Consider the following 72,089-nt stretch of genomic DNA (forward strand, 5'->3'; position numbering starts at 1 on the left):
CACTATCTTGAAGACTAGAATATGCTAAAAAAAGAAAAATATGAAACAATTTTTCAATGATCAGTTTCTACAATAAAGGAGCTGATGAAGGCTCCCAAATCTAAGTCATATACTATTAGAAACAACTCGACATAAAAACTAATAAAGTCTAGAAACAATACAAAAAAGGCAGAAGATCATGCTTATAAAGGGAATCTACTTGGACAATACACAGACAAAAGTGGAGGTATTGAATTCTCCATTTGAATTTAAACTGCCTACTGAAGTAGAGGAAAACTGTATAAAGGAATGAGAAAATGTAGTTGTGTGAAACTACATATGAAAAATATAGAGTATCCTTCCCAATTACTAAAGAGGCACTATTGAAGTAATGAGAAGGAAAAGGGTTAAAAAAGATTTTAGTAAATGTCCATGATCTATATTTCCTTAAATTCAAGAAGGGATCTAATCTGAAGGAAATTCTACGAAATGGGCATACATATATAGAATCTAACTATATGATGTTGGAAAAATGGTCTAAAGGCTTAAACCTATTGAGTAAGCCAAATAAAACTGTATATATATGGTTCAAGCTTTGGAATATACATGCACATACCTACAATTCTAAAGCCCTTATAGGCATGGAAAATTTCCATATTTTGGGGGACCCGACCCGAACCCGAACCGAACCGGGCCCGAAGTTGCCCCGACAAAATCAGATTCTCAAATTACATGAAATATCGGTTCGGAACCGATGGGTACCCACACCCGAACCAGACCCGATTTTTAATTTTTTTAGTTATTTAACTCATTTTACCTTATTAAATATTTTTAATTTGTACCTATGTTTTAAACTTAATTTTGATCAAATTTAACAAAATTTTAATATTTTAAAATATTTTATATTATTCAATAATACAAAAAAATAAAAATAATTCAAGGGTATTAAGCTTTGAAAATTTATTTAATAAAAAATTATAAAATATTATATAAAATAAAACAAATAATCATATATTATATAATATATAAATAAATAATATTTAAATATATATATATATATATTAAAAAAATGGGAACCTAAGTTTCAAGTCTCATTCTCTCTGCTGTACCTTCTTCCTTCTTCCTTCTTCCTTCTTCCTTCTTCCTTCTTCCTTCTTCCTTCTTCCTTCTTCCTTCTTCCTTCTTCCTTCTTCCTCCTTCCTCCTTCCTCCTTCCTCCTTCCTCCTTCCTCCTTCCTCCTTCCTCCTTCCTCCTTCCTCCTTCCTCACAAACTGAACACTATTATTTTTAATTACTGAATTTGTTCGGGTACTCGGAATCTCGAAAACGAACCAAAATTAATTGGTTCTGACCTGAAATTATCCGGAACCGAAAATCAAATTAATTACCCAAACCGAATGGTTCGGTTCCTTCAGGTACCCAACCCGACGGGGGCAACATTGCCATGCCTAAGCCCTTAATCATTTTGTAGGTTTATTGAGTAGACTATTATACATGGACTCAATTACTAAAGGAGGAGAGAACCTATCATTTTCAAGAATTATCATTGAGGTGCATCCTAGAAGCACACTGCCAAAAATTACGACAGTAGTAGACAAAAAAGGAAAATCTACTATCATGTAAATCATTATGAGTGGATGCCATACAAATGCTCTTTCTGCAATACCTTCCAACATGCAAGAACAAAATGTGATTTGCTTAAGAAAGAAGATTAGAAAATTCATAAAGGCCAAAAACTAAAGATGTAGGAAAATAAAATAAAGATGTCTATAATCAAAAAGAAAAATGTGGTTAAAGAACAAAAAAAAATATAAGATAAAGAAAATTTGTACAAGAAAAAAGTAGTACGAAAAAGGAGGTAGAACCTCAACCTAATCATGTTGAAGAGATAGTTGATGAATCGCAATAAAATCAAGTTAAAGTGGTTGCTGATGAAAACAGAGATGAAAATACTCAGGCTAATCAAGAAAATTAGAGAATTCCATGGTTGATATAGAGAAATATAAAGTTGTTGAGGATTCTAATGCTGAAGCTCAAGGAAATGAAGACAATGATCTAGAAATTTAAGTTGAGAACAACAAGGTGAAGATCCTGAAAATCTAGAAGAATAATTATTTCTATCAAATCAAAACATATTCATATAAAGAATGAAATTAAAATGAGAATATGCAATATTCATCAACCTATTCAGTTTATCTCCCTTTCACTGTAAGAGGAAGGGGAATGTGAAGAAATGACAAGGGGGAGAGAAAGACAACCTGTTGATACAATAGGTTGATTAAGAAATAAAAATACTGATTGAGATAATTAGGATTTAATACAGTTTATAATCATTGTTTCTATGTTTGATTGTTACTAATTAGGTGTTAGGATTTGTATCTCCCAAATCCGACCTTTTTGAAACAATCTGTAAAAAACGCAAGAAAAGAAGAACACAAGAAGACACATAATTATAGTGGTTCACTCAAATTGAATTGCGCCTACTTCAGACGCTACCAGATTTACTATGAAGAAGAAGAAGGAATACAAAGTTTTTTTTGCCTCACACTTTATCTCTCTAGAATTCTGTCTCATTTTTGTAAACCCTTAATAATTACATATTTATAGGATAAACATTTAGGTAATAAACCTAAATAACTCTTGGTCAGGTCCAAGCCCAAAACCAAATACAAACCCAATAAACTCTAATTAACAATGTAGAGTTTATTATAAGTGTAGGCTTCATAACTCAACAATCTCCCACTTGGAGACTAACTTCATCATCTCTCGATCGATAGCAGCTTTCCATCTAGTGTCTTAATGAAGAAGACCAACTGAAGTTGCACACAACTTCAGTTTCTCATTTATCACAACTTTCGCCAATATATCAGCTGGATTCTCACTCTCGAGAATCTTCTCAAGAGCTAATACTCCATCTTCTAAAACTGACCAGATGAAACGATAACAGACCTATATATGCTTCGTTCTGCCATGATAAACATAATTCTTTGTCAAATGAATGACACTCTGACTGTCGCATCGCAACACACTCCCTCGTAGTCTTGACCCAATTTTCGTAAAAAGGGTTGTAACCACATCATCTTCTTAGAAGCTTCTGTCACAACAACATACTCTATCTCATAACTAGAAAGAGCAATAATCTTCTGCAATTTTGAAACCCAACTGATTGCAGTACCTCCTAGAGTATAAATGTACCATGTTGTGCTCTTTCTACTATCAACATCACCACCATTGTCAGCATCAACATATTCTTACAAACCCATATTAGACTTTCGAAAACACAAAGCGAGACCCCTACTTCCTCTTAAGTATTGTAATATCCACTTTACTACTTCCTAATTTATCTACCCGGGTTTCTCATGAACCTGTTAACGACTCCCACTGTATGTGTTATGTCTGGTCTTGTGCAAACCATCGCATACATAATACAACCAATGGAAGAGGCATACGGAAAAGTGGTCATGTAATTTTTTTCCTCCTCTGTTGAAGGCGATTGATCTTTAGATAGTCTGAAGTGACTAGCTAAGGGGTTAATAATTGGTTTTGCATCATATAAGTTGAACCTGCTAAGAACTTTCTTTACATATTCTTCTTGTGAAAGCTTAGAACTTATTTATCCTTGAAAATTCTCATCCCAGGGATTTGTTTTGCAGCACCCAAATCCTTCATTGCAAAATTTTTAGACAACTCTTTCTTGAGCTTGTTAATCTCATACAAACTTGCTCCAGCAATCAACATGTCATCAACGTAGAAGAGCAAAATAATGTACAATTTATCAAAACTCTTGATATAGCAGCAATGATCAACTTCACACCTCAGAAAATTGTTATTTTTCATGAAGCTATCGAACTTTTGTACCATTTCCTTGGAGCCTATTTAAAACCATACACACTCTTCTAAAGCTTACACACAAGCTCATATTTTCCTTTGATTTCAAATCCTTCTAGTTGTCGAATATAAATCTCTTCATCTAAATCACCATGAAAAAAAACCAGTTTTGACATCTATTTGTTGAAGATGAAGGTCTTCTTTCACAACCAAACTCAAAATAGTTCTGATTATCATCAATTTAACTACTAGATAGAAGATCTCATTGCAGTCAATACCTTCTTTCTATTGAAATCCTTTCACAACCAACCTTGCCTTGTACCTCATGATTTTATCAATTTCTTCTTTAATCCTGAAGATCTATTTGTTGTGAAGTGCTTTCTTTCCCTTTGGTAGCTTAATGAGCTCCTAAGTATGATTCAACGTCAAAGAGTCCATCTCATCTTTTATCGCAGACTCCCACTTAATCAATTCATCAAATTATATTTTTTCCTCATAGCATTCAGGTTCACCTCTATCTGTCAACAAGATATAGTTCAGAGATGGAGACCACCTCTCAACTGGTTTTCGATTCCTTGGCGATCTTCTCAACTATATAACCGGTGTTTACTGATTTACTTCTGGGGCCACGTTCTCAACGATTTCATCTTCAACAACACATTGTTCTTCTTTGACAGTTAGTATAACTTTAGCTGAAAATTCTCTCAAATCGACTGTACCAGTCTCTTCCAACTTGGAATCACCATTTGATGTCTTCCCAACACAATCTTTGTAGAGAACCTGTTCATTGAAGATGACATTTCTGCTACGAATGATCTTCCGATTTTGATTATCCCAGAAACAATAACCAAATTCAATATCACCATAACCAATGAAAAAACATTTATTAGACTTTGGATTAAGCTTGCTCCTATCGCATTCATTAATATGAACATATGATAAACAACCAAACACTTTCAAATAAGAAAGGTTTACCTTTTTATTGCTCCAGGATTCTTCAAGAATTCTGAATTCAAGAGGAACATATGGTCCCATATTTATCAAATAGGCAATAATATTGATAGCTTCTGCCCAGAAGGTTTTAGGCAACCCTACATGCAATCTCATGCTTCTAGCACGCTCGTTTAATGTTCGATTCATTCGTTCAGCTACTTCATTCTCTTGAGGCATTTGGGGAACATTCTTTACCATACTAATCCCATTCACAACACAATACTCTTTGAAATCTGAATTGATATATTCACCTCTGTTGTTGGATCTCAAGCACTTAACTTTCTGATTTATTTTATTTTCAACCAAAACCTTCCATTTCTTGAAAATAGAAAATACTTCAGACTGGTTCTTCATAAAATATACCCATACCTTTGTTGTCGAATCATCTATAAACGTTACGTAGTATTGTGATCTGCCAATAGAAGAAACAGGTGCAGGTGTCCACACATTAGTGTGTACCAACTTTAGCCTTTCTTTCTTGAGCTCCTTCCCAATTTTTAAGAAACACACCCGTTTCTATTTTCCAAGAATGAAGTTTTCACATAACTGATGTTCAACAGACTTCAGTTTTGGAAATTTTCCATTCTTCAAAAGAATTTTCATCCCTTTTTCGCTCATATGGCCCAACCTACAATGCCACAGTTCACTATTTTTTGAGTCATCAACTACAGCAACAACTGTTTCTCTACAAGTTAAAGTCGTGTATAACATTCCAGTTTTATGACTTCGATCAACAACTATTGCTCATTTAGTCACGTTCCATGCACCATTTCCACAACTGAAATTGTGACCTTCTCCATCAAGTTGTGTAACAGAAATCAAATTGCGCATTAAACCTGGAATGTGTCTCACCTTATTAATCTTCCAAATAAAACCATTTTTCATCTTCAATTTGATGTCACCCATGCCAACAATATCCAGTGGCTCACCATCTACGAGATAAACTTTCCCACAGTTTCCAGCCACATAATTCTCCATTAATTCTTTGTGGGCAGTGGTGTGGAAAGACGCTCCAAAGTCCAAAACCCATGAATCTGTCGGGCTATCAATAGTTAGAAGTAACGCATCAGTGACATATTCTGTAACAACGTTTACTGCATCATTTTTATCACCACCGTTTCTCTACGGTGCTTTGTAGTCCCTCTTTAAATGACCATGTTTACCACAATTCCAGCACTCAAATGTCCGCCCAAACTTAGACTGACTCCTCTTGCTCCTCGACATAGATCTTCTCTTACCTAGGTTAAAATTTCTATCATTACCTTTTCCCCTGTTTTCTACATTTAGTGCAGAACCTTTGAACGTTTCACCAAAATTAATTTTACGAACCTCTTCAGCAAGAATATAATCTCTAACTTCAACAAATATCAGTTTAGCATTTCCAACTGAATTATTAATTACTGCCCTCATAGGTTACCAACTATTTGATAGAGATGCTAACAAAATCAAGGCACTAACTTAATCCCCAAAATCAATCTCAACATATAGCAATTGATTCACAATTATATTGAATTCATTCAAATGAGTAGTGACAGAAGTACCATCAACCATTCTTAAGTAAAAGAGTTTTTTCATTAAGTGTACCTTGTTGTTAGCAGATGGTTTCTCGTACATATCAGAAAGAGATTTCGTTAGACCCATGGTGGTCTTATCCTTTGCGACATTATGAGAAACCGTCTCGGCTAGCGTCAATTGGACAACTCCCAAAACCTGTTTATCAAGGAGTTTCCATTTAGCTTCATCGATTCATCTTCTCTGGTTTCTCACTCAAAGGAACATGGAGCTTCTTTCTATAGAGATAATCTTCAATCTGTATTCTCTAGAAGGCATGATCTGTCCTATCGAATCTTCCAATCTCATGTCCTATATTGTTCTCACTTGTCATTGTTTCCAATGCTCAGATCTAGCCTAATTGCTCTAATACCAGTTGTTATGATTTGTATTTTCCAAATCCGACTTGCTTGAAACAATCTGTAAAAAACGCAAGAAAGAAGAATACAAGAAGACACAAATTTATAGTTGTTCACTCAAATTGAGCTACGTCCACTTCAGCCGCTACTAGATTTACTATGAAGAAGGAGAAGGAATATAGAGTTTTTTTTGCCTCACATTTTATCTTTCTAGAACTCTTTCTTATTTTTGTAAACCCGTAATAATCACATATTTATAGGGTAAACATTCAGGTAATAAACCTAAATAACTCTTGGTCAGGCCCAAGACCAAAACCAAATACAAACCAATAAACTCTAATTAACAATGTAGAGTTTATTATAAGTGTAGGCTCCATAACTCAACATTAGGTTCTTTAGGTGTATGTTGATTGTCATCATTTAATCATAGTTAGCGGTTGTCTAATTTTGATTCTTGACCCTCCCACTTTTGGGAATTTAATAAAATGGTTTTAATTGTTTTCCCAAAAATAAATAAATAAATGTTAAAATAAAGTTGTATAAATAAAATTGAATTACGAAGATAAAATATGCATTTTATTTTAATGTTTATGTAATGTATTTTATTTTAGTTTATAATATTTATTTTAAAGTACATCTAGAATTTTTAATTTATTAATTGGTAATTGTAGGTTTAATTTTAATTATATATCTTATATTCGTAAAATTAAGTAAAGATAAAAATAAATAATTTAAATAAATATATATCATATAAACATTAAAATAAAATATATAAAGATAAATGAAGTTGTATGAATAAAATTAAATTTCTTTCATACTCACCTAAAATTGGAATTCTTGTCTTATAATAAAATTAAATATATTATATTTGTACAATTAAGTAATGATAAAAAATAATTCAAATAAATATATATTATATAAAATGTATAAAGATAAAATAAAATTGTATGAATAAAATAAAATGTATAAAGATATAAAGTTTTATTTAAGGTATATTTTAACTTGTATGTAATATATTTTATTTTAATGTTTTTTTGAAATTAAATAAGAACCAATATTATACTCCACAACCATACATTGCTTAACACACTTTACCATATAATTAGGCGCAAAACTTGCTACCTGACGGGTTCGAACAGAAGACATTTTTAGGAGGCTAGGGAAATCCAACTCTTGTTGTCGTTAGTCTAAAAGACGAGATTATTTAATTAAATATTATTAATTTTAATTATATATATTTATATTTATAAAATGAAGTAATTATTAAGTTTAGAGAGAAAAATATGTAATTAGTGGGTTAATTAATGAGATTAGTGAGAGAATGTGGATATTTTGGGGAAATGAATGAAAATATGGGTATATTTAGAAAAGGTGAATGAAAGTTCGGTAGACATGAAAGTGATTTCATTTGTCTGAACCACTATAAAAAAACCTTGTGTTGTTCTATTATTATTATTTTTTATTGTTTTATTTCTTTTATTTTTAAAACATTATCTTTATGAAGAGATTGTGTGTGATTTAGTTGTTCAAGTGTAACAACCTACTGCACCTCTCCCTCAACAAGTGGTATTAGAGTCTTGTTTGCTTTTAGTCTTGTGAACGTTAGGATAAAAAAGTTGTTACATCGAGTTGGAAATTAGTAAAATTATTTTAGTTTCCTGGTTGGTTTAACATGGATGGAAGTTTTGACATTGAAAAGTTTATTGGAACAAATGATTTTTAGACATAGAGGATGTAGATGCCCTACTTGGAGAAAAACAGATGCCCAAAACTCTTCCAATTGACAAGAAGAAATATATTATTGTTAAAGCTCATTCCCTTATCATTTTGAGTTTAGGTGACAAGATATTGAGAGAGGTTACAAAGGAGTTCACAATTGCATCTCTTTGGCTGAAGCTAGAATCTATTTATATGACTAAATCTCTTGTGAAAATATTATTTAGAAGCATAAGCTCTTTACATATAGGATGACCCGGAAAGACCGTGGTAGAAAATCATTTTAGATTTGGAGAATATTGAGGTAAATTTTAAAGAAAAATACCAAGCCCTCCTATTACTCTAAATCCTCCCAAAGTCCTATTCAAACCTAAATGACACAATGTTGTATGAAAAGGAGTTAATCACATTGGTGGAGGTCCACAATGCCTTATTGTCCAAAGAAATGTAAAAAATTGTCGATGTAGTTAAAAACTATGGAGTTGCATTGTATGTTCGAAGGAGGCCACCAAAGGACACATGAAAGAAGAAGAAATGATCTAGAGCTAGTAGATCAAAGTCAAAGAGAAAGTCAAGGAGCTAGTAGGTTTTGGCGAAAATTCCGGCAGTAAATTCTCTCATCACAAATAACACGATTGGCACGAACGAAACGATCGACACAAACGGAACGATCAAAACGATTTCCACGGTATCAAGGTCGCGGTTCGCTTATTGTGATCACGTTGTTAGTTGCTCGGTGTTGCTTGTCGAACGTACGCACGATCAACATGATCAACACAATCAACACAATCGGCACGAACGACACAGTATCATTTCTAATTGCGAGGTCGGTCATTCATCTACAAAGTTTGGTTAGAAGATTAGGGTTCTTGGTTTACCATGTTCTATATAGATAGGGTTTCTGATGTACCCTATTATGTAATTGCATTTCTTTGTTACTTTGTTGTTTTGTTCTGTTTTTCATTAAAATTGGAAGAAAGAAAAGCAATATGTATAAGGCAATCAAACAATTTGTGATGATGGTTAAGGGAGGTAGATGAAAAGAAAATTGATAGGATTGTTGAAGAAATTATCTAGGAAAAAACGCAATGCAGCAAATGTAAGGAAACAATTGCTGTTAAAAATTCTGAAGAAAATGCAGTAGGAAAATAGGGTAAGAAATAAGGAATTTAGAAGGTTGGTTATAATGAAAAAGTCAACCTGTATGGTCTTAGAAACCAAATTACCAAACTTCTAATGCATGCTAAGAGGAAGAAATCACAATCAGTAAAGTGAAATCTCAACAAATAACAGTCTAACTCAATATTCATTATCTTTAGGACTAGAATTTACTGAAGAAAACAAAATATGAGGAGATAGTTAAATGATTAGTTGATGCAATGAAGGAGTTGGTGAAGGCTCCTAAAACCAAGACCTACACTATCAGGAGTAATTCAACATGGAAAATCAACGAGGTGTGAAAGAATAAAGTAGAAAAAAAATCTAAAGACGATGCCTATAAATGAAAAATCTACTTGGGGGATATCCAAACAAAGATAGAGGTACTCAACTCTCCTTTTGAATTCAAACTGTCTTTAAAGTAAAGGAGAAATGTATTGAGGATTGAGAGTTTGTGGTGGTTGGAAACTTCATTGGAAAAACAAAGTATGATTCTCAACTACCAAAGAGGCTCTAATTAAATAGTGGGGAGAAAAGGGGCATGAAAAGTTTTTGTAAACATACATGACCACTACTTCCTGTAGTTCAAAAAGGGCTCTAATCTAAAAAAAATCTTGTAGAAAGGGAATACTTCCACAGGATCAAATTGCTTAAAAGCTGGAAAAGTGGTTAGAAGAGATGAATCTACAGAGCGGGTCAAAGGAAACTACCCAAATTTGGTTCAAGCTTTGGAACATTCTAGCCCACATGTACAATGCTGAAGTAATTAGTCATTTTGCAGGTACAATTGGAAAACCATTATATATGGACCCAATAACTAAAGGAGGAGAGCACTTGCCTTTTCTAGAATTTGCATTGAAGTGCATCCTAGGAGTGTCTTGCCAATGAAAATGGCAGTTGATGATAAAAAATAAAAACACAATGTTATAGAGATCTCTTATGAATGGAAATCAAAAAAGTGTTCTTTTTGTAACACTTTTCTAAACAATAAATGTGATAAAGCTAAAGAAGAAGAGTAGAAAAACCCAGAAGTAGACAAGAAAAAAAAGGAAATAGAGGAGGACAAACTCAAATATCAAACATTTGTAGAAGAAAGCAAGAAGGATTCTGAGAAAAAGAAAAGCAACGAAAGAAAGAAATAAAGAGAATCAAGGCGAAGAGGAAAAAAAATTATGTAATACAAAAGATTATGATGAAAATGGAAGATGAATCTCAAGTTGTTGTTGAGGAAACTCAAGAGGAAAACACCCAGAATTTCAAAGTTGAAACACAGAATTCTAAAGCCGATAAAGAAGATTCCAAAATCGATGTGGAGTTTGAAGCTGAAGCTGAAGATAAGGAAGATAAGAATACAGAAATTCAAGTTGAATATAACAAAGGTAAACACCCTGAAACTCTCAGAAACAATTCTTTCTATCAAATCAAAACGCACTCGTACAAAGAGAGAATTCAAAATGAGAAACAACAATACTCATCATCCTCTTCAGTACAATCTCCTTTTATCGTTAGAGGAAGAGGAAAGGGAAGAAAACCTCTCAATGAAAATAGATGGCATGAGAAAATACCAGGTTGGGATGGTTAGGTTTGAACGTAGTCTTTTCTGTTTGTAATCTTTGTTTTTTATAATGTATGAATGCTACTAATCATTTTTTAGGGTCTTTTGATTGTCATCCTTAATCATAACTAGAGTTTGTCTAGCTTTGATTTTTGACCCTCCCACTTTTGGGATTTCAATGAAATGGTTTTAACCGTTTTCCAAAAAAAGGTCAAAGAGAAAGTCTATAATATGCTATGATGCCAAGAGGAAGTTCACTACAAGGTGAAAATAAAAATAAAGGTAGTGAATGAAAGAGTGTTAATATTGTCTTTGATGAAGACACCTCCTATGTCTTAACTATTGAACCTAGTTTAGATGATAATGATTAGATCTTCAATATGGCATGCTCATTTCATATGACTCTTAACCGAATTTGAATCCAAGACTATGAGAAACTTGATGGTGGAAATGTGTTAATGGGTAACCATACATATTACAAGGTTATAGGTATTGACTCGGTTAGAATCAAGGTGAAGGATGGTACAACTTTGGAGCTTAAAGGAGTTAATCACATTCCAGACCTAAAGAATAACTTGATTGCTGATAGAACACTTGATGATCAATGATATGGTGTAAGTATAAGACAAGGTATCTTGAAGATAACAAAAGGAAATTTTATAGTCTTCAAAGGAAAGAAAAGGAAACATGCCTTTATAGATTGACTGGTGCACAAGAGATATGTCTTGCAATAAGTTATGTCAAAGGTTCTACAATGTTATGGCACTTGAGATTAAGTTATATGAGTTAAAGGTGCTTGGAGGAAATAAAGAGGCAAGGAGAACTTGGTTATCCAAAACTTAGCGAGCTAGAGTTTTATAAACATTGTGTGATGGGAAAATTCATAAGGGTAAGTTTTGATGCTTCCCAATCCAAGTCAAGTACAATCCTAGATTATATACATTTAGATGTATGGGTCTAGCTCAAAATATGACTTATGGTCATGCCAATTATTTTATTATAGTCATTGATAATTACTCTAGGAGGTGTTGGGTGTTTCCTATAAACGTAAAAATGTGTTAAAAGTGTCAAAAACGTGAAAACGTGTTAAACGTGTCAAAAACGTAAAAAAACGTGTTAAATGTGTCAAAAATGTGAAAACGTGTTAAATGTGTCAAAACGTGTTAAATATGTGAAAAACTTGTTAAACGTACCAAAACGTGCAAAATATGCCAAAAAGTAAAAAACGTGTTAAACGTGTTAAACGTGTTAAAACATATTAAACATGTTAAAAACGTGAAAATCATGTTAAACGTGTCAAGAATATGTTAAACGTGTCAAGGACATGTTAAACGTGTCAAGGATGTAAAAAAGGTGTTAGATGTGTCAAAAATGTGTTAAACGTGTCAAGAACATGAAAAATGTGTGAAATGTGTCAAAACATGTTAAACGTGCCAAGAACGTGTTAAACGTGTTAAACGTGTCAAAAATGTGTTAAACGTGTTAAAAACATGAAAATCATGTTAAACGTCTCAAAAACGTGTTAAGCATGTTAAGGACGTGTTAAATGTGTCAATGACGTGAAAAACGTGTTAAATGTGTCAAAAACGTGTTAAACATGTCAAGGACGAGAAAAACGTGTCAAAAACATGTTAAACGTGCCAAAAACGTGTTAAACGTGTCAAAAACGTGTTAAACGTGTTAGAAACGTGAAAATCATGTTAAACGTGTCAAAACGTGTTAAACGTGTCAAGGACGTGTTAAATGTGTCAAGGACGTGAAAAACATGTTAAATGTGTTAAACGTGTCAAGGACGTGAAAAACGTGTTAAATGTGTCAAAACATGTCAAAAACGTGTTAAACGTGTTAGAAACGTGAAAATCATGTTAAACATGTCAAGGACGTGTTAAACGTGTCAAGGATGTGTTAAACGTGTCAAGGACGTGAAAAACGTGTTAAACGTGTCAAAAACTTATGAAACATGTCATGGACGTGAAAAACGTGTTAAATGTGTCAAAACATGTTAAATGTGTCAAAAATGTGTTAAACGTACCAAAAACGTGTTAAAAACGTGTTAAATGTGTCAAAACATGTTAAATGTGTCAAAAACGTGTTAAACGTACCAAAAACGTGTTAAAAACGTGAAAATCATGTTAAACGTGTCAAAAACGTGTTAAACGTGTCAAGGACGTGAAAAACGTATTAAATGTGTCAAAAACATGTTAAACATGTCAAGGATGTGAAAACGTGTTAAATGTGTCAAAACGTGTTACACGTGTCAAAAACGTGTTAAACGTGCCAAAAACGTATTAAACGTGTCAAAAACGTGTTAAACATGTTAAAAATGTGAAAATCATGTTAAACGTGTCAAGGACGTGTTAAACATGTAAAGGATGTAAAAAACGTGTTAAATGTGTCAAAAACGTGTTAAACGTGTCAAGGACGTGAAAAACAAGTCAATTGTGTCAAAACATGTTAAACGTGCCAAAAACGTGTTAAACGTGCCAAAAACGTGTTAAACGTGCCAAAAACGTGTTAAACGTGTCAAAAACGTGTTAAACGTGTTAAAAACGTGAAAATCATGTTAAATGTGTCAAAAACGTGTTAAACGTGTCAATGACGTAAAAAACGTGTTAAATGTGTCAAAACGTGTTAAACGTGCCAAAATATGAAAATATGTTAAACGTGTTAAACGTGTTTAATGTTTGAAAACGTGTTAAACATATCAAAAACATGAAAAACGTGTTATTTAGAATTACAATTCCGACCTAAAAAGATTGGAATTGAGACTTATCAAATTACACTATATTGAATTCCATTGGAATTCTAATTCCAATTCCAATTCTTAATATTAAAGTGTCTAACAAACATAAGAAATTGAATTGGACCCTCCAATTCCAATTCCAATGCCAATTCCAGGGTTATCAAACACACCCTAAAAGTTTAAGGATTTGAAGATCAAGAAGCTTAGAATCGATAACATACTTGAATTTGTGAATGAAGAGTTCAATGAACTATGTAAAGAGCATGTGATTGCAAGACATCTCATAGTTAGATACACTCCACATGAAAATAGAGTTGATGAAAGAATGAATCGAACATTACTTGAAAATGTTAGATGTATGCTTTCCTTTTCTAAATTATCTAAATGTTTTTGGGGCGAAGTATTTAATATTGCTTGTTACTTGGTAAATTGGTCCTTATATTAACTCTAGGTTTAAAGACTCTAATAGAGGTGAGGAGTGGAGTCAAGTCAAATTACAAGTTATTGAGAATCTTTGGATGTGAAGCTTACTATAATGTCAAGAAAGGAAAGTTAGATTATAGAACAAAGAAGGGGATTTTCCTTGGATATCAAGAAGACACAAAGAGATATAGATTATGGATAAGACAAAGGGTTGTAAAGGCGTTTATCTTCTACCATGGGCAAAATGGTCTCTCCTTTAATCCCTACATATGGCTACTTGACAAGTTCAAACGCTTACAACCAGTTCTGCCTGATGACATCATGTCTCCTTCTATCTAATATTGGAGAATGACGGTACCCTTGCCTGCACCTCTAGTACAGAGTATTGATGAAATCCAAGACATTCTCCTATGGTATCTTATGCAGAAAATTACTCTCATAATGGATGACCAACCTCTAATCATGCTTGTGGGTCTAGAATTGGTTACTTACTATTATACCCATAACATGTTCAAGCATTTCGGCTACAACTTTATTGAAGCTTCCTTCGTTGTGGATAGGTCGATCGACCACATGGCCTATGTAGGATATCAAAAAAATGGCATGACACGACGCTTTTCAAATGAATATCTTGTCAAAGCAAATGAAGTACTTGAATCTCATCCTCCAATAATATGAGGAGGTTTAGGAAAACAAAGCGGAAGAAGATGCTAGTGTCGGAGCAGGCTATAGTTCGACTTAAAGCTTTTGATCTCCGTTAGGGACTTTTTTCCTTTTAAACTCTCTGTAAAATATCAACAAGAGAGTCATGTCTATAACAAACTAAGCGAGTATATGAATACAACAACTCTATCTTTGTTTAATCGAATCACAAAAAGAGATGCTCTTTCTCTATGATTCATTTTATATGCTTCTGCATTGCATTTGTACTTTGTTATATTTGCAAACTCTCACCTCTTTCTCTTCACAACAGTCCATGATTGGGACAAGATTACACGACCCCTAGAAAGAGAGATCCAAAAATCGGACATTTTATACGCCACCAGATGGCCGAAGAACCCTCCGTACCTGAATCGGTCTTAGTGGCTGAATTTAGATAAATGAAGGAAACTCTACAACATTTAACGGAGCAACTCGCGTTGATCACAACTTCTTTATCTAATATACAAATTCCGTCTATATTCTAGAACATACCTTCTTCTCCTCATTTTCCTAACCAGGCAATCCTGGTTATGTTCACTCCCATTAACCCCGTCCTACTAGTCAAAAATCTCAAGAAGAAGACTCTCTCTCTAAAGACTCAATGGAGGATATCGACCAAACTACACGGATACACCGTGAGGAAGTAATCAACCACTTGGGTTCACAAGAAAAACAAATTCCAGCGGCTGACCAACCACCACTAATAGAATATGAACGTAAGAAGGCTCAAGTTCAAGCCATGCAGGTAGAAATGCAAGTCCAACTAAACAAGTTAGCTAAGGGAAAAATCACTGAAGAACATCATGACTGAAAAGACTCTATGAAAATTGTTGAACGTGCAGTTATTCCAATAGGTGTCAAACTTCCAGCTCTCTCTAAGTACATAGGAAAAAGCAATATGTCTTACTTTTTTAAAATGTACGTGACCGCAATTACCCCACTACGACTCGGAGAACTAATTGTTCTCAACTTATTCCCCTAGTATCTTGATGCTCCTACTATACGTTGGTATCATCAGCAAAAGATAGTCTATCTACAGCACATAAGAACTGGCTACATCGTTCAAAGAACGTTTTTCAAAGCATATCAACCTCGAACGACCAGAAAAGAGGTTGAAGAAAATCAAATAGGGGAATATGAGAAATTCTTCGTGTTTATAGAACCATCAATTGAGAGTTTCAACTAGCTGTGAATGATACTTTTAAAAATAAAGGGAAACAAGGATTTTATTGAAATATTCCCTTAAAAGGCATCAAGCCACGACCGATACTATAAAAGCAAAATAAACAAAATTGAGTCTCTTAAACCCTATATGTTGATAGGTACGTGAGATTGTTTGTACATAATTTCGTTTACATTCTCATTGTAATTAGGTATCCAAAACCCTATTTGTCGATAGGTATGAGAAATCGTTTTTATACAATTTTGTTAAAAACCCTAATTGTGGTTAGGTATCCAAAACTCTATTTGTTGATAGGTATGTGAGATTATTTGTACACAGTCTCATTTACACCCTAATTGTAATTAGGTATTAAAAACCCTATATGTCGATGGGTACGAGAAATCGTTTTTATATGATTCTGTTAAAAACCCTAATTGTGGTTAGCTATCCAAAATCCTATCAGTTGAAAATCCTATACAAATCAAAGTCTTCTAGTGAATATCATTATTCTTGAGGAAGAAGATGTGACGTAGGAGTTTTTATCCCCGAACATCCATAAAAACTCCTTGTATTATTTTCTTTCTACTCTTTTCATTCATTCATCTGACGCTCTAAATCCAGCAAGTTGTTCCACACTTGAATCTATTCAAGAGCTTGCGAAGATTTGCAAAGAATAGAAACAGATCTTAATCACTCACAGGATTAACATCGAATTGAAAGTGTTAAGCTTTTAACTATAGTCAGACCTCGTCTCTATAGTCAACACTGATCCTAACAGTATCCAAACTCTATCTGTTGATAGGTACGTGAGATTGTTCGTACACAATCCCGTTTAAACTCTAATCGTAGTTAGGTATCTAAAACTCTATATGTTGATAGGTACGATATATTGTTTTTATACAATTCCGCAAAAACCCTTATCATAGTTAGGTATCAAAAACCCTATTTGTCGATAAGTGCGAGAAATTATTCGTACACGATTCCGTCATAAACCTTGTTTGTTAACAAGTAAACAGATCATTTTTAAGATGATCTGTTAACAATCTTGTTTGTCATAAAGGACCCAAGGTCATATGTATGTGATCCAGTTAAAAACCTTAGTTGTTATTAGATATCCAAACTCTATATGTTAATAAGTACGTGAGATTGTTTATACAATCCTGTTTACACCCTACTCGTAGTTAGGTATCCAAAACCCTATCTATTAATAGGTACTTGAGATTGTTTGTACACAATCCCGTAGTTAGGTATTCAAAACAATATCTATTGATAGGTGCGGTAGATCGTTTTTATACGATTCTGCTAAAAACCCTAATCATAGTTAGGTCTTAGATATCCTATCTATTTATATGTGCGAGAAATCATTAGTACACGATTCCATTGAGAAACTCTATATGTTGATAGGTACGAAAAATCGTTCGTACACGACCCCATCAATAAACTCTATTTGTTGATAGGTCGAGACATTATTTATATATAATTTCACTAAAAACCCTATTTGTTGAAAGGTACGAGAAATCGTTCGTACTCGATTCCATTTTATAAACCCTGTATGTTGATAGGTGCGAAAAACTATTTGTATATGATTCCGTTTATAAACCCTATCTCTCGATAGGTCGAGACATCATTTGTATATGATTCCGTCGAAACCCTATCGCTCGAATAGGTATTCCCTAGTGCAACATCAATGCAATCAAAGCATTACAAACCAAGCTTTATATTTCAATAGATCCTTCAAGCCTTGTCTGTTGACCAACCAAAAGACCATCGGTACATGATCCAACCATACAAAATCCTATTATTCAAACAGGTAATTCAAAACCCTATCCCTTGATATGTCCTCAAACAAAATCCTATCACTCGCATAAGTACTCAAGCAAACATTATCTCTTGATAGGTAGCTAGTCAAAACCCTATTTATTTTCAATATATGCATCTCCCAACTCATAAAATCATTAAGCCTTGTTTGTTAACAATCACATCGATCGTTCGTATATGATCCTGGTCAAACCCTAATGCTCGATAGGTATTCAAACCTTGTCATCCAAACAGGTACTTCCAAGCCTATCACGCGATAGGTCCTTAAACAAAACTCTATCACTCAATAGGTAACCAAATCCCATCACCTGATTGCATACTCAAGCAAACCCTATATTCGAATAGGTATCCAAACCCTATCACTCGATAAGTACTTAAGCCTTGTTTTTCAACAAGCACAACAATTATTTGTACATAATCATGTTCAAATCCTATCTTTAGATAGGTAATCCAACAAAGTCATGTTCGAAATACTATCCATGATAGGTATTCCAATGAAATTCCCGTTCTCTAATACTGTTCAGTTCTGGTCCCGTTCAAAATCCTAACTTGAGATAGGTACTCCAATAATGTTCTATTCTCAATTCCTGATACAAAAGCTTATCTATTGATAGAACCATGAACATTTATACATTATCATTTTCAACCTCACATGTGAGTGATCTTCACGGAAAGATTGTTAACTTCTGCGATAAATAAGTGACGAGACCTTGATCATATATATATGATCACACGATAGAAAAGACCCATAGGAAAGCTTGTTAATTTCCTCACCAAGACCTATTTATTGATAAGTCTCAAGATCATATGTTTGTGATAATTCTAAAATGTTACTTGTTAGTAACCCACATGAAACGTTACTAAAACTTTCATGTTCCCTGCATGTCCCATAACATTAACTTTTTATCCATTTGTTGATTACTAAAATATGAATAATCTGTTGATATTCAATTCATGTCATGCAAGAATTGATACTTATGATTAACCTTTCCCCATGGATTTTACAGATACTTTGTCAAATTTTGTAAAAATAGGAATTTTAAGAATCATCCTTGTTAGGATAAAACACCAGTGAAAAGATTTCCTAAAATAACGCTTGTAAGTACCTCGACAACTGCTACAGACTACATCAGCATGTCACTCAAACTGCAACACGCTACATGTTCCATCTTTCCTAAACTCCATCATTATAAATTGAACAAAAGAACTTAGTGTTAGATGTCAAACTCAAATCAATATTTTCAAAAACTAGTTTGTTGTATTCAAACTCAATTTGAGAGGGGCACTCTATAAGTACTAAAAATTTACACTCCAATTTATAATATTAAAATAATTCATTTGAATTATTTTTAAATAAATCAGATCAAATAATTAACCCCGTGGCCAAAAATCTATTTAAAATAAATCATTGTGATTAATTATTGTGCTAATAATCAAATTAATTAAGAGTTAAGGACAAAATAAAATATAAAATTATTTGGGATGAATGTTGTACCCGTAATGTCTCAAAATAATTTTAAAAAAATTAAAGGACAAAAATAAATAATTTTGATGAATTGTTGTATCCATTTCATATAAAAAGAGTTATTTATTTAAATCCTAAAAATATATAAAAAAAATGGTAAAATATTTGCCATGTTTATTTTAATATTTTTTGTATTTACAAAAATTAAAAAATAAATCCAAAAGGCTGAAAGAAAAAACAATTTTAAATAAACCCTTAAGGATTTAATTAAATATATATATATATATATATGTGATCCTGTGTGGCCGAAACTAAAGGAATTAGTTATAGTGCATGTCAAGACATCAGCACTGAATTTTCATTCAACGCTCAGAAAGACTACGCGTAGCCCATTGTAGTTGAGGAGACACGTGTCCGGGTGGCAGCAGATCACGAGACAGTCGTTAGTTGGAACTCTAACAGACTGCTCAAACGTCACGACATCCAGACGGAACTCCAGGACGCCATCAAAACGACGTCGTTTTGACTCCGATCTTCTTCTTCATCGTGATGCCATGTGGATAGTCATGAAGATCCGTGTTGATTTTGGATTTTTGGAACTCCCTCGTTGATCCACCACTAGTAGAAAAATGAGCATCAGTAAGGGCGAAGGCTGTGACTAAAAGCTGGTAAAACCGTTACTTATGAGCTTTTGTAACGGCATTTATTGTCGTTACCATTCGTTACAGAAACCAGCGTTACAGATGATATAAGAGTATCAGTAACGACTTTATAAAATTGTTACTAATTGTAGTATCAATAACGGCTATACAACCGTTACTAATACTAGCAACAGTAAAGGCTTTACAATTTGTAATACCGTTACTGATACTAGTATCAGTAAAGGTTCTCTCATTCTCAGTGTCGTTATTGATACTAATAGTAGTAAGAGCTTTAGCTAAGGTAATACCGTTATTGATAATTGCGGGTTTTCTCATTATTAATGTCGTTACTAAAACAAACCTAATCGTTTTTTTTTTGTTTTTTTCAATTTTTAATATTTGTACCTATAAACAATATTAAATATCCATTTCGACAAAAACAATTATATAATCTTAAACCTTCTTCCAAAAACCACAATTCAAAAATCAAAATACATATTTGTAAATAAATTTGGTAGATTTAACCTCAATTAATTGAATTCAGACAAGTTCAAAACTTATATTCCACTTTTAATTAGTCATTCTCCTTTGTGTACTAAACCACCACCATCTAAATACACTCGTTCATAAAAAAAGCTCTAATTTGAAGCACCTTTGAGGAAGAATAAATGTCAGCATTATGTGTGACTAAAACAGTAGTAGAGAGAACAGACAAAATCTTCTCGAAAACAATCTACCATCACAAATGTTTTTTATCTTCCTCAAACCAAAAAAATAAAAACGAATTAAAGAGAGAATTCCATATCTGAAACTACAGCTAGTCATGATCTTCCCAAGAAGATCATGTCTCTAGTGCTTTGTCATCCCTGATCCATCCTTTGATTCCATAGATGACAAAGAAGTACTGCTCAGAGAACATCGAGTAAGTATTAATAGGGTCAAACTTAAATGCTCGAGAAATAGTGAACAAGATAGGTAATTGATCCAATAATGTTGCTTACTTGAAATGCTAAGATCAAGAGAATGAACATCTTTCCCCTCTCATTTGGGTTAGGCCCCTCAATCAACTTTTTGTCAACCAGGATTGGTTTGCTACCATTTAAGGCGACTTCTATGATTGTGTTCACAGGATTCGACATCCAAGTAGTGCCATTCGGAAGAATCTTAGAGAAAAACCACATAAAATAGATTATTTTAATGATAACAAACTATATAATTACAAATTAATTCCACCAAACATTTTCATCAAAGTCATTCTTGTTGCATCATCCACTATTCTCAACTAACTCTATTGGAATTGGGAATCCCTCTATCACAGTTGTAATTATTAGATACAAAAACTTTGGAACCATATAAAATGAAAGTTTACAATCTTCTCTCATCTAGTCATATAAAATGAAAATCAAAATTTAACTTAGGAATTCCTTGTATTATTGACATTGAGCTTTGTTCATTGGTTTTGAAGACAATTCCATATATATGACATTCAACCACTATCCTTACTTCAAATCTCTAATAACTACTAACTTTGTTTAATGAAAGCATTCAAATAGTCAATTAAAATAACCCTCAAATAATTTCTTTCATCAAACTAAGGCCTTGCTCTGATTGAATTATTTGAATAACCAACCAATAATCCATTATCTTTTCATCCATCCTCTCATCAATAACCTCATTCAAATCAATATACAAAATATCCAAAGAACCCTCTATTCTTTTCAATGGGTGAAACATCCCCCCTTAAGGAAGCAATCACTCTAACTACTAAGTTATAATACATATTTTTCATATATATTAATATCTTGCAAGTCTTTTTACCCAAATAAATCATTGTTTCATAACTCTAAACAAGGTTATTTATATAACTCTAAATTAAGTACTCTTAAGTGGAAAGTGTCAACAAAGTACCTGAACATCTTTCTTATTTATATGAGCTCCTTGTCGAACAACTTTCAAAAGGGCCTCGGACCTCCTAGAGAAGAAATCCTTATAAATCAAACTATTAGGCGGAGTGAGCTGAGCATGTGTCAGCACTACCATCCCTCTCTTACATATACCATACAATTCAATAATCCAATAATCTAACTAATCCAATAATCTAACTTTCAAATAATCTAACTTAATCTAAAATCAAATAAACCAATAAATAATCTAACTAATCTAACCTAACATTGAAACAATATAACTAATCTAACCTAAAATTGAAACAATATAACTAATTAATCTAACAATTAAACTAACCTGGATCAACGACAACTTCAATCGGCAGCACGGCAAGGCAACGGCGTAGGGGCAGAGGTTAGGCGACGACGACAACTTCAACCGGTGGCACAGCGACAACTTCAGTGGCGGAATAGGAGAGTAGGAGAAGAGAAGAGAAGAGAAGAGAAGAGAAGAGAAGAGAAGAGAAGAGAAGAGAAGAGAAGAGAAGAGAGAGAGAAAGAAAGAATGAAAGAAAGAAAGAAAGAAGGAAGAAAGAAAGAGAATCGGGTTTTTAATGGTGTATCAGTAATGGTATTAAGAATAACCGTTATTGATACCCTTTGTAGGAAGATATAAGTTTTAATGGAGTATCAATAAAGATATTAGGGATAACTGTTACTGATACCCTCTGTAGGAAGATATAAGTTTTAATGGAGTATTAGTAAGGGCATTAGGGATAACCGTTACTAATACGAGTATTAGTAAGGATATTATGGATAACCGTTACTGATACCCTCTGTAGGAAGATATAAGTTTTAATTGAGTATCAGTAAGGGAATTAGGGATAACCATTACTAATACGAGTATCAGTAAGGGTATTAGGGATAGCCGTTACTGATACCCTCTATAGGAAGATATAAGTTTTAATGGAGTATCAGTAAGGGAATTAGGGATAACGGTTACTAATACCCTTATTTCGAAATTTAATGGTTTTATAAGACCGTTACTAATATTTAGATATTAGTAACGGTGTTATACAACCGTTACTAATAAAAAATGTTAGTAAGGGCGCTATAGCGCCGTTACCAAAAGTCGTTAAAGAAGACTTTTTTCTACTAGTGCACCAAATCAACTCATTCAAAGCCCATAATGATCACCCTACTATGGTGATCATTCTCCCTACAAGAGTAGGTTTCGTCATTGCATATTCAAGCGACTACATGCCAAGAACAGTCAAAGTCATTAATGGTTTTGACTAATTCAGCCTACTTAGTTTCCCCAACCGACTTAGGATGTGTATAAATACCCCCTCAAGTTATTCTGAAGTTAAGGAACCAACACACAACCCTTAAATCGAAGAAAATCAAAAATTTTCATTAAAGCTTCAAAGCTTCAGATTTTTTGAATTTTATGTTTATTGCCTTAAAACTTGGATCTGAACATCCAGAAAGCTTTCTTAAGGATCAATGAGTGTTCTCCAATCCTTGGTAAGGTTCTAGTAAACCACTAAGTCATATTTACAATTTGAAATTTTTATATTTCAAATTCCATAAACTTGTATGCTTGTTGTTTATGGTATTTTTTGGTTAAAAATTCATCCTTGGATGATTTATTATCTGGATAGGATAGAATCGATCAATCGATCTAAATAACAAAAATCCAAATTTGAATTTCAAAAATAAAAAAACGGGCTTGTTGTTGTTAGGTTAATTTTGTCGAATCACAGCCCAAAAAGCATTCCAACATGATTGTAATGATGTTTGGATCATGTTTGATCCATTTCGATCATGTTTAATCAAAATCAGTTTTTTTTTTAAATAAAATGAAAATTTTAAGTTTTGAATTTGTCAAAACGAACAAGTAGTGTTCTTTTTTTATCAATCAAGTATATGTAGTATAAGAAAGCTATTGTATATCTCTTTACACTTCAAAAAGGGCTTAGAATCAAAAACCCGATTTTTTTTTATCATAAACTGTTTTGAACAATTTGATCATCATTATGGTCGATTCATATTTCAAGATGATGATCAACATATTCTTGGGAGCTTTGTGAAGCTACCCATGCTCTTAAATCAAAGAATCGGAGATAAAAAAATGAATTTTAAAAATTGGATCCTTGTGTTCTTGAGGACCGAGACTTATGAGCATGGGACCGAGAGATCCGATCGAGGATCCTCGGTTTAGACTGAGACCAAGGACTGATAAAACCGAGACTTGGAACTAATTTTCTTGAGTGAGGACCGAGACCTAGGACCTATGTTCTTGAGTTAGGACCGATATTATTGAGCTATGATCGAGAAATCCGACCAAGGATTCTGAGATAGGACCAAGAGGTCTAACCTGGGACCAAGACTCCCACGACCCACGACCGAGAAATCCAAACTTGGGACTGAGAATCCCAGGACCTATGACCGAGAGGTCTAAGTTTAGGACCGAGAATCCCGAGACCTAGGACCAAGAGGCCTAACTTTGGGACCGAGTAACCCAAGCTTGGGACCGAGAGCTCCAAGGCAAAAAACCGAGGGACTTAGCCCAGAGCTAGCCCCGAATCGTAAGGTTTATTCACCTTGACCGAGAAACCTAACCCTAGGCTAGTCCAAGACCGATAGGTTTTATACCTAGACCGGTAAGATCAACTAAGGACCGAGAGTCCTTAGCACCTCGATAGAGACACTCCGGTACTCATACCGAGAGCTCGGGCCCAGACCGAGTGTCTTTAGACCCCGACCGACAAAAATAAAACCAAGCCTAAGACTCCGGTCTTAAGACCTGATTGGTTCCACTTTTAAAAATCCAAAATTATTTTTATAATTTTGGGACACCAAATCATTTTCTAAAAATTAAAAATACATTTTAAATATTTTTGGGATATTTCCACAAAAATATTTCAACATGAGGCTCGTTTGGTGTTTATTTCTAAACCATAATTAATGTCTTTAAAAATGAATGATATTCTTTAAGTATTTCCACCCTAGTTTTCATCTGCAACATTTATCAACATTTAAATATTTTTGTTTCAATATTTTAAATAACGCTAAATTCTAGAAACATGACTAGGATCAGAAGAATAATTGGTTAAAACTCAAACGTTATACAATAGATTTTCGAAAAGTCAATTTTATAAATAGAGACCGTTTTTTAAATGGGTACGGAGGACATAGCGCAAAAGAGATTTCCCTAGTATCACCAAACTTCAAACAAAATGAAACTTGTGCAAAATACGTTTGTACACGTATACTTTTTATTAATTTTTCTAAAATCAATTGGCGATTTTATCTCCAAATAAATAATATATTTTCTTAAATTAATTATGTTTAATTAATTTAAATCGGTTTTCATAAAAAAAAAATCAAATAATTATTTGATTACCGCAAATTCCAAGCTTATTAAAATTTGAATAAATTAATGATTTTTACCTAATTAATTTTAAAAAAAAGTTGCAACGTAATATCAAAATCTTTTAAAAATAATGTTACTGGGTTGGACTCCCGAATTATTATAAATTTTGCGCCACCTAGTGCTAAAATTTCCAACCAGACCATTTTTAACTAACTGAAAGTCATTATGTGCTGGTCTACCAAAAAAGAATTCACCTATAGTATACCCCCTTTCATTTCCAAGTTGAGCCTGACCCTTTCCCCTACTATAATGGCGGCCACTCCCCTTGTTTCCACGATGTGCACCTCTAGAGTTCCCATGTGCAAGGTTTGTAGAAGGAGATGGATTGATGAGATGAGCAAGTTCAAGACGTTTTTCTTGATTGAGTAGGAGACTATTTAGGTCTTGGGTGCTAATTGGTTCAATCTGTGTAGTGATGGTGACGACAAGGGCCTCATATTTGGGGCCAAGACCGCCAAGAGTTTGTATTAGTAGATCGAGGTCGTATACTCTTTCGTCAATAGCCGCAAGTTGATCTGCAACAACTTTAATAAACCAAAGGTACTCCGTCATTGTTTTGCTACCTTTCTTTTGTTTCTAAAGAAGTAATCGGAATTGGACTAGTCGTGCTTTGGATTAAGTGGCGTATATCTTTTCCAGAGTTGTTCATAGGTGGTGGGATGTCGCACACGCATCTCCAATGACTTGGACATTGGGCAAGAACTCACTCGGTTAGAGTGTATAAAAACCAACTAATTAGTAAAAATAATAATATAATTAATTAGTTACTAACTAAAATAGTTAATTAGTTTGAATAGTTTGTTAGATAGTTTTATGAATTGTAATTAGAATCGAAACTTCTATATAAGGGAGACATGTAATGTTTGAATAACAACTTTCAATAATACAATTTTAGTTTACAATTCTCCTTCTTCAAGATTTTAACATCTTTGATTTTGTTATTCCTAATTCTCAAAGTCGGATTAATAGTGATGGTAGGTTTCCCCTCTTCATCACCATCATCATTTTCAACATTGACACATAAGCAGGATTCGTTTCGGCGATAAATTTGAACCATCGATTCCCTTTTAAAACTTGTATTATTATTTGAGATTTCCATAAAAGAAAATTGTGTTGATCTAGTTTAATATAAATAGATTCTAAGAAAGAAGAAAATAAATGACTTAGATGTGTTTCATTCATTGATGGATCGAAAAGTAGCAATCAAAATCTCTATATACCAAATTAGACAATAAAAGAAAATATAATAGGAAGATATAAGAAGAGAGTCAAGGATGATGCTCTATTGAACGATTATTGAAAGTTGTTTCTCATAATTACATGATATGATAATAAATTTATACAATACATTCAATGGTAATAAATGCAATTGTTGGAGAACGAATAAGGTAAATGAGAAGATTATATTGGGATACTTTTCAAATCTCAACGCCCAAAGTATCTCGAACACTCAAAAATAAATATTAAAAATATTGTTAAGTTGGGCTGAAGCCCCCACAACCCTAACCGAAGTCCGTCTATGAGCCACAGGAAAACATCCTCCCAAACCCGAACTACTTTCCGTCTTTGAGCCACGGGATAAAATCACAAACCCAAACTAGTGTACAATTCATTTACTCGACCCAATCTTTGATTTCCATTCCTAGCCACACACCCACTTTCTAAATTTAATGTTTGGCCTATATTTGAAAGTAAATAAATGGCACGCCTTGGAGAAAAAGAAAAAGTGCATGCTATGTGTGGGGTGAAACCAAAAGAATATGCACAAGTTGTAGTGGTAGAAGAAAGCAATGAAGCTTTGGATGTGACAAATAAATGTCTCCAAATATTCTCAATCGGTCAACATCACATAAAACTTTTACCTCATACACCCTGCAATTTCTACCCCACTCTATGCCCTTCAAATATGCTTGCTTTCTATCTAAAACCTTTTTGGGAGACAAAATTAATATGACCAATTTCTCTTCACCTTTATGACTTGGTTAAAATTCAACCCCAAATTTGGAGTTTGATTCAATTTATTTAGTTTATTAATAGGTACTTAATCAATAAGTAAGTTTGATTCAATCTATTATTTTTTTTTTATTGATAATAGATATAAATAATATTATTTTTTATATAATATTATCATTATTTTTTTAATCACTGATAAAACATTCTTATACTATATAATTTTGCTTTATATATTAAAATTTTACATTCTAAAAATGAATATAAATAAATAATAAAAAATAATATATTTATATATATCTTCTTAAATAATAATATTATATATAAATATTTAAAATTATATATTAATCAAAATTTATAAAAAATAATATATTCATATAATTTATTTTTAAATATATTATTTTTTAATTTAAATAATTTATTAATATTTAAAACTAAATTTATAAAAATTAATATATTCATATAATTTATTTTCAAATTAAATATTTTTTAAATTAAATAATTTATTAATATTTAAAATTAAATTAATAAATATATATATATATATATATATATATATATATATATATATATATATATATGTATATATAACATTACATATATAATATTATAAATATAGAAAATAAATAAGTTATGCTGAATCAAACTTACTCAGTGTTACCAATTAAATAAACTGAATTATATTCGAATAAGTTGGTCTCAATAAATTAATTGAGTCTAATCTAATAATTTTTTACGTGAACTTATACACAAAAAGTACTATAACAACTTATTAGGCAAACGTTAAACGCGGCATACATGTCAAATAAAATGTGGCCTAAGTGAAGTTTACTACGTATTCATTACAAATATGTTCCAAAAACATAAACAAAACCAAATCAAGAACAAGAAAAATCTGAATGGGGGCTAATGGGCTATAAGTTGACGACATAGGTTGGATATACGGGGTGCAATTTTAATTTCTTAATTCGTCCAAACACATCACACCACATTACCAAATTCCTTGTCAAGGATTATATAAAGAAGAATATATATAAAAAAAAAAAAAAAACTAGTACTAAACGCAAATTAGCCTAACTTTTCATTAAATATTCCAAGAACCTTTTTACATATAGCAAAAAGCAAAAGCAAAGACAATTCTCTTGGAAGTGTTAATTTGATCACTAGAAACATCAAAACAAAATTCCATCATTGAAAACACTAATAAACCCTTTTGTTGACTTTTTCTCCATTAAGAGTTAATTCTTCTTCTCCTCCACCATAAATTGGTTAAAAGCATGCATGCAAGCATGATTATACAATTAATTTCTAAGCAAATATCAAAAAGCATATCTTCCTTCCTTCCTTCATTCTAATCTTCTACTTCTCCTTCCCACTTTTTTTCTTCAAAACCTTGAAGGAATTCACCATTAACTATCATATACCCAATAAAATGTAGTAAAGTAGGGTAATGGGTAATGCAACCAACATTCCAAATATGACACTGCGATCCACAAAAACAATTAAAAACAATAATTAGAAAGAGTAATTAACAAGAAATTAAAATGAACAAAATGTGTATAAATAAATTCATACCCAGTGCTAAGAATGTCAGGATGCACATTGTACTCCTTGGCAAAGACAAAGGGGACAATTCCTTGTGGAAGAGCAGCCTATTGATTTTTTATTTTGTTATAGAGAGGAAACATATAAATAAAATGTTAGTAACAAGTACAAAACATCTGAGCTGAACAAGGATACATATGTTTGACAATAATAAAGATAAGCAACTAAAACCATATAACATTTTATAATATATATACTGTATATTCTTATAAGTTATAATATACTAATAACTAATCCATCAATATATATACATGTTATAAAAAAGCTATGTATTTAATTATTTGTAGAGTTAATGATCATTAATTTGAAAGTAAATAATTTACATTGGATTAAGATATAAATTATACTCTATAAAATTTAATATATTATTGTCCTTTGAGTATAAGAAAATTTATTCAATAAATAACTTTTAAATATAAGGAAAAAAGTGTATAAGAAAAATTATTTTTGTAAAAGACAAAATAAGGTATGGCATGTGATTATTATATTAATTATGATAAAATTCAGTGAATATTTCATCATTAAATAATTTACTATTAAAATTAAATTCAATAGCAATTTATACATTTAAATTGATTATATTCAAATTTTTACTAAAAAAAATATTAATTAATTTAAATTAAACTATCAGCAATTAGATATAAGAAATCATTATTAATATCAACTTCTAGATAGATAATATATGGAATATTTCGAAATAAAATACAAATTCTTTTGAGATAATCATATTTTGATGTATAAAGTAAAGGAAAAATTTAAAGAAAAAAATTACAAATATTTAATGATGTTTTTTTTCCTGAATTTAAAAAATTGAATTACATAATAAATTTTAGTTAAAATCATCTCTTAAACCAAACTTTGAGACTTTTGTTGGCAGTTCAAATTTGTAAGTTCTTTCTCAAGTAACTTTCATTTTTTTTCACTCTTTTATGATAATATACACAAATACAATTGTTTATTAAAATTGAAATCAAACAAAATAATGGTAAATGGAAGTGGATTTCCAAAGAGAATCATTTAAAGCTTGTAACAAAACAAACATCATTTAAAAATGTGTATACCAATAGCAGTAAACCTACATGCTCAAAATAGAATATAATAAGTTTATGGCAGACATATAATAAGAATAAAAAAAAATGTTTGTTTTTGGGTAGTGATGGGTAGCACGTGATACTGTTTCTGTGCAAAGATACTGTCATTTATTAAGCTCCTACAGATCTATTAACTAAATCAAATGTATTTTGTCTGTCAGTCAGTATGTAGTATTAAGAGACAAACCAAGAATCCTCATTTTTTTCAATTAAGATTTTTTTCAATAAATTAACAAGTGGTAGCATTTTGTCTATTTTCAGTAGTATCAATGCTATAGTTTAATCAAATTTATTTGTCAAAGAATAAGTGGTGAAGTTGAATAAGCTTGACTAAGCTTAATGACACACTGAATCAAACTAACCCTAAGGACTTGTTTATTTTAATTGTATTAGTTTTGAAACTAAACTAAGGACTTGTTTGGCACAATGCCTAAAGTCTTGACATTATTATTTTATCTTAAATGAAATTAAAAACTAACTTACTTTTGTATTTAAAATTTAAATTTAATAAAAATAACATAAAGAGACGAAAATAATGATTTTATAATTATAATAATACTTAATATCATAGAATTTTTTTCTTCTAAAAAAAAACCAAATCAAATTAACTCTAAATTATTATAAACTCAATCAAATTAGCCTAATTATTAATGGAAACTAGTACTAATTTATTCAATTTAAGTGAAGAGTTCATTTGATAAGGGTCTTTTTAAGTGATGTTTTGAAAATTTTAAAAAATATCTTCAATTAATCACATCAATCTCATTCTAACAATCCAACTAAAATATTAAAATATATTTAATATATTTTTATTAAAATTAAATTTTAAATATAAAAAACATTTTAATAATTAAACAATAAAAACACAAATGACTGTAAACAAAATAAAAAAACTATTTATCTATTAAAACTATGTTTTTATCCAAAAACCTAACAATTATATTACCTATGGAATCAATTTATTTATATATTAAAATACCAAAATTATCCTATACATGTTTTTAATAAAAATTATAGAGATAAAGGGTAATTTGGTAAAAAAAAATCAATTTTTTTTATATTTTTAATTAAACAAGAGTTTTTGGAAAAACCCCAAACAAACAAACCCTAAATAAAAAAAAAATGATTTTAAAAGGGAGAAGGAGGATGGTGGTGACCTGTACAATGGCAACACGAAGAAGGTCGCCACGTAGGCCAACAGCAAAGGAAGCGGCAGCCATGACAGCTGGTCCAGTGAAGAATCTGACGGCCATGGAAAAGACTGCTATGGAATTTCCACATGCTATAATCCTCGGTTGCAATGCCATGAACAGACCTACATGTATCATCATCATCATCATGCGCATGTCAATTCAATATTCATTCATTCCCAATTCTAATTCACAGTAATAAGTAGTAGTAGTCATCATCATTATCAATTTCTTTTTTTTGAAACATGAATTGCCAATAGTGGGAAGTCAGTTTCCAAACTCTCTCTCTCTCCTCCAATGATCATAATCATTATCTCTATTGAACAAAACCCCCCATTTTATTAATTCACAAGTCAGTAATAGTCTGCCTCTCTGTCTGTCTGTCACGGCGCCGGCCGGCCGCCCTCAGCACCCATTTAGACGGCGCGGCACATTCATCATTATATCAACAACCACCACCAGTCAGTAATAATATCTATTCCTACGGCTACTAAGATAGGGATTAATGTTTGATTTTAAATTATTATATTATCCTAAGTTAAGAATATTATTTTGAAATATATATATATATATGAACTTGTTTTATGGGTTTTTTTTATTTTTTATTTAAAATAATGATTTTAATATGAAATGAAAGAGAGTTGATTTTGTGTTAAGATTTGGAGAAACATGAATAGTGAAAGAGAAGAAAACTTACCAAGACTGAACATGGCCATGCCAAGCCCAGCATCTGACAAGATCGAAATGGAATGTGCTATTATCACCGGCATATGAACATTCCACCTACAATTACAATTGTTCTTCATTAATTTCTCAAAAAAAAAACAAGACTTTAACCTAATTCAAGAACTGGATAATAGATATTGAACCTGAAAGAAACAAGGGACCAAGAAAGACCAATCAAGCTAGAGTAAGTGTTTGGATTCCTAATCAACTTCCTCCAAACCATTATCAATATCAGCCTTGTCATCACACTCGTCGGAGGCATCACCGCCGCCGCCGCCACCTTTTCATTACCATTATTATTATTATTATTATTCATACTCTCTCCACCTTTCATCTCTTCATGTCCACCATTCATGATCTCTCTGTTCCCAAAACTAAAACCATCTCTCTGTAAATACTCCTCCGCCGAAGAATGTTTCTCCGGCGAGACTGCAACTCTCACATCCTTGCCTGTCTGGTCCATTCCTCCGCCGTATTCATGTCCTCCTCCTCCTCCGAACACATCTGATACCGGCGAGGCGCTTGAACTCCAAACGAACATGTGAAGATCCTTACCACCCTCTTGACCGTTCGTTTTCTTTGTTGCTTTTGACGCCGTAGTCGGCGAGAACATGCCTGGATTAGGAGCTGGATAATGGGCCGTGTTGTTGCTTCCCGGAGTGTGGTACGGAGGCCTCGACTTTCCGCTGTTTTCTTCTTCGAAATTTGATGGTCGGGGAGTTGGACCTCTGGATGTCGGCATACCGTAAACGTCAGATGGGCCGAAGTTTGAGTTCCGGGGACCTGCGCCGGCGCCGGTGACCATTGAATAGAAATCTGTATGGTTGAAGCTTGAACCTCTTGGAGTTGGGTTCCGGGATGATTGAAGAGAGTAAATCTCTGCGTTGGTCAGATTCGACGGCCGGGGAGTAGCCGACGAGAAACCCATCGACCGGCGGGAGTAAATATCTGAACGGGAAGCGTTTGATTTTCGAACTGTAACGTGAAGCTTCCCGTCTTCCTTAATCTCGGTTTCCGTCTCGATCATATGCCTTCCATCCAACGAGACCACATCGGAATCGACATGAATCGACACAATCGATCCCGCAGTATCAGGAAACTGCTCAGAAATCAACAATCTAGCTCCCCTGAATTCAAACAAAAACAGCATCAAAGTATACCAGATTATACATTGAAGAACAACGATTTGCACCATTAATGACCCAGAGCTTTCTCCGTACATTCCTTTGAGTAAAGGGATTCCCATAACTAGAGTATTTGGGAGTGTGGAAAGAGAAAAGAGGGTAATAGTCCATTCAAGACAACCCCTTTTGGAGAAATTAGCCCAGACGGTTAAAACAGAGAGAACAATGATTTTCTGAAGAGTATCGGCGGCAATGAAACGGAAGTTCATGGCGTAAGGATTGTTAGATGAGATGAAATGGAAGGAGAGAAGAGGGACGGCGAATAAGGCGACGAATCGGTTGATACCGGAGCATTGATCGGGGGAGAAGATTTTCCACCATTTGACAGAACCGTAGGCGAGGATCATGGCTACGTAGAGGGGAACTACGGCGGTCATGACATGGTAGAAGTCTGAAAGAGAGATCATGTTTGTGGTTGGGTGATGAAGAATTAGGAAAAAGGTTGGTTTGAGAGAAAGATATTTATGGGGGGTTCCTTGTATTTGTGGGTGGGAGTGATCTGTGAATGCTGTGAGCAGAGAGAGAGAGAGAGAGAGAGATTTCTTGGTAGTACAGAGAGAGAGAGGAAGAAGATGATACAGTGGGAATAGTGCAGAAAAGAGAGCAGCTTTGAGAGTAGTGAGGAAAGGTTGCACTTCGCAATCTCCAAAGCAACGGGGAGTGGTGGATGATGTCCCCTTCCCTTTTTAATATTTAGAACTTTTTCATCTTCAATTATTATTATTATTAATTTATATATATTCTTAATAGTTAAATATTATCAATCTTAAATAATAACTCAAACCTATTACATTTTTTTTTCAATTTATAATTGGGTTCACTCCCCCATTGTCAACCGATAATTCAATTTTGAGGTTTAATCTACTAGGACAAGTTTATTATATATTTTAAAAGAGTTTGATAAATAAAAGTTTATTAGGTAATGATTTTTCTAAACTAGGCTTAAGACTACTACACTTTGAAAAGACTTATCTTTTTTATTTTCTCGATTTTTCTTAGAAATCGCTATTATGTCAAGTAATCTTCATCTAAAGACACAATCTTGATTTAGATAATAGAGAATTGCTTTTATTAGTGTTCACTTTTATGTTAAAAGTAATCGGCTTATGCGAAAGTTATGAAAGACAGTTATGACAAGTGAAACATGATTTAAGTTTCAACAATTTTTTATATGAATATCCTTAAAAGTCATGAAGCAACTCATTTGCATGAATTGTTCTAGTTTTACTGACTTTATGGAACAGTTTCTCCACAACAAAGAGCAAAGACCTAGGAGGGCATGATCAACACGACATTGATTGAACATCAACTCACAATAACTTCTTATACACATACTAGTGTAAGGTTAGGTTTTACATATACTTTGAGTTTCTCCCAAAAAGTTTGTATTTTATTATTAGCATTTGCTCAAAGGTATTTGGCATTGTGTGATGGAGAAGATTGACTTTTAGTTCTATTTTGATACATGAAATTGAGTGACATATTGTATAAGTAGATATCTTGGGCATGATGAGTTAAGTTGTGAGACTTTATTGCTTCATTATCTAGAATATGGGTAATGATTAAAAACTTGTAACTATATTTATTCAACCATACTCATACTCGTGGTAAACACTAAAATTTAAATCCCTAATTTGTGAATTTTAAAATAATTATTTTAAATAAATAAATTTAAAATAATTAAAATTAATGCCAAAAATTAAATTAAACAATTCATTGGATTAATTATTTTGATGATTAAATCTCAATTAATTAAAGAAAATTGCCAAAAAAAATAAATAAAATAATTTGAGATAAATGTTATACTTATTTTATCTCAAATTAATTTTAGAAAAATCAAAATGGATTCAAATAAATAATTTAGGATAAATGTTGTATCATCTTATTCAAATAAGTTATTTATTAAACCCAAAAATATATAAAAAAAAAAATTGGTAAAATATATGTCATATTTATTTTAAATATTTTGTATATTTAAAAGATTTAAAAACAAAATCAAAAGGGTGAAAACAAATCAATTTCAAACAAACCCTTAAGGTTAAATAAAAATGTATATACGTGATCTAGTACAGCTGAAACTTAGAGGAATCGTTGTAGCAGGAGTCATATCCATCGGATAGGCGTTGGATTTTCATTCAACGCCCAAGAGCTATTCACATCGCCCGCTACAATGGAGCAAGGGTGCGCTCACAAAGCACAGGATCAGTTAACGCGTGCCCCAATCTCGTTAGCTGAAATGCAACAAACCACTCGACCGCTGACGGAAAGCGGATGGAACGCCAATGGAGCATCCCATGTCTGACTTTTTGCTTGAAACAAAGTCATTTATGCCTACATCGTCGTCTTCCTCGCGATTTCGGGCGGATAAGAACAACATACATCTTTGATTTTTCAAAGATGGAACTCTGTCATTTCTTGAGCATTTGGCTTCATTCAAAAAAATGAAATGATCACCCTACTCATGTGATCATTTCCCCTAAGCCTACGATCATCATCATAACCTACACTGACGACTGATCGAATAATAGCAAAAACACCATTATGGCTATTTGACTTAATAAAGCCTACTTGCTTCTCAAATCGACATTGAGAGGCTATAAATAGCCTCCCTATATTGATCTGAAGGCAAGAGATAAACTTTCTAGCCTCCAATGAAAGTTTTTTAGAAATCCGACATCCAAGCTTCAAGCTTTCAAGAATTTCAAAAATTATGTGTAAGCCTCTAAAGCTCGGATCCAGACATCCCCAAAGCTTCCTTAAGGTCTAAGGAGTGTTCTCAAATCCTTGGTAAACTTTCAATCATCATTTAATTCAACCTTCTAGTATGAAATTGAAATTTTTATATTTCAATTTTCATAAGTTTGTATATTATCTGGTTGTTGAAAATTTTAATTGTAAAACGATTCTAGAATATTTTACAAGCTTTCCATTAAAGCTAACCGATCAATCAACCTTAGACAAAAAACTCAAATTTGAATTTAAAAAATTCAAAATCAAGTTTTATGTTCTTGAGCTATTAGAAAAGCGACACAAAAAGCTTATCAACATATTTCTAATAATGTTGGGAACCTATTTGGATCATGTTTGAACCATCCCGATCACGTTTAATCAAAATTAAAATTAAAAAAAAAATGAAAATTTCAAGTTCTTGAATTAATTAAAATGAATGGGTATTGTTCATATTTTGGTTCCAATCAATCATATGAAGCATAAAGAAATTTTTGACAAGCTTCTTACGTTTCATTAAAGCCTATAAACCAAAAACCCGATTTTTACATAATTTTGTTTTAGTTGAATGGAACATCATTCTAGTCGAATGACACCTCGAAATGATATTCATAATGATTTTGAGAGCTTTGTGAATCATCTCATGCCATCGAATCAAAGGATTCAAGCCTCAATCAAAACTATAAAACTTGTAGTTTTAATGTTCTTGAGGATCGAGGAACCTAGCTAGGTTCGACTAGGACCGAGAACTTTCGGCCCCGACCAAAAATCTTCACACTTAAGACCGAGAATTTTTGGCCCCGACCGAGAATCTTCACACCCAGGACCAAGAATTTTCGGCCCTAACCGAGAATCTTCATACCTAGAACCGAGAGGTCCGACCGAGAATTTTGGCCCCGACTGAAAATCTTCACACTTAAGACCAAGATGTCCGACCGAGAATTTTCGATCCCGACCGAGAATCTTCACACCTAGGACCGAGAATTTTCGGCCCCAACCGAGAATCTTTATACCTAGGACAGAGAGGTCCGACCGAGAATTTCCAGCCCCGACTGAAAATCTTCACACTTAGGACCAAGATGTTTGACCGAGAATTTTCGACCTCGACCGAGAATCTTCACATCTATGACCGAGAGGTCCGACCGACGATTTCAGCACCCCGACTAAGGGACCTCTACACTCGACCGAGGATTCTAGCCTCAAGACTAGGAGGCTTTAGCACCCCGACCGAGAATCCTAAACTAGGACCGAGGAAGTTCCGACCTTTGGACCGAGGGTCTTAACCCCGACTGATGAAAATCACACTTATGACCGAGAACACTGGTCTTAAGGTCTATTTAATTGCACTTTTTATTTTCCAAAATAATTTTTTATCATTTTGGGAGCTTAAACCATTTTTTTAAATCCCAAAAAAATAGAAAATGATTTCAAAATATTTTTGCTATATTTTTACAAAAATATTTTGATAAGGGCTTGTTTGAGATTTATTTTAAAACCCTAATGTATTTAAATATTGATGTTATTTAGGTATTTTTCTTCCTAGTCATTATCATCAGCTGCAGGTACCAATATTTAAATATTGTTGATATAATTTAAAATACACAACACATGTGCATGTCTAGGACTAGAAAAATAATTGGTTAAAATAAAACGTTATACAATTAATTTTCAAAAGTTAAGAATTTATTAAGTACATACCGTTTTTAAAATAGGTACAAAGGATGAAACACGAAAGCCATTTCTCGAGTATCACCAAACTACGAACAAAACGAAACTCTAGTTAAAAATACATTTGTATACGTATACCGCTTTATTGATTTTACACTGAAAAACAATTGGCGACTCTTTATTAAATAAATAATTTTTTAAATTAATTATTTTTAATTAATATAGATTTATTCAATCAAATTATTATTTGATTATTTTAAATTTAAAAAAGTATTTTAAATTTGATCAGAAATTAATTATTTTATAATTAATTTTAAACTGTCAGGGTTATTTCATTAAATCTCTAAAACATAATATTTTATTTAAAAAGATTCTTGACACGCAAATCATTGTTGAAATTTCTCGAACCTTGAACTTTTTCTAGGATAAGTGTTTTCCAAGGGTTACACTCACCAAACCACAATACATATTGTATTTGAATGAGTTACTTAATGTGACGATACAAAATGAAGGATATGGTAAGCCTCAAAATTTAAATTGAGATGGGGTGGTTGAGAATTGATTGGAACCCATTTAATAGAACCAATTGGAACCAATTAAGGAGTAAATAGGTCAAACAATATCGTCTATCTTCATATTAATAACCCACAAACTATACCAATCAATGTTGAGTAGACCAAATGAAATTGCGCAAATTTGGTTCAAGCTTTAGAACATTCCAACCCACATGTACAATGCTGAAGCAATTAGTCATTTTATAGGTACAATTAGGAAACCATTATATATGGTCTCAATAACTGAAGGAGATGAGCATTTGTCATTTGCTAGAATTAGCATTGAAGTGCATCCTAGTAGTGTCCTACCAATGAAAATAACAGTTGTTGACATAAAAAGAAAGCACAATGTTATGGAGATCTCTTATGAATGGAAACCAAAATTGTGTGCTTTCTGTAACTTTCCTGCACAATAAATGTGATAAAGATAAAGAAGAAGAGAAGAAAAGCCAGGAAGTAGAAAAGAAAAAGAAGAAAACAAAGGAGGCTAAACTCAAAGATCAAACATTTTTAGAAGAAAACAAGAAGGATTCTAGGAAAATTGAAAGCAACGAAGGAAAGAAAGTAAAGAGAATCAAGGTAAAGAGGAATTGTTTTTTCATGTAATGCAAAGGATTAAGATGAAAATGGATGATGAACCTCAAGTTGTTGTTAAGGAAACTCAAGAGGAAGACACCCAAAATTTCAAAGCTGAAACAGAGAATTCTAAAGCCGATAAAGATTATTCCAAAATCGATGTGGAGTCTAAATCTGAAGCTGAAGATAAGGAAGACAAGATTACAGAAATTTAAGTTGAAGATAACAAAGGTAAAAGCCTGAAATTATTAGAAACAATTATTTCTATTAATTCAGAACAGGCTCGTACAAAGAGAGAATTCAAAATAAGAAACAATAATACTCTTCATCTTCTTCAATACAATCTCCTTTCATAGTTAGAGAAAGAAGAAGATGAAGAAAGAGGAAGAGAAAGAGGAAGGGGAGAAAAGCCTCTCAATGAAAATAGATGGCATGTGAAAATCCCAGGCTGGGATGATTATGTTTGAATGTAGTCTTTTTTGTTTGTAATCTTTTTTTAGAATGTATGATTGTTACTAATTAGTGTTTTTAGGGTTTTTCGATTGTCATCCTTAATCATAGCTAGGGTTTGTCTAACTTTGATTTCTAACCCTCCTAGTTCTGGGATTTTAATGAAATGATTTTAACCGTTTTCCCCCCAAAAATGTTGCTCATCCAAAATTGTTTTTCATCCAAGATAAAGGTGAATTTATGGTTGAAGGTGAGATTAATACTAATATTTATATATTGTAAGTGTTTGTCTAGTTTCAATCATTTGTTATTTTATTATTGAGAGAGTGAATGGGAGAGAATGACATAGAATCACTTTATTGACTGGAAAAAAGAAAAAGTATAAGAAGAAAGAGTAAAGAGAAAATTCTATTATTTTTTAGTCAATGAGATTGCGCCACATCATTCCCTCACCCATTCCTTCTTCTAAATTCCCTCCCCAATCATTTCTCATATAATATATAATCATATATTATATTATATTATTATATATATATTATTTTATACTATATAATAAAAAGCAAGGATACAACAATATGAAGACAGGAAATCAAACATAAAGAGAATAAACAAAAATAGAGTTAAATATTCAGAGTTTCAACGAGACGATCGAGTAATTTTTGAGATTTGAACGAAATTTTCTTTAGATGGGTCTTTGTCAAGCCTTAGGTAAGCTTAAATGATGACGTTTAAGAGGGAGCTCATAGAAGATTGAATGCCCAAACTCAGAACCATGTTGTCAATGGAGGAAGTGGCTTGTCTAGAATAGAAGTCACGTGCAAGAACACAAGGCCTCAAACAAAAAAAAGCACTTTAAACAAGACTATGTTGGTTGAGATATAAAAACCATCACTTGTGTTCATCTAGACTCTTGTCTAGTTTGCAAAAGTAAGAACAAAGTATTTCGAGTTTATCAGATACACCCCGATCATCAAGAAAAGAGAAGAAAAAAAAACAGGAATACTCATAGAGGTTGAGATTTTGAAAATATCATTTGTTGTTCATCTAGACCTTTGTCTAGTTTGTGAAAGAAAGAATGAGAATACATCGATTTGATCAAATATACCTCGAGTATAAAAGAAAGACCCAAAGGTCTTAGAGTTCTAAGCACACTAACCTCTAAATCCGAGAAGTGAGACTAAACCTCATGGTGCATGGTTGAAAGATTAAGTGTAATATGAACCTCAAAATGATGTTCAAGTAAACAAATCTATTAATAAATCTCAAGGAAAAACTTCAATGCAAAATACTAGACCCAGAATCAATAACCTTTATTTCGAAGAACATCAATTGTATCTGGTCTTCTCTTTGAAGAATTCTAAGGAACGATTTACGTAACTGATTTTTGAAAATGTTTCAATCTAACGTTGCTAAGCATCTGATAGGAAAAGTCGCTAATACCTAGAAGGTTAAAAGGGTCTAACTTTTCACTAAAATTCAAGCGACAAAACAAAATAACCAAAAATTCTAGATCAATCAAACCAATCTATCTTGTAGAAATTGCTAATCAGATCTGCGATTATCCACCTCATTTTCCACGTGAATGTGATCGCTAATGACTTGCAGTTATAACAAAATATTTTTTTATACGAATATATCCTCTAATCAGACTTGCGAGATTATTCATGCTCATAATCGATAATCATACTTGTGATTGCAACATTTTCTCTCACACAAATATATTCTCTATTTAGACTTGCGATATTATTCACACCCACGTGATCACTAATTAGACCTAAGATTACAACATTTTTCCATCCACAATGTTCTTCACTCACATGTGATCACTAACCATACCTGCAATGTTATTCACATGTATGTAAATGTTAATCAGATTTTTGATTATGGTAATGTTATTCACACGACATCTTGTAGAAATTATTGTGATCACTAACCATAACTATTTGAACGCATCACACGAATGTAACTACTAATCAGACCTGCGATTATAGTGATGTTATGCACGCGACTTATTGTAGAAGAACAACTAATTAAACTTGTGATCACAAAAGATGTTATGCGAATCGTTCGAGAAACTCGTTAAATTTTTTCTCTTTGTTGAATAAATCCAAGATAAACTATAAATTGAAAATTCCCGAATTCAGTGTCTATTTCTCAAACTTAGACATACATTTTTCTAAACCAAGTGATTTTACAAATTTAGTCGAAGTGGGGCATTCTTTAGATAATCATTTTCACTCTCCTATTAAATAGTTTATGTATTTTAATAAATTCCGAGCCTATTGAATACAAAATCCATGTACGCGCGAGCTTATTGCACAAATTATTAAATGAGCAATTGATTTGGAGTCATTTAGGTGTCAATTGAATTCCGAAAATAATTGATTTCAAACTTTTAATAAAAATAAGGTAATAATAGTTTAAGCTGAAATAATTTGAGTTATTATCATACTTAAGATCTTTTTAAAACACTTAATTAGTTTTGGTGGAAATTAGTTTAAGTTTCTTAAATAGATTTTAAGAAAGAAAAAAATAATAAAATCATTAGTTAGAAATTAGTTTTATCAAATTATTTTTATAACTAGTGTTGACTTGGTCTTTTTCTCATACACTAGATAATTTATTTTGAGAGTCAATTGCTAGATAATTAAAATTCTTGAAAAGATTATAAATGATTTTGGGGGAAGAGACTAATTATTGTTTTCTTAAATAAATAGTATGTTAATTTATGATTGATTTTTGAAATAAATTGATTTTAAAATTAATATATATTTTATTTTAGAGGAGAGAGAAAAAAAAGTGGAACAAATCAATTCGAAAGTATAATATAATACTAGTATGCAAAATAAAAAAAACAATTAATTTTGGTTTATTTGTGTTCTTGGTTTTTTTATGTCCAAACCCTTCGATTAAGGTCGTCCGTGGAGGCAAGCATCCAACTAAGATTTTCCTACCGATCGGGAGCCCGAACGAAGAATTTCCGTGCTATCGAAGCCTACGACCATGATATATTTTTAAGTCTTATTTTTTTGTAATTTTGGATTTTATTTGTGTAATTTATTTATTTATGATGTGCTTTAATTAATTTTTAAATATACAAAATAATATAAAATGAACAAAATATAATATTTTCTACGAATTTATAAAAATTAATTCTGCTGGCCCATTTGGTAAAAAAAAAAATCTATTTTTTCAACTTTGAAGGGACCTACCTCCCAAACCAACCGTGTGTTCAATAATTATGAAATCAATATATTTATAATTAAAAACATATTCTCAATATTGACATCCAATTTTAGAATTTTTTGGACACTTTCATTTATTTGGATTTTCCCTATGACCCATAATACGTTTTGAGATATTGTGCGTCTATATTATTGTTATATATGCTTTAATTTTTGCTCACATCGTTATATTATTGTCATAATAGATTCACACAAATGTGGACGATCACCCTAGCAATAAAAAATTAAAAAGTAAAACGTAATAATATATTTAAAAGAATAAAATTTTCGTAGTAGAAATCTTTAAGGCGTTGTGAGACATATCACTTTTAGTCTTTTCCTACACGTAACAAAACTCATAAATGAATATCCAATTTTGCGTGCAAAATCATAAATTATTTTCCTAATTTTAAAAATTATGTGCGAACTCTTTAGTTGTAAAATTTATTCTTATTTAAAATTTGAAGAAGATATATATCAAACTCGCTTTAAAATCTCAATCTTAGACGATTTGATGAGAATGTTAGTTATGAGATTAACTATAAAGTTTCGCTTTTATCATTTTATTTTCCATATCACTAAAATAATAAATTTTCCACGTAAAATATAAATAAGAGAAGTTTAAACGATGTAAAATCCAAATTAAAGTTGTACATTTTTTATCGTGTAAAATCGTTAATCAATTCAAAAAATAACTATAATAATATTAGCATGAATCCTGTGATTTTTCACGGGTAAGAATATAAACAAAATATTATTTATGTTTATTAAATATTTTGGTAAAAAGTAGTATTATTTAAATCTAATTAATTTTGAATTGATTATTAAATATTAATTTTAATATAATTTTAATATTTTTAAATTTATAAAATATCTAAAATTATAAAAATTCATTTATTTGAGTTTGAAATTTAATTTTGTTTATTTAAAGAACATTAAAAAAAAATAAAATCAAATGTATAAGTTGTTGCATATCGACAAATCACATAATTTACAACACTAGATAGAGGAGAAGAAAAGTAATTTCAACAACAAAAAAAAATATATATATATAAAGTTATACTTTTTCTAATATTACTTATTATTATTATTGATTTGCTTATTTAAAAAATTAATATACTAAAAACCATAACCAATTTATTTACATTTTTTTCTTATCTATATTGGTTTTTGATTATTTTACAAAAATTAACATTTATCAAAAAATAAAAAATATAATAATTATTTTAAAAAATATTATTATGATAGATAATTACAAACATTAAAAAATATTTAAAATTAATATATATATATATATATAAATAAACAAACAAATTAATTAATTAATTAATTAAAAATATGTGGTAATTGATATTGTTTTTTTTTTATAAATTTTGTGTTAATACTAAAAATTGTTTTTTCAAGTATATAGTTTTTCAAATTATATTTATATAATATTAAAAAATTCTCACTGTTAAGTATAGTTTTAATTTTATTTTTCTAATTTAAATATATTTTATTTAATTTATCTTCTACTTTTATGTATTTTTTAAATTAGTTTGATCAAATAATTATTTTTATTTATGTCTTTTAGTTTAATAATATATTAAGATATATATATATAGTTATTATTATTTTTTATTAAATAATAACATTAATTTTTATTTTTATTTAATAAAATAATTTAATATTATAATGTGTAATATATATATATAAGACACTATAAATAAAAATAAAAATTTATTACCAATTTAAAATATGTCAACATTTTTTTTTTATTTTATTCTTTAATTATATATATATAGAGAGAAATGATTAGGTGAGGGAATGACTTGGCATAATCTTATTCGCTGAAAAAATCAAATAATTTCTTTCTTTTCTCTCTTTCATCCCACTTTTACATTTTTCAACCAATGAAGAGGTGATGCCTAAGTCATTCCCTCACCAAATTCACTCTCTCTATCACTCCTCATATATATATATATATTGGAAATAGACTTAGTGCCATTTCATTAAAAAAAATTGGACAATATATTATGTATGTAAACCGCAAACATACTTAACCATTTAATCAGGCGCAAAACTCACCGCCCCGAATACAAGAACTTAGGATTTATTATATTTTATACATGTTTGATTTTATATATATAAATAAATAATAATTTTTATGAATATTGAAATATAAAAACTTAATTAAGTTAAATATATTAGATTTTTAATTAGATAATTAATTTAAAATATTTTTTTAATTAATAATTTTTATTTATAAAATATCTTAATACAAAAAAATATATTAATAATTATTAAAAAGAAATTCTTTAAATTCTTATTTACAAAAATATTATTATTAATTCCCTAACATATTAATATTAATTATTTAATTTGAACATTTTTATTTGACATTCTAACTTTACTTTAACAAAGAATCCTTTCATTCCACATTTATCCATAAATTTAATCAACTTATTATATAGTGACATTACTTTCACTTAGGTCTAATCAACCTATCGAATTTACATATTTTATCCAACAATATTATTTTTTCTCAAGTAACACTTTGAGCATTTTTTAATAAAATTGAATTTATGTGTACATATAAACAAAATATATAACTAACAAAATATTTAACTGAAATTAATCGTAAATAAAATAATCACAAATCTTAAAAAAACATATTAAAAATCATTCTCATAAACAAATTAATAAATAACAATGAAAGTCAATAAAATATTAGGGGATAATTAGTATTGAAAACAATTTTATATATAAAATGTCAAAAATTTTTTTTTGGGAAATAGCTTAACGTTATTTCTTTAAGAGCCCAAAAGTGAGAGAAATGGTAAATTATCCAAGTTAGACAAACCATAACATTGATTAAAAGAATCAAACGACTCTAGAGTATCTAATTAGAAACAAACAAAAAAACAAAGATTATAGACAACTAAAGCATACCAATCATACTACTTAACATTCTTGTTCAATGTAGCCAATAAAATTTTCGCTACTTTCGGATCCCAATCTGCTGCTCTCGCAGCCCACCTACTTTTTCTAATCACCTGTTTGGATCTATGCTTCTTTATTGGTGATTGAACTGTTGCATTTGATGATGACTGTTTGTGAACATTGACTTCATTCCCTTGGATTTGCTTTGCTTTAGAAGAGCCATCACTAATCTAATAAAATGAATTACGTTTCAGTATATTAGGAATTTTACATTTATCTTCACATTCTTTTGCTTCATTTTTGTGTGACTTGATTCGGTCTACTTTCAATATTTCCTCTTCACTATCATCCACTTCATTCGTATCACTTCCTTCCTCTAATTCTTCCCTTTTTCCTTCCTATGACTCTTCATCTCTAATTTTTCATCTTTCATTTCTTTTGATTCTTCATCATTCCCATCATCTGCATCTCTATCTTTAGCTTCCTCATTCTGATTGTTTGATTCTTCAGTTTCAACTTCCTCATTTTGCTCCTGAACTTTTTAGCTTTTCCTTCTATTCTTCAATTGCTTTTGCACATTTGTTACTGGGATGTTCAAAAGTATTGCAGAACGTACATCTGTTTGACCTCCATTCATACGTAATATCTATGTCTATGGGTTTGACTCTTCTATCAACTACTATCATCTTTGATGGTAAAGTGCTTCTAGGATGCACTTCAATTCTTATCCTAGCATATGTGATGTGTTCGCTTTCCTCCGTTATTGGGTCCATATATAATGGTTTCCCCAAGAGACTAGCGAAATGGCTAAGTGCTTCTGCGTTATACATATGAGCTGGAAGGTTCCTTAGTTTGAACCAAATTTGAGCTGTTTCCTTCGGTTTGCTGAGTAAGTTCATACCTTTGGACCATTTTTCCAGCTTTATATAGTTTGACCCAACATATGTGTGTCCCAGCTTTAGAATATTTCCAGATTTGCTCCCTTCTTGAATTTCAAGAAATAAAGATCATTAATATTTGTTGATACCTTTTCTAGTCTCATATGCTCCCATTGTTTTAACAAAACATTCTTAGTGACTAGAAAATATACACGATTCATATCTATGTAGTTCCCAACAACTACATTTTTCCATTCTTTAATACATTTTCCTCCACTTCAAAAGGTAATTTAAACTCAAAAGGGGATTTAAGAATCTCAACTTTTGGTTTAAAATCTCCCAGGTATGTTTTTCTTTTATATTTCTCCTCATCTTCATATTTCTGTCCTACATTTTTCTTCCAGACTTCATTAACTTTCCAACTGGAATTACTTCTGATAGAATAGGTCTTGGTTTTTTGGCACTTCATAAGTTCCATCATTATTTTCATAGACTAACTATTTTCTTGTATTCCTCTTGTTTTTAGTAAGTTCTAATCCTAAAGATAGTGAATATTGAGTTGGATAGTGGTTTGCTGTGTTTTTTTCTTGTTGAGTAGAATCTCTCATTTCTTTGCTTGGAACAACAAAGTCGCAATTTAATTCTTGAGTCCGTAGAGATTTTCCCTTTCAGTGTATTCAACCTTTTATATTTCATCATTTTTGATTTCAGACTTCAAACTTTCAGTTTCATTCTGCATTTTTCCTCAATTTTCTGAGAGCTCTGTTTCTGCATTTCTGGTTTCTCAGAAATCTGTTTTTTTCCTGTTTCATCTATCGTTTTCTTGCTTAAATTGATTTCCACAAAGTCATACACTACTTTTGCCTTATTCCTATTCTTTCTCTCCATCTTAACAGAAGAACTAGAATGCAATAAATTAAGAATATAGACAACTCAACCAAACCCAATTTATTTACCGCCGAGAAAAATCAACGACCAGGAATGACCGTAGACTAGCCAACTAGTGACCCTGTTTCACAACCCAACGACCTAAAAAATGAAAGCAATCGATGACCTAGAGCAATCACAACCCTAGACTTGTTCTCAAACAACCCTATCGACTGTATTTATGATTTCCCGACTCAATATTCGCGACACAAGTGAACAATTTCTAGATAATCATACCAAACGTGCCAATTATGTCGATCGTGCCAAATGTGCCGACGATCGTGACTCCTTCCACGTTTCTCGTAAACTACGACCAAATCAAACAACCAAATTTCGCGCGACCGTTCTGATTGTGCTGAATGTGCCAAACGTGTCGACCGTGCTGATCGTGCCGAATGTGCTAGACGTGCCAACAATCGTGATTCTGATGTGATTCTCTCATAGGGTTTCTAGTTTTTCAAAAAAAAAACTTTTTTATTTTTTACACTAGTAAAAAAGAGTAAATGACGACCATCACCACTGATTGGTTGTAACAACAATCGATATTATTCTAATAATACTGACTAGTATTATAACCCAATCGGTAAAACCCATTAATAGTACCGATTGGTTATAATATCAACCAGCATAGCCCTAAAATATCTCTAAAAAAAATGGGCCGTAATTTTGCCGCGTTTATTAAGTCATAGTACCAATTGATTTTCCACTAATCGGTATTGCTCAAGTCATAACACAATTTGTGTTTCCATCAATTATTATTGCTCAATTAATTAGCAAACAACTAGAGAGCTTTTCTCTCCTTTCCCTATTTCCGAAACTCGATCGCTATTGTCGTCCGAAGAGTCCCTACTACCATCTGAAGAATCTCTACTCCCATCCGAAGATACTGAATCGCCCTCCTCCTCTTAGATGCCGAGGAATATCAGAGAAGAGGAATCGCAAGCATCGATTATCTTCATCTCCGCAAGTCTCTATTTATCTTCTTTGCCACAAGCATCGATTATTCTTCCTACTTCACCTCTCGGCACTCCGACGATGTTCCTTTAGGTAGGATCTTCATCTTCCGTTGATATAGCATAACCCAAATATATATATATACATGTTTAAGTTTTGATATTGATTTTTGATATGGATTAGGTTATGGATTTAGGTTTTGATATGGATTATTGATACAGATTAGGGTTTGATAGGGCTTTTAATATGGATTTAGATCTTGATATGGATTTAGGTTATGATATGACTTTTTGATATGAATTTAGGTTTGGATATGACTATTTGATATGGATTTAGGTCTTGATATGAATTTAGGTTATGATATGAATTTAGGTTTTTATAATGAATATCCCTGATAAAAAATGGATGATCTATACGGAAAAAGATCGACATCTTCCATACTATATTCAAGGAGTCGATTCTTTTCTTAGCTTCGCTGTGAGTTCTGGCTGAATTATCAACATTTCATGTCCATGCATTAAATGTGGTAATAGAGAATAATTTGATAAACAAGGCATAAGAAAACTTTGTAATTTCTCCCAAAAAATTATGAGATTATTCTTTAGCCATGGATCATGCTAGAATAATATTTCCCTTTCATTACTAATTCTGAACTTCATCATCTGATATGCCTATTCTCTAGTGCTTAGAATTTTCTTCAAGGACCATGCCATTTTATTTTTAATTTGGCATGTCCATATGTTGACTTCTCCTTTCATAAATCTCGTATGAACCCATTTAACCCATAATGAATCTGTTCACATCTCAAGGGGACCAAAGATGTCTGATTGTGAGTGCTCGATTCTATTTGACAATTTTTAATGCCAAGCCCTCCTTCCTTTAGGGTACATACAATTTACCATTTGACCTTTTTACCTCCTTTGCCTTGAGTATCCAAGATTAAGTCTCTCTTTCTTGCATATGACAAGGTTTTTATAGCCTAACCCAAGATATAATTTCTGACATTTGAAGTTGATTTGCAGATAAGGGACTCCAAGATATTTGACTAGAAGCATTCATTCTTTTATCCCCATGATATTAAATATATTCTACTTCAAATCGTCCTTCACTCCTCCTCCATAGAAAGTTTGACTTTTGTCTTCATTAATGATTAAACTTGTAATACTAAAAAAATATTGTAAATGCTTCATTGATTGTACTAACTGATTCGACATATGCGTGAGCCACTAAGAACGAATCATCAACAAAATAAACATGTGTTATTTCTTCTTCCTTGAATTAGGGGTGAAATTTGAATTTATAGTTCCTTAGGATCATTATAAAGATGTAGTCCACAATTTTTATAATAAGAACGAAGAGGTAAGGTGAGAGAGAATCTCCTTGTCTTACTCCCCTTTCACCCTTAAAGAATCCACTATGTTTGCCATTCACTCTCACAATGAAGTGAGGGTCGAAACACACTACATTAACCACTCGATAAAAATGTTAGGGAAACCAGCAACATAAAAGAATTCATGGATGAATTATCATCTTATCGAGTCAAAAGCTTTCCGAATGTCAATTTTGAATGCCGCTCTCGGTGATATAGCTTTCTTACCATAACTTTTCAATAAACTCTGCAAAATAAATATGTTATGGGAGATAGAAAGATTCAAAATAAAAGTTGATTGCCCTAATCTAGTTAATTATGAAATAACAGTTTTATATCTTTGCGAAATGATATTTGAGATTATTTTATAAACTACGTTTCAACATGAAATATGATGAAAGTCCTGATTTTTTTCCGGTAGTGAGATTTTAGGCATCAAATTCAATACTATAACGTTCCATTGCTTAAGCATTTTCCAGTTTTGGAAGAATTCTAGAACCCCTTTACTTACATCTTCCCGACTATCTCCTAGTTTTCCTTGAAAAAAGACACATTGTATTCACCTGACCTTGGACTTTTACCTCCTTTCATCTTAAGTAGAGCTTTCTTGATCTCTACTTCACTAACCATTGCTAGTAGCTTATCAACATTCTCATTGTCAATTATTCTCAGAAGAATCTGTTGCAACACCCCAAGTTTGGCATTGAGTCCTTCGTTATTGAGTTTTATTCCAATTAGTCCCTTATAATAATTGATAGCTTCCTTTTGAACTACTTCCTATTCCTGAAGTATTTTCCCATTACAATCTTTCAATTTGAGGACTTGATTCCTTAAGTTTCAAGCCGCACATTTCCTGTATAAGAAGGTAATATTTTTTGTCTCACAAAGAAAGCCAGTTTTCTTTAGACTTCTGCTTGAAAAAACTTTCTTCATTTGAGTAGAGTTATCTGAAACTTGTTTGAACTTCTTTCTCCTCAGCTTGATTGTTAGGTAGGTTCTGCATCCTCAAGTTTTTTTTTTTAATATTATTCAATTTTACTCGTGCTTCCTCTACCCTTTTTTGATATACCGCTGTAATTCTTCATGTTAAACTTGCTGAGCTTACCATTTAGAATTCTGTGCTTTTTACAGACTTTAAACATATTTGTTCTGTTGATACTGGTAATCCAGGTTTTCGTTAGTACTTCTTTGAATTCTTCGTCTTTCGTCCATATATTAAATAATTTGAAAGGCCTCTTCAGTCTTTTTTCTCATTCCTAAAAATATTTTAACGGGCAATGATCAAAGATTCCTGGTTGTAGATGAACTATTCATCTTCACAAATACTTCTTAGAGTAATTCGTTGCGAAGTCATAAAATGTGTAAATATATGACTAACTAACCGATGTATGAAAATTAAATGAATGTGCATAAATTATTAAAAAAAATAAGAAAAGAAAAATTTATTTGTTACTAATAATTGAATTTTTGGGAGCTTGACATAGAAGTAGTTAGACTTTTATTTTAACTTTTATGATAACAGTAATGAAAAACTTTGATTTTTTCTAAGAGGAAAAAATAATATATAAGTTATTACTTGTTAACATTTTTAAGATACATAATGTTAGAATAGTTACGATTATATGTATTTTTCTCGTATATGTATTTTTCTCGCATTGACTACACTTGTCTTCACGAAAGTTGACTATTTATGAGAAGTCAATAATGATGGGTTGTCCTGATGAATCAGGAAAAAAAGTTTAAATTATATTAATAAAATATTAATGTTTAATATATATATATATATATATATATATATATATATATATATATATATATATATATATATATATATATATATATATATATATATATATATATATATATATATATATATATATAAAGTCAACGAAAATTATCAAACATTCACCTTAGACATAGATATTGCGAACTTGCATTATGATATTTTTTATATATTGATATTTTCAAGATAAATGTAATTAAGAAAAATAATCAACTTAAAATTTTTACCATGTGATTTGTAAGATGTTATAAATATTTAAGCTTTTTAATCTCGCCCAATTAACTCAGCTTCTTATATAAGTCTTTATAGAAATTCTAAAACTAAAACACCCATAAAAAATATGAGAACCGTGAGTAATATTAGAGCAATATAGAATATATAAATATTTGCTTTGTTCTTCACTAATTAAGATAACAAAGATTAAAAATATGGGTATATATTATAAAAGAAAAAAATAATGATAATCTTGCTAAATATATCAAATCAAGTGTCATATTAAAATGTAATATGACATATGAAATCGAAAATCTATTTTGTAAGTTCATACCTGATAATAATGATAAATTAATAGAAAAAAGACGAATGATCATAAATTTTACCATTTCAGTAATGTAGTCAAAATTCACGGATGTGAATCAAATGAATTCATTGCAAAAGAAATTTCTTAATTTTTTTTAATATATCTCTCTCGCTTACAAATTGTGATTTATTGTAACACCTTAGATTGTAGAAAAATAACATTTTTGTATTATGTAATTTATACTCGCGGACCAATAATTTATTCTAGTTCGAGCTAGTTTGTAAATAAATTGAAGAGGTGAACCAAACAATTAAAAATGAATAAAATTGCATAAAAATCCTTAAAAAAAATATTTCTCAATCCTAAATAAAGACTATATCATGCTTAAAGACTAAATTATTTTTAATCAAAATAGTTGTAAAATATATTATAATCAAGAACAATATATTTCTTAAATTTTAAATCATTATTAACCAAATAATTTTAAAAGTCATTATAAATCAAGAACAATATCATTCTTAGACCCTAAATAATTTTAAATCAAGAACAATACCATGTTTAGACCTTAAATCATTTAAATAAAATGTTTTAATATTTTTTAAGATTTCTTAAATCAATGATCACATTATAAAAAATATAGAGTTTAATTTCTTATAATTATGATCTTTAATCACTATCTTATATTTAATCAAGAATAATATCATTATTATAATTATGATCTTTAGTCACTATCATATATAATTATTTTTTCTGTGCTAAATCATTACAAGTTCCATTGTACCGTGGGAAGTATCTACTGATGAAATTCTCTAACACAAACGGGAGATGGTGAATCTGTTTTAAGAAAATTGTGATGTCACAGGCCTCAGAGCAAACGAGAAGGCTTTTCTTCATTTCATTAAATAATCTATTGTATATGTTATATTATCATTGTATTGTATTTATATAATATTTACGTATATTGTTACGAGGTAAGATTACCAACAATCTTAAAATAGTCTAAAATATTACTTATCTCAATTTTTTACATGTTTCTGGTTTTGTTTCAAAAATGACTATCATAACACCTACATCCAATATGAGGATGTCAGTTCCCGCTAACCATCTGGATAAGCTAGAAAAGTTTGATGGATCAAACTTTTAAAGATGGCAACATAAAATGTTCTTCTACCTCACGACCTTGAGTCTCGCACGATTCCTCACGGAAGATCGTCCCACTCCTAAGATTAATGAGCCATATGTGGCTTCATCATCGGATACAAACGTGCATCCGAAAGTTGATGTGAAAGTGGCTTCGGCTATTGATGCTTGACACTATTAAGATTTCTTATGTAGAAATTACGTATTGAATGGTTTGTTAGATTCATTATACAATGTATACAGTGACAAGAATATGAATAGATAACTATAGCAATCTCTTGAACGCAAATACAAAATCGAAGATGCGGGTGCAAAAAATTTCATGGTTAGTCGAATTTTGGACTACAAAATGGTAGATTCAAGACTAGTCATTAAACAAGTTCTAGATATCCAAATTTTTTGTACGAAATTCATATTGAGGGCATGAATTTGGGAGAAACTTTCCAAGTGGTGGCTATTATTAAGAAGTTGCTACCGTCTTGGAATAGAGTTCGAGAGGCTAACTTAACTCAAGGATTGTTGGACATGAATCTATGTGAGGTGTTATTTGAGGTTAACTTGGTGGGGTATAATCCACGAGAATGGTGGATTGACAAATGAGCTATAAGACATGTTCGCTCCAACAAAAAAGTATTTGCAAATCTCGAAGAAGGAAAAAATGGTGAAAAGCTATTCGTGGGGAATTCTTCCATTTCCGACATACAAGGTGAATGAAAAGTGGTGTTAATGATTCTTAAGGGAAAAATTTAACTTTGACTAATGTGTTGTATGTTCCGGAGATCCGGAAAAATTTGATATCCGGATCTCTTTTAAGTAAGCATGGTTTTAGAATTGTGATTGAGTTGGATAAAATTGTTTTATCTAAAGGTGAAATGTTTGTAGGTAGAGGTTATGCTACTGATGGGCTTTTTAAACTTAATATTTGTTAGAGTCTTCCATTTTATGGCATGGTAGGATATGTCATATTAATTATAATTCAATAAATTAAGTAATAAAACTGAAGAGTATACCTACATTCAAAATAAATAAGAAACACAAGTGTGAAATTTGTGTTGAAGTGAATTTGACAAGATCATCCTTTCGAAATGTTGAAAAAAATAATAGACCACTTGATTTAATTCAAACAGATGTGTGTGATTTAAAAGGAACACCAATACGTAGTGGAGGAAAATACATCATTACTTTTATTGATGATAACACAAAATATTTGTATGTGTATATTCTAAAAAGTAAAGATGAAGCAATAGATAAATTCACTCTTTATAAAAATGAGGTTGAAAACCAACTTGGTAAAAAGATCAAGGTGTTAGGAAGTGATAGAGGATGTGAATATGAATCACCTTTTGAAGAGCTATGTGCTCTACATGGTATAATCCATGAGACAGTAACACCTTATTCTCCTAAAAAAAACTGTACAACTGAGAGGAAAAATAGAACATTAAAAAAATGATAAATTCACTTCTACTAAGTTCTGGTCTACCATAGAACATGTGGGGATAAGTTATTTTGACAGCTAATTACCTTTTAAATAAGGTTCCACGAAAGAAGTTAGATAAGAGTCCATATGAGTTATGGCATGAAAGAAAACCATCATATGTATACTTACGAATGCGGGGGAGTCTAGCTAAGGTAGTTATACAATTACCTAAAAAGGTAAAAGTTGGACAAAAAAATGTTTATTGTATATTTATTGGATATGCACATAATAGTACTACTGCTTATAGTTTTCAAGTGTTTAAATCGGACATTCCAGATATTCATAAGAATACAATAATGAAATTAAGAAATGCATCATTTTTTGAACATGTACTTACATATAAGTCTAATGAAGAACAACGTTCTCCAAAAAGATTTCTTGAACTAGATGAACAAGAAAAGAAAATGAAGCTGGTGTTGAACTTAGACGAAGTAAACGAGCTAGATCAGAAAAATTATTTGGTCTAGATTTTATTACTTTCATGATGGAAAGTGAACCTCAAACGTATAATGAGGCAATTACCTCGTCTGAATGGCCTCAATAGAAATAGGAAATTTATAGTGAGATAAAATCTATCTTGCAAAACCATACATGGTAACTAGTGGATCTGCCTCCAAGAAGTAAACCACTAGGTTTCCAATAGATTTTCAAAAGGAAAAATGAAAGCTAATGAGTCAATTGATAAATATAAGGCAAAACTGGTGGTAAAAGGATATCACCAACGAGAAGGTCTTGATTATTTTGATACATATTCTCCAGTTTAAAAAAGAACTTCTATTCGATTGATTATTGCGATTGCTTCTTTGCGCAATCTAGAAGTTCATCAAATGAACGTAAATATAGCTTTCTTAAATAGAGACTTGGAAGAAGAAATTTATATAAATCAATCTCAAGGGTTCTCTGCTCAAGGACAAGAAAATAAAGTTTGTATATTGGTTAAGTCTTTGTATGGCTTAAAACAAGCTCCAAAGCAATGACATGAAAAATTTGATCATGCTATTATCTCAAGTGAATTTAAGATCAATGAATGTGACAAATGTATTTATATTGAAGACACAAAAAAATGGTTACGTCATTTTATGTCTTTATGTAGATGACATAAATATCATTGGAAGTAATGATAAAATGGTTAAATCCACTAAAGATATGTTAAATTCAAAATTTGACATAAAATATATGGGATTGGCTGATGCGATTCTTGGAATCAAAGTGATTAGAACATCAGAAGATATAGTTCTAAGTCAATCGCATTATGTGAATCTTATTGTAAACATCCACCAATGTATTGAATTTCCTCTCTCCTACTTTCTTTGAGGCCTTCAACGTCATTGCATGTAAAGTTCTGCCATAATTCAAGAAGTACATCAAAGACACCACCATATCCTAGGTTCTTAGAAAATTACTTCCAATAACCATCATCATGGTTTCTTAAAGTTAAACAACCTCTTAATATGTAGTTCCTAAATCCCTCTAGCTCATTTTTCTATCAAATACATATTATCTATAGATTTTATTGTATAAAAAATAATAAATATTTTATTTCTAATTCAAGCACTATTAATAACTCAGAAACAAAATCACTCTAGAATAAGTTAGAAAACATTTAATAAAAACTTGTCAAGTGAAGGAGTAAGAGTTAAATAATTAATATGAATAAAAATAAATATAGGTCCATCCATGTTTCACACATTTCTTAATGACTTTTTCTATGGTTCCAATACAATTAACAATTGTTGGATCATCATAACTATATCCATCTTTATGAAGGTCCATAAAAATGCAAAATTTATGTTAGCAGCTAAAACTCAAAAGATGATAACACATGAGAGCATGATAAAAATATATAAATAGAATATGTAATGGAGGTGAGTTAGCTTTATTTTTTAATTTAAATAAGCATGCTTGAAATCATAATAAATTAATGTAAGCATATGAAAACACGACAAAAATGATCAAACAAAATAATGAAGTGCAAATATTTTTGGATACACTTAATTGTGTGCACAAATGCTTCTAATTCTAAATTATAAAGAAACTAAAAAACACCACATATTTATCCATAGACGCCGCATTCGAATTGTTTGCCTAATTTTGTGCACATGATAAGAATGATTCTTATTCCAAAATTATATAGTCCTAAAATAAATCTCACTTGGCTCACAATTGAGATCCCTATATCGATTTTTGTCAGAACGTCTTGCAACAAAAGACTTTTCATAACCTTGCATTAATATTGCACACTACATAGCATATAATGGTGGTCCTTCAAAAAATTGTTTGCCCTAATGTTTCTATTAGGTCGAAAGAGTAAAAAAAGTGAGCGATATATATAGTAGAAAAAGATAAAATTTTGTATTAAGTCTCTACAAGAGAGAATGCATTTGTCACTTTAATTCTAACAATTATTCTCTCAAATTCACAATCACAAAAATCACATATTGGGTTAGGTCTCTACAAAAGAGAATTTGCTTCAACTCAAACCACCATTTCTGAATATCAAACTGACATATACCACCATACATTCTCTTTTAAGGATGCAATATTAACACTCACTCTCAATTTAAATCACCAATACCTCATTTTTTTAGAATTCGAAGCATAGTCTCAAGTATAAAATGTAAACACTTTAACCGTTGGAACACTTTTGATTGTTGAATTTAATTTATAATTTAATATTTATATATTATATGTAAAATTTTTACTAACTAGTTAATTAGTATATTAACCAATAAATATATATATATATATATATATATATATATATATATATATATATATATATATATATCACACTCTCTATTGAACAAACAACTGTCTAACTTATAATACTGAAAATTACTATCAGGTATTACAAAAGATTATATCTCAATGTGATGTAGTAACTTGATATATTCACTTGTGAAAAACGAGCTAGAGAGAGAGTAATCAAAGAGCTGAGAGATTCAGAGATCAGGTAATCAAGAAATCAAGAGATTCGTCGTTGCACTCTGATGCCTTTTTATAATTGATGCATGGTAATGGTCGAATCTATTTCATACATACTTTTCTGCTTTTCATTTGTCGAACGCCTGTCATACGGGGTAGTATTCATAAGAATAATATTCGTTGGTGCGTGGCTTACAGGATTGTAGTGCGCATACTAATGGAATATTTGATAGAACGCGGCATACGAGATAATAGTGCACGGACTATAGAAATATTCGTATATGTGGAAGCGGTACATTTGTCGTATTAAGCTGATGTATAAGTCTATTGATGAGTCAGCTGTTGGTGCAACACTTTTGTTGACACAACACTATTGTTGCCTACTCGGCTATTAGCACAACACAGTTGTTAGCGCAACATTGTTGTTGGCTACTCGGCTGTTAGCCCAACAGAACTATTGGTGAAACACTGTTGTTGCCTACTCGACTGTTAATACAACACAGCTGTTGGCACAACACAACTGTTGACTACTCGGTTGTTAGCACAACACAAATATTCTGACGTCAACACTATTGTTAGCGCTTTTTCAAGCTGCTTCTTGAACATGCCTGCAGTCAGCCCTTCTACAGACTACTATTAGCGCTTCTTCAGACTGCTGTTAACGTCTCTTTAGACTTCTGTTAGCGCCTCTTTAAACTGCTGATAGCGCTTCTTCATACTGCTGCCAACGGCTCTTCAGCTCTACTGATGGAACAAGGTTGCTGCCAAAGCCTCTACTGCCAGCACTTCTTTAAATTTACCTGCGCATTAAAACATTTGCTAAACTTAAATTTATTAATTTATAAAGGCATCAACAAAACTATGTTGTATTGATTTTAATTATCAAAGTCCATTTTAATCGATTAAAGCGTTTTTCATAATTCAACTTAATTAATGATTTTCACTTTAATATTAATTTAATGGTTTTCCCCATTTTTTTTTCTTTAACTTAATCTAACAATTTCCCCGTTTTTGATGATGTTAAAACTAAGTTATAAGAGTAGTGAATTAGGGATAAATTATATATTTATATATGAACATAAATACATAAAATATTTAGAGTATAGATATCCCCCCCTTTTGATTTCTTCCACCTTTATAGATTTTCCGAGCGTGCTCCAACTGACTTCATTTCCTACTACCTTCCTTGTTTAGGCTTCCTCCTTACTAATTTACCTCCTCTACTACCTTCCCCCTTTTTAACATCAGTATCCTCTATACGATTATCTGTTGCATGCTTAAGGAAGTTTGTTATTTCGACAATCTGAATTCCGATAGTATCGATCTTCGTTGAGAACTCATTGTTGAAACCGCCATTGATATTAGTCAAAATACTTTTGAGCCTGGTCATTGATTCTTTGATAATAGTGACCTCAATGCTACTCTTTGAGATCTGGCTAAGTATTTTATCCTGAGCGGAAGCTATCTAGGACGATGCTTTCGAGGCATATAATGCCCGCTTCTTTAAAGATTCAATTTCTCCAAGGATAGATGAAATACTCTATTGCAAGGGAGCAAGAGAGTCCTGGATAACACCGCAGAGATCTTCCATTACTGAAGATGACTCCTCTGTAGAATGATGAGTTGATTTATGATGATGGGAGACGTCTGGTATCATCTGTAGAGGAATAACTTTTTCACTCCCACAATAACAACCACATTGTCAGCAGCTGGATTAGGCCCTTTGGAAGATGTGAGGATTAAGGAGACAACACCTGATTCAGTGCTGGAGATGAGGATTCGAAATGCTCACCCTCTGCATAATCGTCTTCAAATATCATAGTTGTTGATGCAAAGTGATTTGAAACAGCTGGAGAGGGTTGCTGCTTAGTTGGAGAGATGTAATGTTTGATAGTAGGGGAAATGTGTTGCTTTGTTGGGATAATTTGCTGCTCAATAGTATGAGGGGTGTGTTGTTCTGTAGTAGAGGATGGTTGCTGCTCGGCAGCGGAGCTGATTGACACTGTATTCATAGGAGCTGTTTCCAATGGATGAGTTGAATCGGACATATCCTGTAGAGGAGAAGCGCATGATACATTGATTGGAGCCCATTGAAGTTCAGCATCCCTGGAGGACCCAGTACCTTGTAAGATTTCCGTGGCCCTCGATTTGATTTATAACATGGTTTGTTGCAGCTTTTCATTTACTTTGGCATCCAGCCATGCAGTTTTCTCCAACGACCTGTAGTTGTCCATTCTCTATTGAAGAATTGGGTACAAGGTACCTCCTCTAGCAATGATTTCAACAATCTCTCTTCTTCTGAGAGCCGTGCAGGTCCACTTCAGGATAGAGTTCTCTTGACATATCAATGCTTTAATCTTCAAGGTAGGATCGGTATTTGGTAGAAATTCAGAGCACCTTTCGTGAAGCCTTTTATTGCTCCAGTTGTCAAAGAGACTCAACCTATACTTTTTTTTATCCTCAACTTCCTCCATAATCAGATATATGGTGAGTTGTACTAGGGAGGGAGCCTTGGGTTGAAAAAATGCAACCTCTTTTCCTTTACCTACAACTTCGGCAGGTCGTATACCATTTGGGACTAGTTCCCTTATTATGATACCTCTAGAAGCTGGAGCTCTTGCTCTGATAGTTGTTGGAGAAATAGTTGTTAAGGGAGCAGCTGTTACTGGCGCAGCTGTTGTTGGACTTTCAGCACGCTTAACAACCGACTCTACAGTAGGTGCTTCAGAAATATTTCCCACTGACACTACAACTGGATTACCTATGATTAATTCAGGTGGGTGGTTTCTGTTCCATTTGAAGTTTGGTCCTAGAGGGTTAGCTATCTGATCAGATATTTTAGTAACATCTAGACTGTCAACTGCCTACGGACTTTTAGTCTGGTTGTCTAGTTGAACATCAACCAGGTCAGCTGGGCTATTTCTAATAACCTTAACTTCATCATCACTATCAGATTGGAGATTAGTAGTTTCCAATCTGTTAGACACTTCAATAATTTTATTAGAGTTATTTTCAATAAATTCATCAAATACAACATTAGTAGATTCTTCAACAATTGAAGTTTGTTTATTAAAAACTCTATAAGCTGTGCTAATTGAGAATTAACTTAGCATGATGCCAACATGTGCTTTAGCATCAAAAGCAGTCAAATGAGTTTTGCTATTGTTTTGAATAAAAGCTTACAGTCGAATATCCTAAAGTATGATATTTTAGGAACTTTGCCATAGAAAATTTCATAAAGTGTTTTATTAAAACGCTTATTAATAATTGATCTGTTTTGAGTATAGCATGATGTGTTAATGACTTCTGCCCAAAGTTTTTGAGATACACCAGATTCAGTTATGATGGACCTAACTGCTTCTTATAGTGTTCTGTTCCTCCTTTCAGCAATACCATTTTACCGTGGAGTTTTGGCACTAGACAACTCGTGTCTAATACAAGATTCCTCAAGGAAAGAAGGTAGATTCTTGTTTGTAAATTCACTTTCTCTGTCACTTCTGAGTTTTATAATACTTAAGAAGTTTTCATTTGTAATCTTCTAAAAATCTTGATTAAATTTTCAGCAGTTTGATCCTTAGACACTAAAATTATTACCCAAGTAAATCTAGAATAATCATAAATTATTAGTAGGGTATATCTTATTCCCCCTAATATGGTTACTGGAATTGGACCAAACAAATCCATGTGCAATAATTCCAGACACTTGTCGGATTGGATATTCCCTTTGTTTTTAAAAGTTGATCTAACCTGTTTGCTCATTTGACAAGCAGGGCAGACCTTATCTTTACTAAATTTCAGTTTAGGAATACCAATTACAAGATCTTTTGAATAGATGTTGTTAATTATTTTAAAGTTTAGATGATTTAGTCTTTTATGCCTCAACCAGTTTTGCAACCATGCATACATGATCAGATGTTTTATTCTTCCAGTTCATCTTATATGAATTTCTTATTCTACTTCCTGTCAGTAGGGTGTTCCACTGTTGATCTTTAACAAGACATGCATGTTTTTAAAAATCTACTATGTGCCCACCATTATCACACAACTGTCTTATACTACTTAAGTTATAATATAGATTTTTTACCACTAGCACGTTGTTAACAGTAAAAATATCATGGAGAATCTTATCCTTACCCACGGTTTTACTTTTACTGTTATCATCGAAGGTGATTTTGGTCATGTGCATTTAGTTATGTTTATTAGCAGTCAACTGTTACCTGTCATGTGTCTGGAGTAACCACTGTCCAGATACCAAATAGAGTTGAATCCTGGAAGCTGTCCTGATTTACCTACACATATATACATTTACAACTTTGGTACCCAAATTTATTTGGGTCCAGGGTTAATCAGTCCCTGGGGATCCATATTAGAGTTAGTTTTATGGATCTCTCATTTTGTGTTGTTAAGAGTGCATATGTTTTAGACTCGGCATATGTCTTCCTACCTTTGCTTACCAGACCAGCTGGTTGCTCTCTTCTTGGGCTTGAGCCAACTTGATTTTTGGTTAGTTGGCTTAACATATTTAATTTTATCTTTCAAAGTCAAGTCATCACAACTTTGGTTAGTTCTAATGTCATTTAAATTTCCCTTGACAAAGTTTATGGTATTAAACTCACCTTTTACTGGGTTCAACTCTTTGTTGGACTCAGTTGGATTGCCTTTAATAAATCCTAGATCGGATTTGTATCCAGAAAGCCTTTGTTGCATAATAAGTTGTTTGACATTATTTCCAGACTTCGTCCAAGAACTAATCACATAGTTTAATCTTTGATTTTCAGTAGATAAATTCTCAATTGTTTCTTTGAGCTTCTCATTTTCAGCTGAGAGCTCATCTATTTTGTTTTTCAAAACTTTCGGTTCATTATTTTGAGATGAAGAACATGTACTGTCATATTTGTTTTTCAAATTTATTTTTTAAAAGAGATTGATAGTTTCTTGTACTCAATGACCATGTCCTTGAGTGCAGTGGTTAAATCATCTCTTGTAAATTCGTCAGAGGTGAAGTCAAATACCTCATTGTCGGTGTCAACAATATAAGAGGGGGTTGAATATTGTTGTTCAAATTTTCACTTTAAATACGATTTTAATCATATTAGAGATTGAAAATATGTTTCTATTCTTTAACAAATCTTAGCAAACTCTTGACGATTTTAAGTGAGGAAAGTGCTTGCTAGATTTGAAGCAACAGATGTACGAATTGAATGATGCAATAAAAGGACAACATAAGATTTTATGAATGTTCGGAGATAAAACTCTTATGTCACCCTTCTTATATTTCCAGAAAGATTCCATTAGAAGACTTTGATTTGTATAGCCTCTATACAAACCCACTCAAATCACAAGTCTTAACACTTGCTTGTTCTGAACTTCTAGCTATCACACTCTCTGTTGAACGAACAACGTTCTGTTTAACTTACAGTACTGGAAATTATTATAAGGTAATACAAAAAATTATCTCTCAATGTGACGTAGTGACTTGACGTATTCACTTGTGAAGAACGAGCTAGAGAGAGAGAGAGTAATCAAAGAGCTGAGAGATTTAGAGATCAGGTGATCAAGAAATTAAGAGATTCGTCATTGTACTCTAATGCCTTTTTATAATTGATGTATGACAACGGTCGAATCTATTTCAGATTTTTGTTTTTCGTACGCCTAACGTACGGGGTAGTGCGCATAAGAATAATATTCATTGGTCCGTGGCATATGGGATTGTAGTGCGCGTATTGATGGAATATTCGGTAGAACGTTGCGTACAGGATAGTAGTGCACATACTAAAGGAATATTCGTATCCATGGCAGCGGTACATTTGTCGTATTAAGTTGATGTGGAAGTCTGCTGACGAGCCAACTGTTGGCACAACACTGTTGTTGCCTACTCGGTTGTTAGCACAACACAACTGTTGGTGCAACATTGTTGTTAGCTACTCGGTTGTTAGAGCAACAAAGCCGTTGGCGCAACACTATCGTTGCCTACTCGGCTGTTAGCGCAACACAGTTGTTGGCACAACACTACTGTTGGCTACTCGGCTGTTAGCGCAACACAACCGTGTTGACATAAACTCTACAGTTAGCGCTTCTTCAGGTGGCTGCTTGAACAAGCCTGCAACCAGCGCTTCTTCAGACTGTTGTTAGCGTTTCTTAAGACTGCTGTTAGCGCCTTTTCAGACTGATGTTAGCGCTTCTTAAGACTGCTGATAACTCTTTTTCAGACTACTGTTAGCGCTTCTTCAAACTGCTGATAGCGCTTCTTCGGACTACTACCAGCGCTTTTTCAGCTCTACTGATGGAACAAGGTTGCTACCAGCGCCTCTGTTGCCAACACTTCTTTAAATTTACCTACGCGTTAAAACATTTGTTGAACTTAGTTTTATTCATTTATCAACGCATCATCAAAATTATGTCTTATTGATTTTAATTATCATAAGTTCATTTTAATCGATTAAAGCGTTTTTCATAATTCAAGGAAATTAATGATTTCCCTTTTAATATTTATTTAATAATTTCCCCCCTTTTTTCTTTTTTTTAACTTAATCTAACAATTTATTTAAGTCATTTTTATTTTTCATTTTAAATTTAACCGCTTTAAATTTTATAGACGGATATCAACCCTCAAATGAATAACCCGATTCGTTTACTATAATTAAATAGGTCGTGCATTGTGGTGTAAGGATCCAGTGATTTGAGAAAATTATGTTTATATATATATATATATATATGTTTTTTTATTAAAATTTAAATTGATATATTAAGTTGATATATGAAGTGGTTGTAATATATATATACAGTGGCGGACCTCCCCCAACTTTAAAATAATTTGTTTTTATATATATATTGTAGCTGAATGGTGAATTTGAGGTCAGGTGTTCAAACCCTGGCCTTCACCTATAATTTATTTATTATATTTTAAAATATAATTTATCTATAAACTAATTCATAATTATATTATTTTAATTTTCAATATAATTTATTAAAATAATTATTATTAATATTTTATTTTATAATAACAATATTTTCTAATATAAAAATATTTATAATAATACATAAATTTTAATTAATATATAAATAAGATTTATTTATATAAATAAAGTATAAAAAATTATATATAAAATAATGTAAATCATATAATAATATTATTTATTTTAAAATTATATTTATATAATAATTATACATTATTTTTTATTTATTTCAATATAATAATACAAATTACTTATAAGGGGTAAAATATAAAAATTAAATAAAGAATTTGATATATTATTTAAATGAAAATTTTGAGATATTATTTTTATATGCATTAATATTCTACAATCGTAATCTCGAGTGTCTATTCACTTGATAATATATTTATCACATTTTTGTACTTTTGTTCTATTTTCATGTTTTTTTTTATATAGTTAGTTTTTTTATGAATTTGTTTTTGTGTTGCATTTGATGAAAAATTTATTAGGAATTACAAGTGAGTTATCACTTTGCCTACAAAGAGGAGATCAAAATATAGTTCAAGCCATGTCATTGATTGCGAGTTCGAAAAATCAATTACAAAAATTTAGAAAAGATGTATGACATGATATTTTGGACCAAGTTAACAGTTTTTGTCAATTACAATCAATCTCAATACTTGATATGAATGAGCATATGATAATTGATAGCAATGGTAGGCGAATAGGAAAAGAGGAACTCATCACTAATCTTCATCATTATCGCATGAAAATCTTTTGTCAGGTATAATAAATATTATTTATTATCTATTAATAGTTATTATTTATTATCTATTATCTATTAATAGTTATTATTTATTATTTAATGCTAGGTTGTTGACTTGATTATGCAAGAAATGAATAATCGTTTTTCAGAAGTTAATACAAAATTACTTGATTGCATATCATGTCTTAATCCCATAAATTCATTCTCCAAATTTGATATTCGTAACCTCATTCGTCTTGCCAAACTTTATTCCGAAGATTTCACAGGCAGTGATTATTTATTTTTGGAACAACAACTTCGGACTTACTTATTTAATTTGCGGGATGATCCTCAATTTTCTTCAATTGAAGACTTGAGAATTTTTGCTCAAAAATTGGTTGCAACAGAAAAAAAATATAGTCTTTCTATTGGTTTATCGATTGATAGAGTTGACTTTAGTTTTACCAGTTGCAACTACATCCGTTGAAAGAGTTTTTTCTGTAATGGAGATCGTGAAAATTGATTTGCGTAATCGAATGGGAGATGAATGGATGAATGATAGTTTAGTTGTATATGTTGAGAAAGATATTTTCTCAACAATTGAAAATGAGTCAATATTGCAATATTTTCAACAAATGGAATCTCGTAGAATAAATTTGTCTTCTTTTGTACCGACTCATGGACAAGAATAATTTAGTAATTGTGCTTGTTAGTATTTTTTTATGTACTTACCAAGTAAAATTTTAATTAGAAAATGCATTTATTTGATCGCCAAAAAAATGCTATACGCCACTATATATATATAATTAGGTGTTTTTTAAGAATATATTTTGATATTTAAATTGATATATTAAGTGGTTGTATAGTTAAAAAAAAACATATAATATATGAATGGTGAATTAAAGAAAAGATAAGGTCAGTTGAATTATGTTAAAAGTGAAAGTAAGAAGATTTCTTTTTAAATGTGCAGAACAGATATACTATGCAATTTGAGATCCTCAAAATAAGTTTAAAATACAATCTTTATAAATCACAATGTGTGCTTAATCCAACGTTGAACAAAGTAAGCATGGAGTTACTGAGATAGATTATTGCATTGGAAAAACACATCTATTACAAAATCATAATTCATTTTTTTTCCATGAAATAACCACATATGAATAATTTTAATAATTCTCATATGAAAATCAATCCATAAATTCATATGATTTTGTTTTTTATTTTCTGTAAAAAAAAGTTGTTCTGACAAAATTGTCATTGAATTGAGAGAAAAACACTAAATACATGTAATAATAAAACAAAGATAAAAATAAGTTGTGTAAAAGAATAAAACATAGTTAATGTGATCGATGTTGTCAATACATTGAAAAACTCTACCATTGCACCCAACCAGATAATCGGATCATAATTAATCATTACTTTCACCCGTATGAATTCATCCTTATATGAGAAATACAAAACAAAATATTAATTTAAAATAAAAAAAAAGGTTTTCGGGAGAATATTTGGTGTGTATGTGTATATTTATGTCTGGAACCGGAAGCAGTACAGTTGGTGTTTTAATGAGCTTTCTATTTCGACAGCCCCTTTTGCAAAGGAAAAGGATGATCCGCTTTTGGGTTTGCTTTTGCTTTTCCTTCTTTTTCATTGATTCCCCTTTTCCAGGTTCCAGCTCATTCCCTTCTTCATAGCCTGCCTGTTACTCCGCCTATTTGCACGCTAATCTCTGACCCATGTTTGATTCTTTAATATCACCAAAAAGTACAGAAATTGCTGGTTGAAATCAGGTTATTTGAATAATCATTGAATTATTTATTCAAAATAATTTTGTTTAGTCTATGTTGGAAGAAAATGAGTTGTTTTGAGTTATTTGAATAAAAGGCTATATAATGAAAACATTTTGTTTTTTGGAAAAGAACAATAGAATGTATTTTGTTCATATTTTGCCAAAAGAAATGGTAAGATTTTATTATGTGTGAACAAATGGTAAAATTGATTTGTTTTATTGATCAATATTAAATTCAAATTAAATTCATCCAATCCAAATAATTATACTAATTAATATTTATTGAATTTAAATTGAAATGAGTATAGCTTAAATAATTCAATTTATCAATTTTTTTCTCATTATTTAATCTATTTTTTTTATTTATAATTAATATGCTCAATTTATCCTCTCTTCTTTTTATAAATAAAATAAATCACTTAATTTAAAAAATATTAAATTTAAAAAGTTTCAAATCATTTTCTTTTATTATAATAATCTTTTTATCTATTATTATAAACATGAAAATTTAACGTACCCTAATTTACAAATAATATAAAAATAATATTTTAAAATTTAAAATATTTCAAAAAGAGATTGAAAATCAAATTAGGATTAATTATTGTGATATTTGAACCCTAATTATAAAAATTAAATAAAAATTCAAAAATAGTTTGAGATTAAAAATATTGTATTTATTTTACCCAAATTTAAAAAGGGGCTGAAATTAATTTATTATGATTTTAAACATAAATTATGTATAATTTATGATTTAAAACAATTAAATAAATACCCCAAAGTTCCAAAAAATACCCAAAATAATTAACATAATTTTTATCATGTTTTCAAAAATATTTTTTATGGAATTTTTGATGAAGAAATATAAAAGAAAGGTTAAAATTTTGTTTTTTCATAACCTTTTTATAAAAAATAAATACTGATGATCTGGTGTGGTCGAAACTAGGGGAATTAACTGCAGCAGGAGATGAGCGCCATGTCTTCATCCAACGCGTCAGAATCATCCACGTAGCCGGGTGTAACCATGCAAACGAGTTCCCGGGGCCATAAGAGATCAACTAACGGAACGTCTACCCTATTAGTCAAAAACGCATAAACGCGGACGGAATGCCAAAATGTCGCATTTCGGTTAATCGAAACATTGTCGTTTCACCCGTCTTCTTCGCTGATGTAAGGGGATCGCCGACAACGCGATCGACGTAGGCGTTTCTTTTAGAAACCTTATCTCTGACTACAACCATCCTTATCCCTATAAAATTTAACCATGTGCACGTCTTCTCCTCGCCATCATTTCCCCTAAGTCTAGAAGTCAAAACCTATATTATCCTAGGAAGATAAGGACAAAAGAGAAACGAGGAAGAAGAGATTTGATATTCAAATCAAAGTTGAATTCGAATTCAATTAACCGACCTAGCTGAATATAAATACTCTCTAGGTGTTAAGCTTTCAATCCATCAAACAATCATCAAACATTACAGCTTAAATCAATGGTCTTGAAAATTCGAGCGAATTGAAATTTTGTAAAATTCACTCTAGCAATCCAAACTTCGATCTAGGCTTCTAGAAAGCTTCCTACAAATCATTGGAGTGTTATCCAATCATTGATAAGCTTCTAGATCTTTTGTAATTCAATTTGTGATTTGAAATCGAAAATTTTCAAGTTTGATCTAGTTGATCATATTTAGGGTTCAATTATGTGATTTTTTGTTGTTGAAATCATTCGCTAGATGATTTATAAGATTTCTATCGAAAGAGATTTGATCAAATCAACCTAAATAGAAAAAACCAAAATATGATATCTATTGTAAAATGTCATGGCTTATATTATAGATTATCACCCATGACATTATGCTATTGTCTCCGTTGATATTTTAAAGACTATTAGGGACGATGATAGCATAATGTCGTGGCTGATAGTCTTTATTGTATTAACTATGATATTTTTCATTATAAAGACTATCAATCATGACAATATGCTATCGTCGTCGTTGATAATCTATAATATTAAGGACGATACTGAAAAATGTCATCGCTAACATCCTTTGCCAAAAAAAGTTTCATGGCCTGTTAAATAGCACATTCCTCTCTCGATTATCTAAGAATTTGAGATTTATTTTAGTGGTGAAAAGTGAAACTATTAATTTCCTTCCAACTAATAGCCAATCAGGGTCTTCTCAATGATCATCTATCTCTAAACTCGAGAATAAGATAAAAAGAAGTCATGCTTACAAACAACAGCAACACGTTGCAATCACAATTATACTCAACATGTTGTTGTTGTCTATTGATTAGAAGAAAATTGAAGATGAAAACGAACATTTCCCAGAATATGACTGTCTATTATTATTGTTAGAAGCATATTAGTTGAAGAAGAAGATAAGGAGAAACCAAGTCCTGCAATCACTTCAGTGTCTTGGTTTATTGACTTCAAGTCTTTAAAATTTTTGATTTATTTTCTCTATTATTATCGACATATAATATTTTTCCTTCACTACTTGGATCATCATTGTTTCTTTTGACCCTTCTTCTTCACACAATGTAGGAGCTGAAAGAGTTTCTAATGGCTCTTCATAAGTCATCACATTCATGTTCGTTGTTGTAACTCCCGAAAAAACCCTTGTATTGATTTCCATGAAAAGCTCGAGCTTCGAGAATTTCTACATCGGTTTGCGTGTCAGCACTTTTATTTTAAAATTAAACATTATTTTTAAAAGATTTCATTGATTCCTGACAGCTTTTAAAATTAATTAAAAAGTAATTAATTTCGGGGTTAATTTTAAATAATTCGGTGATTTACCGCAATCAAATCACAATTTATTTTTAGAAATCCTTTAGTTTAAATTAATTAAACATAATTAATTTAAAAGATTATTTATTTTGAAATAGAGTCGCCAATTGATTTTTAAAAGTCAATAAAAGTTGGCGTATGTATATAAACGTATTGACCGAAGTTTCTTTTATTTCGTAGTTTGGTGATACTCAGGAAAGGGCTTCTTGCTTCATCCTTCATACCCGTTTTAAAAACGGTCTCTACTTATAAAGTTGGCTTTTGAAAATCGGTTGTATAACATTTTAGTTTTAGCCAATTATTCTTCTGGTCCTAGTCATGATTATAGGTTTTATCATTATTTAAAATATTTAAAATGCTTGTACCTGTTTCTGATGATAACTAGGGAGGAATATGCATGAAGAACAATAGTCATTTTAAGGGTGTTAGGGTTTAGAAATAAACACCAAACATGCCCTAGTCAAAATACTTTTTATGAAAATTATACCAAAAAATATTTTGAAATCATTTTCTAATTTTTAGGGATTTTTAGAAAATGATTTGGGGTCCCAAAATTAAAATAATAATTTTGGGTTTTGAAAAGTGCAACCAAACAGGCCCTTGGGTCCATTTTTATCGGTCAGGGTTTAGAGACCCACGATTTGAGTGATAATGAAAATTGATCTTAGGCTGAGATTACTTTTCTAGGTATATAAACCCATCGGTCATGGGTCAACCTTGGGCTAAGTTTCTTGGTTGCGGTGTATAAGCTTCTCAGTCATGGGTTAACTCGGGCCTAAGTCCCTCGGTCCCGGGTTAAGGGATTCTTTGTCTTGGGTTGAGATTTCTCAGTCCTAGGTTTGGACCACTCGATCATAGGTTCTGGAATCCTCGGTCTTAGGTCGGACCTCTCGGTCCTGGATGTAAATTCTTGGTTGGACCTCTCGGTCCTAGCTCAAGAATATCGGTCGGACCTCTCAGTCATGTTGAAATTCTTGGTCATAGGTCTCAGTCATAGGTTTAAATTTCTCGGTCATAGGTTTCGGTCCAAACCGAGGATCCTTGGTCTGATCTCTCGGTCCTAGGCTAACAAGCCTCGGTCTTCAAAAACATCTAAGTTCATTTTTTTAATTTGTTTTTTTTTATATTGGATTCATTGATCCAAGGGTTTGGGTAGATTCACAAAGCTCCTAGGACACATGTTGATCATCATATCAAGGTATTAATAAACTTGGATGCTGATCAAATCGTTCAGAACAGTTTGTGATCAAAAATTGGATTTTTGATTTTAAGGTTGTATTGTGGAGAAATGAGCTATCCAATAGCTTCCTTATATCTCACATATTTGATTGATATAAAAACATGAACACTAGTTGTTTGTTTTGACCAAATCAAGAACTCAAAATTTTCATTTATTTTGAAAATTTTGATTTACCCGAATTTTGGATTTTAAACATTCAAATTTGGGTTTTTGTCTTTAAGATCGATTGATCGGTTCTATCTTATCTAGATAGTTTTTAAATGATCCTAACATAAATATTCAACTATAAAATATCATAAAAAACAAGCATACAAGATTATTCAATTTGAAATATAAAATATCAAATTCAAACTGTAAATATGAATTAAAAGGTGATTACATCCTTATCAAGGATTGATGAACATTCCTTAGACCTTTGGGAATCTGTTGGAATGCTAAGATCCAAGCTTAAAGGACTTATCCAAAGTTTTCAAAAAATCCGAAAGCTTAAAACTTTAATGGAGGATTTTCGAAAATCGATGATTGGAATGTAGAGAGTGGATCTCTTGCCTTCAGATCAACTCAGGGTCTATTTATAGCTTCTATGAGTCGGTCAAGGAGTCAAGTGGACCGAATCATCCAAAATCCATTTATGGTGTTTTGGTTGTTCTTCCTCAAGTTGGTCGGAAAAGGGATGAATCGTCACTATTCTTGTAGGAGAAATTTTCACTATTGTAGGATGATCATTTTAGGCTTTAAATTAGCTGAAATGGTTGACTAACGTGGGATTTCCAAAAATCGTATATCAAAGATGCATCATTGATCTTATCTTCTCTAGTGTCGCATTGGAGACGAATGTGGCGCTCAAAACGACATCGTTTTGAGCGCATTTAAGCATTCTGTTAGCGTTCTGGTTAACAAGTTTAACGTCTAGTTAGTTTATAAAGTGCGGCGCCCGCGCGTTCTGTTTGTTGCAGCGGGCTACGCAAGCGTGAATTACAATTTTTTTTATTAAATTCTTAAAAAAATGTTTGAAATTGATTTTTCTTTCACAATTTTCCCTTTAATTTGATATTTTAAAATATACAAATTATTAAAATAAATATGTCAAATATTTTACCAATTTATTTTATTTTAATTTTTTTTATATATTTTTAGGGTTAAATGAATAATTGTTTTAAATGAAATGTGTACAACAATTCATTTTAAATTATTTATTTTTGTCCCTTTAATTTTTTTAAAATTATTTTGAGATAGAATGGGTAAAACATTCATCCTAAATTTTATTTTTGGGCTTGACCCTTAACTAATTTTATTAATTACCACAATTATTAATTCTAATTAATTGTTTGAATTGAGTTTTT

General features: G+C 31.5%; 1 protein-coding gene across 1 annotated transcript; it reads right to left on the bottom strand.

Moving 5' to 3' along the window:
• Positions 1 to 28,430: 28,430 nt before the first annotated feature.
• LOC124919705 (auxin efflux carrier component 1a-like) lies at positions 28,431 to 33,794 on the bottom strand. The gene is made up of 5 exons (XM_047460024.1): positions 32,121 to 33,794; positions 31,949 to 32,034; positions 31,219 to 31,376; positions 28,941 to 29,017; positions 28,431 to 28,848 (listed from the first exon to the last, which is right to left on the bottom strand). The coding sequence occupies exons 1-5, from the start codon at positions 33,566 to 33,568 to the stop codon at positions 28,782 to 28,784; spliced, it is 1,836 nt and encodes a 611-aa protein (XP_047315980.1). The 5' UTR covers positions 33,569 to 33,794; the 3' UTR covers positions 28,431 to 28,781.
• Between the last annotated feature and the right edge of the window lie 38,295 nt (positions 33,795 to 72,089).

Source organism: Impatiens glandulifera, chromosome 1 (genome assembly GCF_907164915.1).
Source record: "Impatiens glandulifera chromosome 1, dImpGla2.1, whole genome shotgun sequence".
Classification (NCBI taxonomy): domain Eukaryota; kingdom Viridiplantae; phylum Streptophyta; class Magnoliopsida; order Ericales; family Balsaminaceae; genus Impatiens; species Impatiens glandulifera.

Excerpts from the sequence above, each read along its gene's own strand:
- LOC124919705 (XM_047460024.1), bottom strand. The coding sequence starts at position 33,568 with ATGATCTCTCTTTCAGACTTCTACCATGTCATGACCGCCGTAGTTCCC. Across the intron at positions 31,377-31,948 it reads CATGGCCATGTTCAGTCTTG|GTCTGTTCATGGCATTGCAA; the intron begins GTAAGTTTTCTT and ends TGATACATGTAG. Across the intron at positions 29,018-31,218 it reads TTCGTGTTGCCATTGTACAG|GCTGCTCTTCCACAAGGAAT; the intron begins GTCACCACCATC and ends AAAAATCAATAG.